The sequence below is a fragment of the Piliocolobus tephrosceles genome, chromosome 6, assembly GCF_002776525.5.
Source record: "Piliocolobus tephrosceles isolate RC106 chromosome 6, ASM277652v3, whole genome shotgun sequence".
Classification (NCBI taxonomy): Eukaryota; Metazoa; Chordata; class Mammalia; order Primates; family Cercopithecidae; genus Piliocolobus; species Piliocolobus tephrosceles.
The window spans coordinates 145,877,701-145,946,657 of NC_045439.1; the positions used below are offsets into that span (position 1 = coordinate 145,877,701).

Genomic DNA, 68,957 nt, shown 5'->3' on the forward strand with positions numbered 1-68,957 from the left:
TTTTTTGAGACGAAGTCTTGCTCTGTCACCCAGGCTGGAGTGCAGTGGTGCAATCTTGGCTCACTGCAACCTCCGCCTTCTAGGTTCAAGGATTCTGCTGCCTCAGCCTCCCGAGTAGCTGGGATTACAGGTGCACATCACCACGCCCGGCTAATTTTTGTATTTTTGGTAGAGATGGGTTTCACCATGTTGGCCAGGCTGGTCTCGAACCCCTGACCTCAAGTGATCCGCCCACCTCAGCCTCCCAAACTGTTTGTATTACAGGCATGAGCCACTGTACCCAGCCAGAACCCTCTTTTTTTTTGCTGTTTTTTTTTTTGTTTGAGACGGAGTCTTGCTGTGTCTCCTGGGCTGGAGTGCAGTGGCCGGATCTCAGCTCACTGCAAGCTCCGCCTCCCGGGTTCACGCCATTCTCCTGCCTCAGCCTCTGGAGTAGCTGGGACTATAGGCGCCCGCCACCTCGCCCGGCTAGTTTTTTGTATTTTTAGTAGAGACGGGGTTTCACCGTGTTAGCCAGGATGGTCTCGATCTCCTGACCTCATGATCCGCCCGTCTCGGCCTCCCAAAGTGCTGGGATTACAGGCTTGAGCCACCGCGCCCGGCCTTTTTTTTTTTTTTTTTTAAAGAATTTTATCTCCTGCAGTACAGGTTGAACTTTGCTGCAGAATTCCCTAACTACTAGAACAAGAGGATCTCTTCATGGCCTCTGTTAGCTGAGAGGGCTAATGGGAAGCTGTGCATTTTTGATGACCCTTCAGACTCCTGTCTTCCTCCAGAAGCAGATGTGGGGGAGGGGTCCCGTTGAGTAGAGCGCATCCTAATTCTGTTCTTCGCACTGTCCCAGGAGGTTTGGAGGGCTCCTGCTTCCTTCTCCCCATGTGGCCTAGGCTCCCCTCACACCTACCATAGTCAGTTGAGCGCTCAGGGTCTTTGTCCCCCGACTGTGAGTATAAAGCTTAGCTTGCCTCTGAAGGGGTCACTTTCTTACTTAGAGAAAACAGACTGCAGCCTCTGTCTTTGCACATAATGAGTGCCTAATACATATTAGTTAAACAAACACTGCCCTGTTGCTCCCTGCTCCCAGAAGGCTTGGCTGAAGCAGCCTGGGACACCCCTGCCCCTTCTGTCTTCTCCCAAGCCAGCCCATCTGGTCCTAGGCTGCTTCCTCTTTCCTGGGAAAAGGCCCCAGGCTTCCCTGGCAGGGACAGAATAGGGTTCCGGTGAGTCAGGGCAACGGGAAGCCACAGCTTAGATCCCTGGAAGCCAAGCAAGACCTGGAATGGAGAGCGGAGCGGAGGCCCTCAGGACTTTGGCCCTAAGCCTGGGGGAGGGCCAGAGGGGGGTGGGGTGTGGGAGCAGCTGTGTGGGCAGGGGCCAAGATGAATGAGCTACTCCTGGAGCGGTCACTGGAAATAGGAGGAGTGGCCACAGGCAGTGACGCTGGGACCAGAGCAGGAGGCCTGTAAACAAGGAAGCCACCTGGGGGAGACGCAGGGCGGTCACTGGTCCTGGGGAGCAGGTGCTTCCTGAGGCCCGCCCTGGAGAGGGCCCTGGGGGCCGCCCCGCCGAGTCTGCAGCAGGCGCTAGGAGGCGCCGTCTACCGGCTTCCAGAGCCCACCGCTCCCTACCCTGGCTCCCGGGGGTGTGGCCGCGGGAGGGTGTGCCGGCCCAGAGTCCCAGGCCCTGCCGGCCCGGCCTCTCCCTCCCTTCTGTCACCGCAGCCGACTGGCCAAGGGCACCAGCCCTGGAGAGGGCTCGGGGCTCAGCCTGGCCTGCTCTGGTGTGAGCTCATTCCCCGACACCACCAGTTCCAGTTCCTGCCCCTCCCCCAAAGGCTCGGGTCGCAGGCTGGGGCCTGGCACCCACCCCAAAGTTTGGGAGGGGGCTCGGAGGCCATCAGGCTCCAGGCCGCCGTTGGCTCTGCCCCCTGGCGCCAGGGAAACAAAGGTTAGGGGCCCAGAGGGAGTTATCTGGCCCCATCCCCACCGGGTGGGGGAAGGGGGACAAGAGGGGGCGCAGTTCCCCTCCACTCCCCCAGCCGTACTGATTCTTCGAGACACTTTCACAGGCGGAAATTCCCAGAGGTCAGAGGAGGGAAACGGTTAATTCCTTTTATTCAATGGGTTCCCCCCTACACGCCTCCCCCCAACTTCCTCCCTCCACTTCCCGCCCCCCCCTGTGTGAACAGGAAGTGGAGAGGAAAAGGCTCTGAGCGGAGCAGCTGGGAGCAGGAGGCAGGAGTGGGCGGCGGGCTTGGTGCCAGCCCTGCCCCTCATGCTTAGTTGCCGCAGGGCCAGGCCAACCGCGGCCTGGGAAAGAACCTGCAGCCCCGCTGGCGAGTGACAGTTGAGCCGGGAAACAGCAATGTCCATGCCCCCTTTCCTTAACCTGCTCCCAGGTTACAGGCTGCTGTCCTCAGGGTGCCAGACATCTTCTGCTCAAGAGCCAGCTGCCCTGGCCACCGCAGCCCCACCTCCACCACCAGGCTGGGCATCCCGAGGCTGGCAGGCATCTCTTCAGGCAGCCGCCAGTCCTGGCACTGGCTCCCTCACTCAGCCCCTTGGCCCTGCCAGCCCTTTGAAGCTCATGCAGTGCTTCCTGTTTGGGGCGGGCGATGCCAGGGCCCCTCCCCCACCATTGTTCTGGAGAGACCATAGGTCCATCTGTTGCCCCATGGTGGGGCCCCTAGGCAGTGCCACACGGGAGCAGCACCACAAAGGACCCTGCTGGCAGCTTTGCTTATGTGGGGTGAGACTGGGCCCTGTAGCAGGTTGAGGGTGAATGGTGGTCAGAGGCAGGCCTGGGGCGGGCAGTGGGACAGGATGCTAGAAAGTTCTGGTGTTTGGGCAGCTGGAGCCCTCAGCTTTTTCCTCCGCCTGGAGCATGGAGATGATGATATTCAGGGAGCCATGCATGCTGAAGCCACCAGGAGAGGGCCACCATTCTCATGCCTGGATTCCCAAAAGGAAAACTGAGGCAGAGGGGCAAACTTTGGTCTAGGATGGCCAATAAAAGGGCCACAAAATAGGGTTGTCATTTCAAGGGGATTGGCCCCTCTCCAAATGCCCGGTAACTGGGTGCTTTCCTCTCCCTGAGCAGCTTTACCGTGGCTCAGCTTTCACCTTGAACCAGCCCTTACTGAGCCATCAGAAACCATACTGTGAGGTCAGGAGAGGTTGCACGGCCTTAGTTTGGTGGCCAGCAACCCATGTCCACTGAGAATAAGCTTGGGCAGAGAAAAGGGAAAGGGGCACTGGTCTGGCCCCCAGGAAGGTGGCTGCTGCTTCTGGTTCCCAGGCTGTTGTGACCAAAGGTCTGTTTGTGTTTGCCAGGTGCAGAGCAGGTGCCTGCAGCTCCCCTTCCCTCCATGGCATGATCTCCCGGTTCTGACCCTTGACCTGCTCCCTCCCGGCATCCCCATAGGGCTGGAAGGTGAACCCCACTTCCCTCACCAGGTCCTCTGATTTCTCTTCCCAGGCCAGGACCTAAACTGTTCACAACTCCCAGCAGGCCAGAGCTGCAGAGACCTCAGATAGAGACTGTAAAGTGCTGTGGAAGCCTTGTTCAAATAAAAACGTTCATGAATGTCCAGTACTTGAAATTGATATGCTGAGATTCTCCAATGGAAACTGGGCTGGAGGCACCCACACCCCTGTTCACTCAGCCTGTTCTCCTCTCCTATCTCAATCTCTCTCTCTCTCTCTTTTTTTTTTTTTTTTAATAGAAACAACACCTTGCTGTATTGCCTAGGCTGGTGTGCAGTGGCACGATCATAGCTCACTGCAGCCTTGAATTCCTGGGCTCAAGTGATCCTCCCACTCCAGGCTCCTGAGTAGCAAGGACTATAGACGCCACACCTGGCTAGTTTTTATTTTTATTTTTTGTAGTGATGGGGGTCTTGCTAGGTTGCCCAGGCTGGTCTTGAACTCCTGACTTCAAGCAGTCCTCCCACCTCAGCCTCCTAGAGTGTTGGGATTACAGGCATGAGCCACTGTGCCTGGCCCCCTATCCCAATATCTATAAGATGCCAGGATGCCCAGGAGCCCAATTTGAAAGACACCGTGCCGCTGACCCACCTCCTGACTTCACAGCTGCTGAATTGCAGAAGACAAATTGGTAGCTAACAGGAGGCTCCATCCTGGATCCTGCCCCTGGCCATGAGATTCAGCCTTGATTAATGGTGTTCCCATGCTGGTTGTGAGCAGGGCATCATCCTAGGTCCTTCTTTATACTCGTTTTCCATCTCCAGCCAAAATGGGTTGAACTGAGGAACAAGGACATACTCTGTAAAAGGGCAAGTGCAAGTCTCTGCTCTGCCCCTACCGGCCATCAGGCTAATCAAGCCCTTAGAACCTCAATTTCTTCTCCTGTAAAATGGGAATAACTGTTACAGACCTGGAAAGGCTCTCGCGAGGCTGAAATGAGAGCGGTGCCGCCCATCTGTCAAGGTAGCCCGGGGCCTGGCGCCCAAGCAGCCCCAGGCACTTGCCCTCTTCCTTTCCACTCTGTGTCTCCTTTCTGTAGGCGTGGGACCCTGAGACCTGTCCCAGCACTTCCCTCACAAGGCCCTCTGACTTCTTCAGATATCAGCGTGGGATTGGAAGAAAGAAGCTTGCTTGAGTAGGTTTTTCTGGTTTCTTGAGGAATGGCAATTCCAATGAAAAGAGGTTCCGGATGAGAATGAGAGGAAGCCCGCGGGCATGCAGAATATGGCCACAGGTGGGACAAGAGTGCTTCCTTGGGATGGGGGCTTGGTTCCCTGAAGGAAAGGAGACAGGGCACTACTGCAGCGCCAGGAGTCTCATAGGACAGGCCGAGGGGGCTGGGCAGACACCATGCTGGCCGCTGATCAGGCATGACTCCTCTGCCAGCTTGCCCTCGCAGGCCAGCCCAGAACTTGCACAACAGTCGGCCTGGCTGGCACTCTCCCGGGAGCTTCAGGAAGTCCCCCTTGTCCTCCCCTTGACCTTTGACCCCTTGGGCCTGCTGCCGACCAGACCAGAGTACGAGGCAGATGTTCTCTCTTTTACCTTCTGTTCCTGGTCTTTCCCTCTAAGGCTGGAACTCAGAGATACCTCAAACCCCCAGCTTCCAGCTCATCCTTCCCCAGGCTCTCAGCACAGACCAGCTGGAGCCTCCACTGGGCCGCTCTCCACGTGAGCCAGTGTGGATCCTTGGCCACAACCAGCAGGACACATGCAAGCACCCCGACTCCAGACATCCTCACAGGTGTCCTGCCCGACTGCCTCCCCTGTCCCAGGCCCCAGCAGGTGAAGCAGGAACAGCAGACAGAGCCTCCTTCCCTCCCCGGCATCCTCTGAACAGCCGAAGTTGGAAGAACCCTAGATATTGTTCCACATTAAACTGTGCACGCCTCGTAGCACTCAGTTTCACAATCAGATAACTCCCTCTGGTTTTCTAGTGGAATTTTTGCTTTTATTTTATAGGGTTTCTTGGCTTCTTTTTTTTTTTTTTTTTTAAGCAATCAGTCTAAATTTGTCATCACACATCCCCCATTTCCGCCCCTAAGGGCCTCCTTTTCATCCCCTGGAATCTGGAAACCATATGTGTGGGCAGAAACCCCCCAGCATCCCCCACTGCACCCTGGCCCAGCCTGGTCTCCACAGGGACAACCGTGTTAGCTGGGGAAGAGTCTACACTCCACACTGGGGCTAGAAAGGGGGTTTCTCTTTGGACCTTCCCAGCTCAAGCCATGGAGAAGCCGTGTGGTCTAGTGGTTAGGGCCAGAACAGATGGGTTCTGTTCCTGGCAATCTCTTTGACTAACACCAGAAGCCTGGGAAAGTCCCCTTGACACCTAAGGGACTCAGTTTCCCCACCATCTGAGGGGCTCGGAGTTTCACCAGCTAGCTCATCTCCGACGTGCCTTGGTGGAAAGAGTTTTTGATCTGGAATTTCTGCTATGTCACTCACCAGCTGCTTGACCTTGACAAATTGCTTAACCTTTCTGAACCTCAATTTTCTCATCTATAAATTAGAGATTATTATGTACCTACCACCTGGCTATTGTTGGGATTAAATAAGAAAACATATTCTCAAGGGCCTCGCACCAGACGTACTGAGAAAGCTCAAGAAGCAGGCGTTGTGATTGTTAACAATAAGTAGAAAGGCACAAAGAGGTGGGAGTGTGTTCTCACGAGTGTGCCCTGAGCCAGACCTGTCTGCCCCTGCCTCTCCTGCTCTGGCTGCCTGGGCCAGACCTTCCCTGGGCCTCCTCTGCTCTGGAAGGCAAGGATGCGTTACCAGTCATTGTGGGTCAGTGCTGAGTCCTGGCTGCTCGTCCCTGTCTCCATGACGACCCCAGCCCCTCCCCTCCTTCCTTCCTCAAGAGCTTTCTGTTTACTGTAAACAGCTGCCCCAGCTCAGCCCTAGCTGATCCCCCCACACCCAGGGCCAGCCAGACCCTCTCTGAACCCGGCCTGGGCTGGTGTGAAGGTTCGCACACTGCTTCCTGGGCTCCACAAGGCCTCAGACAAACTCTTGTGTTTCCACCTTGCCTGGCTGGGAGGGGAGAGAAGGAGGGGAGGGGCCTGTTACCTCAGACCAGGGCAGCCAGGGCCTCAGAGACAAGGAACAGATGGGGCGTAATGGAGGAGGACCACACCTAGAGAGTTTGGTGGAGACATCTCTGGCTTGGCCTTAGACTGACCCAGGTTCAAATCCTGGCCTAGATTTGCTCACTGCATGGCCTCAGGCTGGTCACTTAACTTCTCTAAGCTTCATTCAATTTATCGATTTGTAAAATGGAGACAATAAGACCTCCCTCAGAGTGTTGGCTGCTGGGCAGATTGGTAATAATGCAGGTAAAACCCCTGGCTCAGGTCTTGACACATTGCTAGCCTACAATGATGGTGGCTGGACTATTATTTCACTTTTCAGGTCCTCTCCTTGCATAAATCCCTGCCTGTTCCTTGACCTGGCTTGTCTCAATCACACAAGGCTGCACATACATGTGCACAAAACACATATATATGTGTACACAGCAAACATATGAGCTGGGTAATGAAATGAAAACTCACAAGTGTATCTGAGGCACAGGAGACTCAATGAGAGCAGAGGAAGAGTCTGTTTCCTAAGCCCTTGCACAGGCCTGAGCTGGGACATCCATGTGTGCCTCCATCACCAGGGCCCTGTTGACTTCCTCCCTCTTCCTCCACTTGGCATCCAGGATTGCACCCACCCTCCCTGCCCAGTGGAGCACAGTGCAGGGATACAGGGAATGCTCTATGGGATAGCCCCCCTTTCCTGTGGGCCAAGCTTTTAGGGCAAGATGGTCTGGGATGTGAGGCTCCTGGCTCCCAGCTCCTGATGGGTCCAAGTTGGCTCCCTTGACTCACCAGCATCCTTGGAAGTGCTGGCTAATTAACGCTGCCTTGTGAGATGAGCTTTAGACCTGCCATTTCTCTTACCACCAGGCCCGCCCAGCAGCCCTGGGGCAGAACCTGGGGTTAAGCAGGGGCATTCATCGATTTGAGTCATTCCCCACAAGCCCATGAGTAAGTATGGTGCTGGATTTCCAGACCCCTGTCCCCTCCCTGAGATCCCTGTTGGGGTCTTCCAGGGCTGAGTCTCTGTTGGTTGCAGGTACAGCCCTGGGGTTCTCTTGAGCAGGGCGTGGCGGCTGGAGGCTTTCAGGCCTAGCTAACTCCACTGCCCCCACATGGTCTTGCCCACAACCAGGTCTAACTCCAGCGTTTTACATGGTCTTGCCCACAACCAGGTCTAACTCCAGCGTTTGTGTGCTCATCCCAGCCTGGCTGCATGAGAAAGGAGAGGAGCCCCCAGTACTGAACTCAGCCCCGCGGGTTGGGCTGGAAATTCCCCACTTCTTACCTTGGCCGCTTGAGGAAACAGCCTCCCGGCAGAGGGCCGCCTCCCGCCAGGGACTTTTCTCCTGGGGATGACATGGAATGCAGTGCAGCTGCAGGGACCCCAGCCTCACTGAGCCACACATCAACCAGCCTGAGGGGCAGGGGAGTATGTGGGTCACACAGGACCACTCTCTCCCTTGCAGGGAGCTTGGCAGCCAGGGTCCTAGAACCCATGTGAGACTTACGCAGACCTAAAGGGGGAACAGGGAGAAGGAGGCCATGTGGACCAGTGGTGGCCAGGAATGTACAGACTGCTGCGTGGTTCTGCAGCTGGAGCTCACCAGCCCTTCCTCCACCCTCCCTTTCCCCACCCCAGTACCCAGCCTGAAACTGGCTTCCAATAGGATGGAAAGCCCTCACTGATCTTCCAGGATGGTGGTCTCCAGACTTTTTTTTTTTAAACAGATGGGGGAGTCTCACTATGTTGCCCAGGCTGGTCTTGAACTTGGGGCCTCGAGTAATTCTCCTGCCTTGGCCTCCCAAAGTGCTGAGATTACAGGCGTGAGCCACTGTGTCTGGCCTCCCAAACTTTTTTTATTGTGAATATTTATGCATACACTACAGTAAAAACACATATTAAATATTATTAAAGTTTTATTTATTTATATATATTTTTGGAGATGGAATTTTGCTCTTGTTGCCCAGGCTAGAGTGCAGTGGCACGGTCTCAGCTCACTGCAACCTCCGCCTCCCAGGTTCAAGCATTTCTCCTGCTTCAGTCTCCCAAGTAACTGGGATTACAGGCGCCCGCCACCATGCCCAGCCAATTTTTTGTATTTTTAGTACAGACGGGGTTTCACCATGTTGGCCAGGCGGGACAGGTTGGTCTCAAACTCCTGAATTCAGGTGAATTCGGGTGATTCACCTGCTTCAGTCTCCCAAATTGTTTTTTAACTAAAAAATAAATCAAAATAGAAATCACATTTCCTCCCATTCCCCCAACAAATGCCTCACTGGCCCCATACAGGCCACTGTGGAGCCCACCATGTGGATAGAGGAAGACAAGAGAGCCTCTCGGAGCAGACCATCACCCTACAAGTGGATCCAGGGCATGAGGGAGCGACAGATTTTCTTAATCCACTGCCAACCACATTGAGTAACCCACATCTGAAGCTGTTCTATTTGTTGTTGTTAACTTGAAATGAAACTTGGTCATCTTAGGCAAGGCCCTGTTGCTGTGGTGGTGGTTGTGCTGCCAGTTCCTACCCCAAAGGCCCAGGCAGCCTGTCCCCTCCTAGGACCACAGCACCCAATGTAGAAAGTGAGAGGTTATCGAGGAAGAACACCCAGCCTGTTTGTGTGTATTTGTGTGTGTGTGTGAGTGTGTGTGCACGTGTGTATGTGTGCGTGCACGTGCTGGCCCAGAGTGTGTCCCTCCAGCAGAACCTGCCTGGTGAAGGCCTCTGCTTTCTGGTCTGCTGGTCTGGGAAGCCTCACTTGTGTCACATAGGTACTGAGACACCTGCATTAACTCTTCTGATGGAGTCATAGGAACCCCTGACATTGAATTAGAATCTCTCTCGTCTACATCCTCACCACATGGCTGTTTAGGTAGGTGAGGCAGGCATCAATGTGTCCATGGCGGCGGGCAGGGGGCGCCCACGGCACAGAGAGGTTCGGGAAATTGCCCAAAGTGACACCATCTGGTGGAGCTGGGTCTCGCGTGTGCTCACGCCCTTCCTAGGTGTCTTTCCTCATGTTCTGCCGTCCTGGTCCCACAGGGCTGCTTGACAGTTCAGAATTCCGGCCTGGGAAGAATCAGTTCCCAAGGACCCTGGGACCTCTCTCCTGTAGCTGGGGGGCAGCCTGCCCTTCCTGCCCCACTAGAGAGAAGGCAGGCCCAGGACCCTCTCCCTGTCCTTAGACATGCGGGCCGGTGGATAACAGTCTTCGCAGGAGCAGGGTCCCTGCTGGTAGAGGAGAGAGGCCTGACTTTTCTGCCAAGGCCAGAGTTGCCCCTGGCTCCAGCTCGCCTGACTGGATCTGGGGCCAGGGCTTCCTCCTTCATTCAAAAGCTCGGCCCTCTGAGGGTGGCAGGGGGGGAGGGTGAAGGGCTCAACCTCCAGCCCCTCCCCCTCTCACTGACAGCTGTAATCTGCTTGGGAAAATCTCTTTTTTTTTTTCTGCACAGGAAAAAATATTAGTTGTCCCGATAACAAGGAAAACAAAATCTAGCGCAGGGCATCAGAGACTTCCTGAGGCGGGAAACAATGTCCAGTGGAGAGCTCAGTGGAGAAGGCCCGAGCTGGGAGGCCGAGGGGGAGCTGAGAGACGACACTGGTCCAGTCCTATCCGGCCAGGGGGGAGGGGCATGACAGATCGAGGAACTCAGAAAAAAGATTTCCCCCCAAAACCTTGAAGTCTGGGCTGTTGAGCTATATCCGGGAAATGATTCAGGACCAGAGCACGTCCCTGCCTGGGGCCAGGCCCCATTGGCTCAGGTGCTCCGGGTCTACCTTCTTTCCCTCCCAGTCCCCAGCCTGCTCTCCCAGGTGCTACTCCAGGCCTGGGGCCCTGGAGAGTGAGGCAGTAGGGTCCCTTCGGAGGTGGTGGCTGAGGCCACAGGTGCCTCACAGGCAACCCACGCCTCCTCCCACCCCCGGGGCACCTTGCTTTGTCTGCCCACAACTGCTTCCCTGGGTAACTTTCCACTAAGGGAGGGGGTCAAGAAGATGAGGACCTCTCCAAAGGCCTGGAGACTCTGGTCCCCTCCACCTCTACCAGGAGACTGTGGCAATGGGCAGCGGTTCTAGGAGCTTGCCATGGGGGGGCTTATGAGGGAGGGCTCCAATCCCAACTGCCTAGCCGTGGATTCGGGGACACTGGGCTGTTGGGTCCAGTGGGCGTGGCCTCTGAGCACTGTGGGCCTCAGCGAAGGGACGGGAGGAGGAACAGGAGGCCCTGTGCTTCTAGGTAGCAGTACCCCTCAACCCTGGCTGCACACTGGGCCACTGGAGAGCTTTTGGAAAATACCAGTGCCTCCAAGGCCTCATCTCAGAACAGTTCTATCAGGGTGCCCACAGGAGCTACTCAGGTGATCCTGTTGCATGGCCAGGGCAGAGGACTCCTGCTCCATGGCCCTGTAACCCTTTGGTCACTTTCTGGCTGGCCCCTCCCACCTCTGCCAGCAGAACTGGCCCCTCCGTTTCAGATCGGAGCCCCTCAGAGATGCCCACCTAGCCGGTGGCTGCCTGAGGTGCCCACAGAGCTCCCTGCCCCAGCTGGAGGCCAGTTGTCCAGTCCAATAGCAGGTTCTGGGTTACCCCCACTCCCTCCCTCTGCTCCTTCTCTTTCCCCCTGGGCAGTGATGCTGGGGCCTTTGTTCTCAGCCAACAGGAGTGTGACCAGAAACCTACCCGCAGTTTAATTACAGTCCCACTCAGTGGCCATAGGCTCGCCACAGTCCTCATTCAGCCTGTAGCTAGGCCAGCCTGGCACAGCTCCTCCCCACATCCCAGGGTCATGCCAGCTTTGTTCTCAGGAGGACCCGCTACTCCTTCCCCCAGTGCCCTCAGCCCTTGCTCTGCACAAGGCCCTTGGGGAGGTGCAGAGGGAGGCCTGGGCTCTGAACACAGAAGCTGGGACGTTACCCAAGCACGGGGGGCCCTGGCAGGGTGCTGATGCTATTGCTTGCTGAATCGTGGGCTGACACAGTAAAATCCTTGAAGTCAGAGAGGTGATTTCTGGTCCATTTTTGATTGGTTGCAAGCATGTCCCAGTCACCTACTAAGCACTGGATCTGTGGGGGAATAAGCAGAGGGAGAAAGTCATAGTTCCTGCTGTCCAAGGCCTTTTTTTTTTTTTTTTTTTTTTTTTTGAGACGGAGTCTCGCTCTGTCGCCCAGGCTAGAGTGCAGTGGCCAGATCTCAGCTCACTGCAAGCTCCGCCTCCCGGGTTCACACCATTCTCTTGCCTCAGCCTCCCGAGTAGCTGGGACCACAGGCGCCCGCCACCTCGCCCGGCTAGTTTTTTGTATTTTTTTAGTAGAGACGGAGTTTCACCGTGTTAGCCGGGATGGTCTCCATCTCCTGACCTCGTGATCCACCCGTCTCGGCCTCCCAAAGTGCTGGGATTACAGGCTTGAGCCACCGCGCCCGGCCTCTCCAAGGCCTTTTCAAGGCAGAGCGAAGGACAGTGCTTACAGTAACGAGCTACCACAAGGTGGTACCATTTATATTCCCCGCAACCTTTCCAGGAACTCCCCACTGGCATGGCATAGGGAATATTATTAAGTGAAATATGTTTTTTTTTTTTTTTTTTTTTGAGGCGGAGTCTCGCTCTGTCGCCCGGACTGGAGTGCAGTGGCCGGATCTCAGCTCACTGCAAGCTCTGCCTCCCGGGTTTATGCCATTCTCCTGCCTCAGCCTCCGGAGTAGCTGGGACTACAGGCGCCCGCCACCTCGCCCGGCTAGTTTTTTGTATTTTTAGTAGAGACGGGGTTTCACCGTGTTAGCCAGGATGGTCTCGATCTCCTGACCTCGTGATCCGCCCGTCTCGGCCTCCCAAAGTGCTGGGATTACAGGCTTGAGCCACCGCGCCCGGCCGTGAAATATGTTAAGTGAATATTTGTTACTTAAGTAGAGCATAGAATGTCCCTTCTCTGGCATTACAGATAGAGGGAGACATCTCAGGGGTCAGGGACAGAATGAGTTTCAATTGCATCAAATGTTGGAGAAGGCCAGGCGCAGTGGCTTACACCTGTAATCCCAGCACTTTGGAATGCCGACGGGGGCAGATTGCTTGAGCCTGGGAGTTCAAGACCAACCTGAGCAACATGGTAAAACCCCATCTCTACTAAAAATACAAAAAGTTAGCTGAGTGAGGTGGTGGGTACCTATAGTCCCAGCTACCTGGGAGGCTGAGGTGGGACGATCACCTAAGCCTGGGAGGTGGAGGCTACAGTGGCCTGCGATCCTGCCACTGCACTCTAGCATGGCTGACAGAATTTATATAAATATATATATATATAGCCATGTTGGAAGAGGCAGAGGATGGAATGAACCCGGACCTGCAAGCTCGCCATAGAGGAGCACTCACTAAGATCCCTTTTGGTTCCTGGCCAGGCTGTTACTAGCTGAGGGAGCTTGCAAGTCCCTGGGGTCTGTCTAGAGGGCCTGTGGGTGACCACCCCCTCTGCTCAAGTGGTCTTGCCCACCTGGAGGTTCACCAAAGCCTGAGAAGCAGGACCACAGAATAGGCTTTTTTCTCCTCTTAAGGGGGGGCTTCTTGCTCTAGGATTCCCAGGGGTCTCCCCTTTCCCTCTGGAGGAGCCCAACACAGCCCTTTCCCCCATTGAGGTATTTTCCAAACAGGTGGAGGATGCTGTGGCCCAGTAGCCACCTGGCTGCGGGAGAGGGGAAGCCCAGTGCACGTCCCTGCGGCTTCTCTCAAGCTGCGGCCGCTCCTCACGAGCTTAGGCTCTGACCCTTGGACTGGGCAGTGGGCAGCAGCTTCAGGAGCTTGGAGTGAGGGGGCTTATGAGGGAGGGGGTCCAGTCCCAGCTGCCTAGCTGTGGGTACTAACAGGCCACACTGGGGTGGGGTCGGGGGGGCAAATAGATTGAGGGGGGCACCACCACCTGCTTTTCCTTGTTTTGTTTTCAGGGCACTAATTACTGTGCTGAGCTCCGAGCTGCCTAATGAGGCCGTTTGGATTTCCTGTTGTTCTGGCTTCCCAAGACCCTTAAAGGGCCAGCATGGAACTGAGAGTGTGATCTGGGTGGGACACCAACTCCTCTGGTGGGGGTAAGCACAGAGGGGCTATCCCCGGATTTGGCTTGAATGTCAGGGGCAGTGAACGGATGAGGGGCTGGTCCAGTTCGCTGCTCCCACGCCTCTGTGAGTACCCGCTCAGAAGTGCCCGTGCCGGAAGCAGGAGCTTCAGAGTTGCGTAGCCTGGCCAGGGCATGGGGTGGGGAGGGGGAGGCAAGGAGGCCAGGGCTGAGGAGGAAAGGCTGGTGATGTCACCAGTGCCCAGACTGTGAGAACCGCTGCAGCCCCAGGCAGGAGGGAAACGCTGTGATGTCCTGCCTCCCCACTGGAAAATAAACACTTGTTGTCTGAGCGGGCAGCACCACTTCCAGAGGGGCAGGCTGGCGAGCCTAGGGGCCCAGAAACAGGCCCGAGCCCAACGTTGGGCAGTGCCTAGCCCCGACCTAGCCCCACTGTTGCACACCACCCAGCAAGGCCCATGGGCTGTGCTGGTCCCCTCTGCACCTTAGGGCTCTTCCGTGCATGCAGAGGAGCTGAGCATGGCTGAGCCCACTTCCTTAATGGACTGGCAGGGCAGGAGGGCACTCATCTGCCCGCCTGTGTCTGCCTCCTATTTGGGGCACAGCCTCCGCCCCAGGACCTATCCCAAGTGCCTCTCAGGCTGCCCCAGGCGGTGAGTCCCCTGGGCCCCTAGTACGCCTGGCCTCCAGCACCCTCCCCCCGAGACAGGGTGACGACATTGTTGTTCTTATACGGGGCCTTCCGCCTGAAGTTCCGGCTCTGCTAAATGGTGGGAATGAGGGTCCACGGGACAAAGCCAGCCTGGTTCCCGCAGCCATCTCAGAATGGACGGAATCCCCATTGTGTGCGGGCGCCTTGTGCCCACCCTCCCCTTACCCTCGCCGGACGTTGCCAACAAACAGCTCATTGAGTCCAGGGAGGGGCCCAGGAGACAACAATGTCCCCCAGCCGGCCAGAGCAGTGAACTCAGCTAGGGGTGGGAGCTGCCACAGAGGCTGCAGGGTGATGATCTCAGCCTGGGAGACCTGAGTCTGACCTGGGTCTGGCCTCCCTGGTGAGGGTGAGAAGGGCTGACCTGGCGGCCTCACCCTGGCTGCTCCACCCCCAGCTTGAGCTGGAAGCTTCTCGTGGCCCAGCCTAGGGGACCAAGCAGGTACAGCAGGCTGTCCACAGGACCCAGCAGAGCCATTCCAGGCCCAAGGGGCTAGTGGACCCCCCTCTTGCAGTGCCATTCTGGAATTCCCTCCGCAGGGCCTAGGCCGAAGCCCTCCCAAACCATCAGCCCAGTGCCAAGCATGTGTCGGGACTTTCAGATCTACAAGAGGCTGCACTTTCTGTAACCAGGACCATCTAAAGAGCATGGAGCACCCTGGAGAGGGGGTGAGAGTCCTGTCCCCAGAGGTATTCAAGTCATTAGTTATTGAATGTGGTGTTGGTCCAAGTGCCCTTCAGAGCTCACCTCACCCTGAGCTTCTAACATAGGGCCCCAAATCATTCCCCCAAGGTACCTCTGGACTCCCTTTTTGCGTTCCAGGCTTGAGCCAACCTTTCTCCTCTTCCAGGCAGTCTGGGCTGCCAGGAAGGGCCTCGGGCCTCTAAGGGGAAAAGGAGGCAGGGGAGAGGGCTGACCAGGACAGCAGTATGGCCAAAGCTGCCCCCACTTTCAGTATGGTTGCCAGGGAAGCCCTGATGCCAGTCTCATGTTTGCAGGGGCCTCTCTGGAAAGCAGAAGGTGAGAGGAGAGAGAAGCTGCCGTCAGGGAAGTGTGGAGTCTGTCTCAGCCAGTCATCAGGCCTCTAGCATTCTCAGGTGCATAGCAGCCACCAACTCAGGGACAGGACTCAGAAATAAGTGCTCACCTGGTCACCAGACACAGATAAGAAATGTTCCTAGCTGCCTCTGGGCTTTTTTCTGTACCTCCCTGCTCCAGACTACCCTGCATACCACTGCTAGAGAGCATGCAGAGGGCACTCTCCTCTGCTCAAGAACCCACAGGCTCCCTAGTACCTGTCAATCAAATCCAAATTCATCTGCCTGGTGGGTTTCCATGCTACAGCTATGTAACTTCATGTCCACCCCTCCACAGGCAAAGTCTCTGCCCCAGCCATACTTGCTTCATTTGCACCCAGATCCTTTGCCTCTCTTCATTCACCCACCAGGAATGCCCTCTCTTGTCTTTTTTTTTTTTTTGAGATAGCGTCTCGCTTTCTCACCCAGGCTGGAGTGCAATGGCATGATCTCGGCTCACTGTAACCTCTGCCTCCCAGGTTCAAGCAATTCTCCTGCCTCCGCCTCCCGAGTAGCTGGGATTACAGGTGCCTGCCACCACACCTGGCTAATTTTTGTAGTTTTAGTAGAGACAGGGTTTCACCATGTTGCCCAGGCTGGTCTTGAACTCCTGAGCTCAGGCAATCCACCCGTCTCGGCCTCCCAATGTGCTAGGATTACAGGTGTGAGCCACCGCGCCCATGCCCCTACCCCCTTCTCTTTATCTAAATTCTGTTCTTTTTCCAGGCCCAGTGTAATCCCTCCTCCCCTACAAAGCCTCCTGTAACCCTGGGGGCCCCAGTTCCTCTCTGAAGCCTGTTCCACAGGTTATCACACTCCTTTTCATGTGCTTCTATCTCATTTCCAGCAGCTGTGAACAACAAGGGCTGAATTTTATGTTCCTCTGTGGCCTTACTAACCCGAGCCCAGTGCTAGGCATGTGGTAGACCTCATCCACAACTGAGTGGCTGATGGACCCAAACTCTGCATATGCGCATCACACACACACAGGGTCCTGGGAACACTAACCATGGGGCCTATAGGGCCATGCCCCAGATAGAATGTACCTTTGGCATGTCTTCTTTTCTCTTGGTGGTGGTTTTGATAGACTTGTCCCAGGTCTCCCCAGCTTCCTCCTCACCTGGAGAAAGAGTATAGTAAGGGGATGGGGGTTAAGCCACAGGAGGAGAGGAGGGGAGGCAGGAGAAGGGAGTCAGCCATGGGGAAGCACAGGGATCTCAGCAGCCACAATGGCTCCAACAATAGCAGTGTTCACGCTGCCCAAGCAGGACTCATGAGGCTGGGGCAAGTGGGCCCGAGCGTGGATACCTATTTCTTTTTTTTTTTTTTTTTTCTTTTTGAGACAGAATCTTGCTCTGTTGCCCAGGCTAGAATGAAGTGACATGATCTTGGCTCACTGCAACCTCTACCTCAATGTTTCAAGGGATTATCCTGCCTCAGTCTCCTAAGTAGCTGGGATTATAGGCGCCCACCACCACACCCAGCTAAATTTTTTAAATTACTATTTTTAATAGAGATGGGGTTTTGGCACGTTGGCTAGGCTGGTCTTCAAACTCCTGGGCCCAGTGATTTGCCCACCTCGGCCTCCCAAAGTGCTGGGATCACAGGTATGAGCTATTGTGCCTGGTTGATGTCTATTTATTTATTTTATTTATTTTTATTTTTATGGTTTTGGGACAGAGTTTTGCTCTTGTCACCCAGGTTAAAGTGCAATGGCTCGATCTTGGCTCACTGCAACCTCTGCCTCCCAGGTTCAAGCGATTGTCCTGCCTCAGCCTCCCAAGTAGCTGGGATTACAGACACCTGCCACCACGCCCAGCTGATTTTTGTATTTTTAGTAGAGATGAGGTTTCGCCATGTTGGCCAGGCTGGTCTTGAAGTCCTGACCTCAGGTGATCCATCTGCCTCAGCCTCCCAAAGTGCTGGGATTACAGGCGTCAGCCCCTGCGCCTGATTGATGCCTGCCTATTTCTAAACATACAGAGTTGGTGGAGGCTGTTACTGAAACCCCTGGTGCTAAACACCCTAACTACACTGTCGCTTGGGAAATTCTCTGTAAGCTCCCAGATCTTAAATCCAGCCTGCCCCTTTGCTGCAAAATTTGTGTGGCTGGACAGCTCCACTGGGCTTGATTTTCTGAGAGCTGCACCCAGAGGGATGGGGGTAGGAGAGGCAAAGTGAGCTTGGCTCACAGTGGTCTAAACGTTGTCCAGAAAACTCCTTGGGGCTCCCAGGGAGCCTAGCTCCTGGTGCCTCCAGGTTTCTCTGGACTTCTTCCCTGGGGAAAGTCTAGACACAAGGAGAATTCTCTGGGCTGGGGTTTCTTTGCTAATCACAGGCAAGGCAAGTTACTCATTAGCAAGCATCAACGTGCAATTCTCATCAGTTCAGGGGAGAGTTCAACCTGGATTAACAACTGGGATCCACTGTATAGACACTCTGTCACAGGAAGTTCTCCCATACGTCTAACCTAAATCCTTCCTGCCACAATTGAAGCCTGTTTCCTCTCATTCTGACTGTGGTGGGAGAAGGAGACAGCCGGTCATCATCCTCTGCTTAAGACCCATCACCTACTTGACCATGGCAGTGGGATTCCTCCCCAGCCTTCTCCAGGGAACAGGGGCCTGCCTGTTCAGGCCGTTGATCACAGTTGGCATCTGTCCCCCGACTCTCCCCCTGTTTCCTCCTCTGTGTCTGAGAGTATTTGAAACACTACTTCCTGGTTCAGGCTTGACCCTTCTTTCCAGGGAGTCTGCTGGGGAGCAGGGCCGATCTAAGTACGGCCCACTCCCAGGTTGCCCCAATGGGAGAGAGAGGTGTGGCGCCATCCCTGCCTCATGCTTGCTTCAAGTCCTGGGTGGCAGCTGGGATCAGAGATCAGAGGCTATGTGGAAAAATGAGGAAAGGTCAGGGTTTCTTCCAGAAGACGAATTGTCACTCAGTGGGGTGAAGGCGGAGGGCACGCAAGGACCTGGGGACACCAAGAGATTGGGGCAGTCACGGGCCTGGATGCTGATGGAAGGCCTGAGCCAGAGGAGGGGTGTGAAGCTGCCGGGGAAGGTGGGGCTGGGAGAGCTTCCCAGCTGGCAAAGGTCACAGAGGAAATAGGTTTCAGGGATGGGCAAGCAGTATCCTGAGAGGGGGCAAGAGGAGAGGACAGTGAGGTGAGCACAGCCAGGGTGGAGGATGAGCAGGTAAGGAAGCTTTTACAGGGGAGGCAAAACCTCAGGGTAGGGAGGCAGGTCCAAGAGGGTGGCTGAACCCCTGCTTTCAGGTCAGGCTCTGCTCCCCCACCCCACCATGTCCTTCAGCACAAGTTCTCTTTTGCCCCAGTGACTCCCAGCAATGCTTTGCCCTGTGCCCTCCATTCTCTGACCCTGCAAGACCTCTCAGAGGCCTCTGAGCCCTATAGGATCCAGGTGGGGAGGCAAGGGCAGGCTCGGGCCAGGCCTCCTACCTAGGGGTCTTCATGCAGAGGCTGCCCTGAGCCTTCCCTCCGTTTCCCTGAGCCTCCCTGCTTGCTGGCTAGGGTAGGGACAGGAAGGAGCTAGGGAAGGGGAAGCTGGGGGCTCTGGGAAAGTTGCTGCAGAGGCTGCCCTAAACCCTGGCCTGCTCCATGGCTGGAAATACCCACTGCGTGGCTCCTGGCCCTAGCTTTCCAGGCATTCCCTGGGTTTGGCAAATGAAGCTGGGGCAGCTGCCGGGTCACCATAACTCAAGCCCTTGCAGCAAGGCCTAGCTAGGCTTCTCCGGCCGGCAGGTCTTCACCCTGCCCCCTCTTCTTTCTCTCCTGCTGACCAGCACCCAGGAGGCCTGGAGAGAATGTCTACCAGCCATGAGTCATGGTTAGAAGATGCTTCTCATGTGGAGGACCATCAGCTTCTCCTCTCTTGGGCCCATTGTCTCTGCAGACCCAAGCTGTTCTTCTCCAGAAGAAGACAGCCCAGTCTACACCAGTTACCCCAGTGCCAGACATCTCCTGCACTGGAGCTGCTGAGAAGGCAAGGGAGTCTGCAACTAGCCTAGGCCCTCGGGCTCCTGGGGAACCTGGGAGGAGGAGACGGGAGGCCCTCCTGGTCTTGTGAGAAGCAAGAGCAGGGACTCTATCTCCTGCCAAGGGTCCCATCCACTTGGATATCCCTTCCTTGGCACATTTGTGTCATGAGCCATCCACCAGTGGACGGTCCAGCCCGGTCAGTTTGCTCTCTTGGTGACATAGAGAGGGCTGATCTGCCAGGACCTCCCAGGACCAGGGCAGAAGATGCCCCTCTTTCCTGCCACAGGCCTCGGCTCTGAACTGCCACCATGAAGGAGGAGGGGTTCCAATTTGAAACCTACACTTGGCCCTGGCAGGAGTGCCGTCTTGGTTTCCAAAGGCCAAGAATGTGAGCGGTTAGTTCCTCCAAACCTTCATATCTTCCCCAAACCCATTCTCAAAGCTCCAGTCTTCTCCCTCTAGTCAAGAACTTTGTCACACCCTTTCGCCACAAAAAGGACCTCAAACAGCTGGCTTTTCCCACAGGGTCTGGATCCCTTCTGAGCCCTACCTAACTTTCCTCTCTTTTTCCCCACCCTCTCCTCCTCACGCCTCATCCCTTGTGAGCGTTTGTCTTTGGTTCTGCTTTTTCCTTCATTTCCTTCTGGAACTCATTTGCAGTCAAGGAGCTCCCCTCCGCTCCAAGTCTGCCCCGACTGTCCGGATGTCACCTGGGGGAAAGGAAACGACTGTTTATTGGGTTGCCTGAATGCATAATCTGATACAGTCCCTCAGCCACTCTCCAAGGCTCCAAGGTTGTTATTATTATTATTACTATTACTATTTGAGACAGAGTCTCGCTCTGTCACCCAGGCTGGAGTGCAGTGGCGTGATCTCTGCTCACTGCAACCTCTGCCTCCCAGCTTCAAGCAATTCTCCTCCCTCAGCCTCTTGAGTAGCTGGGATTACAGGTGACCACCACCACGCCTGGCTAATTTTTGTATTTTTTTGGTAGAGACGGGGTTTCACCATGTTGGCCAGGCTGGTCTTGAACTCCTGACCTCAAGTGATCCGCCCTCCCAAAGTGCTGGGCTTACAGACATGAGCCACTACACCCGGCCATTCCTATTATTATTATCCCATTGCACAGATGAGAAAACGGAGTGTAGAGCTAGAGTTAAGTTACAAGCCCAAGACCACATGGTTAGGAAGTGCCAAGAAGCAGGTCCATGTCAGGCTTATTCACTTGCCTCTTCCCCATCTCTGCTCAGTCCCCCCGAGGGAGATTCTTCAGAGTTTGATGGCCCTCAGCGCCCATGCCCTACCCTTCCTTCTCACCAGGGCCCTTCTTATCATCAGTCACTGCATTCTGTTCCTCCCTTGAAGCCCCCAGATGAGTTCTCAAGGCCACCACCAAGTCATCACTTTCCTCTCTCCTCGGCCAGTCTCAGGCCTGTTCTATGGGGAACCCACTCTGTCCCGCGGGAAAAACCCGCAGCAGGCAGTTCCTTGTGGGGGCTCCAGAGAGAGGTGAAGGAGGCCACGCGGGGCACCGCCCGCTGAGCGGGAATCCCGTCCCTAACCGCTGGCGCCCCTCGAGGGGAGGGGCGAGGGCGGAGGTGGCTCTGCTGCGGCATCTGTCCCAGGCGGGCGGGAAGCTGCTGCATTAAATTGTAAAATCGATTTATTGACCGGCAGGTGCGAGCAGCGGCAGATGGAGAGTAGCCCTGCCGGGGCGCATCTGCGGGGAGCGGCGGCATCGATCCCGGCCCCCCTCTGAAACCCGTCGGTCCTGGGCCTTTCTCGCCAGCTCACTCCCAATTGTAGGGCCAAGGTCCTCGAAACTGCGGCGCCTGAGTGGCTAGGGTAGCTCGACTCCCTCCCCCCACACCCTCCTGGCCTCAGGCCCCGGGCTGCGCCCCCACGGCTGCCAGGCTCTGCCAGTCCCACTGCCCCAGTTGGCACGCGGCGGGCCGGGCTGACGCGTGGCAGCGCCCTGCGGCAGATGAGGCACGCGCCGGCCTCATTTCAATGTGAATGGATCGAATGGAGCAGCCATGTGGCAGCAACAGTTTGCAAATCTCCACGCCTTCTGTGCAGCTCCCCGGCCGCCGCTCCCTACACGTGGCCCCTTCTCCGCAGCGACCGCGGCGGCGCCCCTCAAGGCTTAAGCGCCCCGCCCAAGCCAGGCCTGCTTCCCCGCCCCTGGTCTGCCCAGCGGGCACGGTGGCCCGGCCCCCACCAAGTTCCTACCCGGGTGCAGTGTGCCCCGCGAAGAGCGCCGTCCCCTGGGAGGGGGTTGGGGAGAGGAGAGGCAAACCACGCTGAAGGTCTCCGAGCTGCGCCTGCGGCCCTGGGGAGGGCACCGAGGCTACGCTGCCGGGAAGCAGTCCCGAGGCTCTACGCGGCTCCCGTTGAACCCCAATAACCCGGGGTCAGCTTGGGGACACGGCTAGAAGGGCTGAGGACCTTGGCGCTTCCCGGTCCTCAGTGCCGGTTCTTCCGGCTGGGGGACTGTGCGCAATGGCTAAGCGTAGGGGGACAGCAGAAGCAGAAGGCCTCTAGGGGCAGAGGCGGTGGGCTTTTCGTGAAGCCAGGCCTGGACCCTGCACCAGCTTCCGACGTTGGGGAGTGTTGAGGGTGCGGTCGGATTGAGGAACTCTGGGCCTGCGGAGGGTCAGTGGTCGTTCGGACTCTGGGTCTATCTGTGCACCCTCTCCACAGTGTTGTGGAGGGTCTGCGTCAGGGGCGGGGGTAGCCGACTTCGACGGAGGTCCAGCCCCACGGTGATCCGTGGCCTCCCATCGCCTCTCAGCCTCCTGCTCCAGTGTGCCCCCAGGATGACGCGTGTAGCGTTCTTCCGCCCGCAAGTCCGAAAGTCCCGAGTGGGAGAAGAAGAGAAAAGCAGCCCCAGCTGCGGGGCAGAGAGAAACACTTGCGGCCTTCGCACTGGGCTTCCCACCCGCAGCGTGACCCTCTCCTGCTCAGCAAATGTGGGCAAAGCTCGACCGCAGCGTGTGGGAGCGCTCGTAGTTACCCAGGGCCAAGGGTGGCAGTGCTCTAGCCCAGGAATGAGCTTCTGGGACAGCGCCTCCGCAAATAGGTGTTTCACGAATGTCTTTTGATGCTGAGAATTTAACCCTTTCCTCTTCTGGTCAGAGCCTTGCTAGATCTCTGGGATCCCCTGGGTTCCGCCTCTCTGAAGATGATAATCCCAATTTTTGTTAGGTCCTTGATAATTCGCAAAGTACATTTGGGCACATTAGTCTGGGCGCGTATGAGGGAAGAGAGTGTTCCCGATTTTCCAGTATTGGGAGAGATGCCTTCTGTGGGACTAGAAGTCTCCCTTGAGGGTCAGGTAAGCAGGGCCAGCGCCAGAAAAGGAGGGCGTTTTTATTAACTCCTGGGCCAGGATTTGGAGTTGAGAGAGGACAGGGCTAGGTAAGGCTAGATGCCAGCTTGGAGGAGAGCAAGCAGCACCTGCTGGCATCTTAGAGAGGCAAGTCCAGGGATCCAGAGGGTATAGACGGAGAGAAGATCTGGGAGCCCACTTGCCAGGATCGCCGGGAGGCACGCCCCGGACTCCCCCTCCCTCGGGTCTGGGACTCCGCCTGCCCATAACCTACATTAACTCCCGAGCGCAGCCTGGGCCCATCTGCCGCCCCGCCCCACCTCGGTTCCCCACGCCAACCCGCTCGCGCCAGATGGTGACTGGGAGGGGTGGCCGTGCGTGGGGGACCCCGGAGCCCGTCTCCTCACCTCGCCCCTCCCCCAACCCACGCTCCCAACCTCTTGTTTCTCATCCTTCCCCCTCAACACCCGCCCCCGAGTCCTCCACCACCACCACCCAAGTCAAAAAAAAAATCAGACCATGCTCGGCATTGGCAGCTGTTGGGCTCCTCGCCGCTCCCCCACCCTTACCGCCTCCCCCCGGTTCGCGCCGCGTCCCGGCTCCCCCCCGCGCTGATCTTATCGCCCGACTACAGCCATCACCTCGAGGGCGGGCTGACAGCTGAAGACACAGGGCCCCCGCCGTCCTCAGCGTCGCAAAGAGAGAGCTCCCCTGCACCCCCGAGACTGGGAGAAGCCGGCCCTCCCCGGTCTGCGGCCTCCGGGGATCACGCCGGGTTCCGAGAAAGCAGCTGCGCTGCTGCCGCTTGGAGGAGTGGGGCCACCCGGGGGACCCTCGCGGGCGAGACTTGTGAAGCCACCTGAAACTCAAACAACTCCGCACACCTCCAGTTCCAACCCACATCCCGCCTTTGGAGGCGAGGACCCGGGCCGACCCAGCCTTAGTCCCTCACCTTGATTCTCCAGTGGCCTGAGCCAACTCTGGCGTCAGGAGAGTTCCTTCTTGCCCCAGCGGAGCGACAGGGCGCGGCCGGGGGTTGGGGCTGCTGGGGTGGGGGGAGGCAGTGGGCGCAGGAACTGAAGCCGGACCCAGGTGAGGGGACGCGCTAGAGGCGGGGCCAGAACCTCATTACCATACAGCTGAGGACGCGCCCCCCTCCTACCTCCGGGGCCACGCCCCGCCCTCCCCCACCTCAGGGACCACGCGTCTGGGTCTCTGGCACGCGCGAAGCCCTGGCAGGGGGCAGAAGGGAGAAGGCACGCGCTGGGCACGCCCCCGCAGCTAGAGAGGGAGACGCCCAACAGGTGCACAGAAAGGGCCCGGAGCCTTAGACCCTTAGCCCCTAGCCTTGCTCAGAGTGGCCACGGAGAGGTTAACGCTTCTGCTGGCTTCCCTGCTGCGCCGGGGACGCGTGGTGGGGTGGGCACTCATAGGTTGGGGGCCGATGAGACAAGGGCTCCCGAGAAGGTCCAGGAAGGAAAACGAGATCGGATTTCTCTAGCGCTGGTTTTCGCATTCCAGGTTTAAGTTCTTTTTACCTGCTTTAGAACACTAGGTAACTAGTGCCTGCGGCGAACGCACAGCCTACAGCGACTACCTAGTGTCTCCGCCCCCAAGACCATCCCCGAACCACCCGCTCACCTCCTGCCCCATTACCGGCCAACCCCTCTATCCTCCGGAGGCAAGGGTCTCAGGCCTTAACCCCGCCATCACGGAGGACTGGTCACCTCGGCACGCGCAGAGCTAGAGAACCTAGAGGTTGCGAGCTGCACGGAGGGGCGGGAACCTGCGCCCGACTGGCTGACGGGGAGGGGGGAGCGGCGGGGGCGGAGGCCCCCTCCGGGCGGCGCTGAGACTGTAGCTGCTAGAGGCCGGGAGGGGAGGGGAGGGGAGAATGACCATGAGTCTGAGTGACAGGCGGCGAGGAGAGGAGCCAATATATATAAGGAAGGCTCCCAGCGCGCAGGTTTCAGTAGCGGCGCTGCGCGCAGGCCGGGAACACGAGGCCAAGAGCCGCAGCCCCAGCCGCCTTGGTGCAGCGTACCCCGGCTCTAGCCCGCTTGCAACCCCAGGATTAGACGGAAGACACGTCCTCTGCGCGGTCGCCGCCCAGTCGCAGTCACCTGGATTACCTACCGCGGCAGCTGCAGCGGAGCTAGCGAGAAGGCCAAAGGGGAGCAGCCTACCGAGAGGAGCGCCTCTTTTCAGGGACCCCGCCGGCTGGCGGACGCGCGGGAAAGCGGCGTCGCGAACACAGCCAGATTCAGGGCCCACGGGTGGAGAGAGCGACGCCCCAGGGGATGGCGGCAGCGTCCTGGAGCGCCTCTGGCTGGGCGCTACTGCTGCTGGTGGCACTTTGGCAGCAGGTAACACGTCCCGCGCCCTCTCCGTCCCCTCTGCCGCGCTCTGGGCCTGAGCCCCGGGCACCAGCTGAGCTGACCAGTCCCCTCCTTCCTTCCCTCGGTCCCTGTGCAATAGCGCGCGGCCGGCTCCGGCGTCTTCCAGCTGCAGCTGCAGGAGTTCGTCAACGAGCGCGGCGTACTGGCCAGTGGGCGGCCTTGCGAGCCCGGCTGCCGGACTTTCTTCCGCGTCTGCCTTAAGCACTTCCAGGCGGTCGTCTCGCCCGGACCCTGCACCTTTGGGAGCGTCTCCACGCCGGTATTGGGCACCAACTCCTTCGCTGTCCGGGACGACAGTAGCGGCGGGGGACGCAACCCTCTCCAACTGCCCTTCAATTTCACCTGGCCGGTGAGCACAGCCTGGGCGCATTGGGAGGTCGCAGAAGCCGAGAGAGGAGGCGCCCTGGGACCAAAGCCCCCTCCCCAGATTTCCTTGCACACACCCCCCCCACCCCCAAAAAGCCCAGGATGCATTCTCTCCTGGCTCTTTCTTTCCGACTCTCTCTTGGGACCTGATCCCAGAGAAGGCTGTCACCAGTCTGCCTCTTCCCAGTTTATGTCCTCCCGTCCCCAGCTCTTGGGACACGACTTTCATTACCTAACACTCTGGTACGATACCCTACCACCCGCTCCTTCAGTGGCTCTCGCTTACACACTCTCCCGTCCCTCAACCCTCTCTCTACCGGGGGTTCTCCTCTCGCCTTCCCTGCTCAAGCGCTACACTGTGCGCAGCCCAGTTATGTTGACCCGGGCGCAGTAACTGAATCCTGCAATTAGATTAATTAGACAGGCTGCCGCAAGGCACCCCCACCTCTCCCGGCTTGCTCACCTCGCCATCTCTCCGTTCCCCCACCCCCTTTCCCAGGGTACCTTCTCACTCATCATCGAAGCTTGGCACGCACCCGGAGACGACCTGCGGCCAGGTGAGTAGCTCGCTCCGCCACCACACGGGGGCGACACGGCGCAGCGCCGAAAGAGTTAATCTGTTCTAGGCGGGGGAAGTGCGGGCTTGGGGGTGGGAGGCAGGACGCTTACTTAGCTGGGCCTGGAGCTGCGCCCCGCGCTGGACGCTCGGATTCCGCTCGCTGCCTGGACTCAGAGCACAATTGCGTTTCCTGCGGGTTATTTTTGGCGTGGGAACGCGGGGAGTACGGCGGTGAGAAAGGCTGAAGCTGCCAGCGCCGCTGACGGGCCCCTTCCTGTATTTTACACCTTTCGCGAATTCCGCTCCTTTGGAAAGGGAATAATGGCTTTGGGATGTTGTTCTGACACAGAGGAAAAGGATATTTCAGCAGCACAACAATTCTCACTTTGAAAAGGAAAAAAGAAAACCATTACCCACCTCTGGAGGCAGAACCCCCGAATGGGCACCAAAGGACCCCCTGCTCCCAGGGTCCTCCCTAGCCTGGGGAGCTTTTCTTTCTTTTTTTCTTTTTTCCATTTTGACCTCTTTTCCTCTTTCCCCTCCCTATCTGCCTCCAAGACCCTGGGATATCTTAACATCCTTCTATTGTCCCCTTTTTGAATACTATCAGGCCCCCTGCACATGCACACACATAGGGCAGCTACGGAGCGGGGCTTTGGGTCTCTCTGGCCTGTTCTTGCTGGCAGGTGGGGGTCATCTGGATAACTGGGCTGATTTGTTGGCTGATCACCATCATCACAGCCAAGAAGGACATTGGCCAGCCATCACTGGCACCCCTGGAGACTAGCGACCCTTCCCTGACCCGACCCTCTGCCCCCTCAGAGGCCTTGCCACCAGATGCACTCATCAGCAAGATCGCCATCCAGGGCTCCCTAGCTGTGGGTCAGAACTGGTTATTGGATGAGCAAACCAGCACCCTCACAAGGCTGCGCTACTCTTACCGGGTCATCTGCAGTGACAACTACTATGGAGACAACTGCTCCCGCCTGTGCAAGAAGCGCAATGACCACTTCGGCCACTATGTGTGCCAGCCAGATGGCAACTTGTCCTGCCTGCCCGGTTGGACTGGGGAGTACTGCCAACAGCGTAAGCAGCCAAGCTCCCACCTGTGTGGAAGGGGAGGGTCCCCTGAGCAAACACAGTGAAGCTTCTTGGTCACGGCTTGTCTCCCTTGAAGAGTGGGTCTGGGCCTCCTACTAGCTGGGCCTCAGGGACACCTAGGGACACCAGGGACAGCTAGGGATGCTGAGGGTGGGCTGGGCCTCAGACCTCCTCTCTCTTCCCAGTGCTCCTCCCATCATGCCAAAGCCCACAAGAAGCCCATGATGACATTCCATCCAACTTGACTTCTCCTTCCCTGTGCCATCATTTCACTTTAAGATACCCAGGGCTCCTCTGGGAGGCCAGGAATAGGAAGTGGGCCCAGGAGAGCTAGGGGACCCCCAGGGCCAGCAGGGGAGAATGGAGCTTAAGAGTCCTTGGCATCCCAGCCTCACCCAGCTCTGTGTTCTTCCCTTAGCTATCTGTCTTTCGGGCTGTCATGAACAGAATGGCTACTGCAGCAAGCCAGCAGAGTGCCTGTGAGTAGGGGACAGGACGTGGTGAGTGGGAGCCCTCCCTTGGCCAAGGCCTCTCACCTCACTCTGCCTCTCTCTTGTTCCCCAGCTGCCGCCCAGGCTGGCAGGGCCGGCTGTGTAACGAATGCATCCCGCACAATGGCTGTCGCCACGGCACCTGCAGCACTCCCTGGCAATGTACTTGTGATGAGGGCTGGGGAGGCCTGTTTTGTGACCAAGGTGAGTCAGGGTGAAGAGAGGATGCAGACTGGGTGGGAGAGATGGAGCTGGGGGGTGCAAATCCGATTTGTTGCCTGGATCCTTCATACTTGGTGACTGCAGACTTGGCTTTCCCATGATCTTCCAAGGATCTAGGGTCTTTTAAGGATCTTTACAACTTGCCTAGAATGAGGCAGTGGGTCCTTCTCCAGGTGGGGAGGCAGGGGGTGGTGGAGCCAGGGTGACTGAAGAACCCAGGAGGATGACAAGGTCGGCAGCCTGGAGGTTGCACTCATAAATCCTAGCAAGGCCAAAGAGAGAGGGATGCCAGTTTCAGTTCCTCTTTCTACCCCGTAGTTACCTATTAACCCCCTGAGTGTTTGCTTACCTTCCAGGGCTGTTTGAGCAGCTCTCCCCTAAACAGCTGTCTGGTGGGGTGTGCCCACCGGCCACCTGAGGCTGTGGGTGAGCTGGGCCTCTGGGCGGAGTGGCATCTAACCGACTTTTTGGTGTGGGCACAAACGGCCTCCCCTGCTCTTACCTAGTTACCACCTGCCTGAACCCATGCAGTCTCTACTTGGTGTTTAGGGGTAGTCACTCTCTGGCTATACAGGGGCCTTTCAGTCTCAACCTTAGGGGAGGAGGAAGCCTTTTTTCTTGCATCCCGCTAGCCAGCTGCAGCCTGTGCCTCCCATTTTCAGGATCAAATGGGTGCACCTGCGGCCCAGAGACACCAGCGCAGCCCTGGGTAGGGTGGGCGGAGGGCTTGCCAGGATGGAAATAAATTGCCTAGGCCCTGACTTACTGTCAACAAGGGTCTTGAGATTCAGTCCCTGTGTTCTGTGTGTGTGTGTCTGTCCCTTTACTACCATCCCTGCCCCAACACTCATGCATCTGGTTCCTGCTCATTCCCTTCCCTCTCCACCGTATTTGCTCCCAGGTGACCCAGTCATATACTCATTGTATGCAAACACAGCACTTGCAGGCCCTATATTTACTCTGTCTGGTTCTCCCTCCCTGTCCTTCCCAAATAAAAAACCAAATACTTATATTTCAAAATGCCCTTGTAACACCTCTTCATTTAAAAAGTGCCCGATCACTGCCTGTGGTGGCTCACATCACTCCTCTACCATTTCTACCTGTTGAAATTTTATCCCTACTTCCAGGCTTATCTCAGCTGCCCCTCCTCCATGACGCCTTTTCTGACTTCCTCCCCAACATGTGGCCTTGCCCTCCGCTCTTCTTCCTTATCTTCCTCCTACTTGGGTTGGCAGTTTGTGAGTTTCCCTGGCAGGATAGACGTCTTCCAGTTCCAGTTGTGTTGTTTCACTTTTGGTTGACTGCACTGGTCATATATGATTCAAGGCGCTTTAAGAAACATGATTTTAGACCGGGTGCGATGGCCTGTAATCCCAGCACTTTGGGAGGTCGAGGCGGGTGGATCACTTGAAGTCAGGAGTTCGAGACCAGCCTGGCCATCCTGATGAAACCCCGTAAAAATACAAATATTAATCGGGCACAGTGGCGCATGCCTGTAATCCCAGCTACTTGGGAGGTTGAGGCATGAGAATCGCTTGAACCCGGAAGGCGAAGGTTGTAGTGAGCCTATATCACATCACTACACTCCAGCCTGGGCGACAGAGCGAGACTCTGTTTAAAAAAAAAAAAAAAAAAAGATTTTATCGGTAGTGGAGGAAGGATGTTTGGGCCTGGGAGACTTTGAGTTGAGGCGTCTTTGAGCCAAACATGGGCTGTAAGGAGCCTAGAGGTGCCTTCCCTGGCCCTGCTCACCTGCTTGGTTCCTGTTTCTGCAGATCTCAACTACTGCACCCACCACTCCCCGTGCAAGAATGGGGCAACGTGCTCCAACAGTGGGCAGCGAAGCTACACCTGCACCTGTCGCCCAGGCTACACTGGTGTGGACTGTGAGCTGGAGCTCAGCGAGTGTGACAGCAACCCCTGTCGCAATGGAGGCAGCTGTAAGGTGAGGCCCAGACCAGCTCAGGAAGACAGAGGTGTCAGGTGGTGCCTGGGCATCCTTAACCTAGGCAGCCAGTGGATGTATAGCCATGGACAGGCATTGTGGGCAGGTGGAGCCCAGCCTTCAGTCGTGCATCCCTGCCCCCCAGGGTCTGACTTTGGCTCCTTTATGGTATCTCTCCAGGACCAGGAGGATGGCTACCACTGCCTGTGTCCCCCAGGCTACTATGGCCTGCATTGTGAACATAGCACCTTGAGCTGCGCCGACTCCCCCTGCTTCAATGGGGGCTCCTGCCGGGAGCGCAACCAGGGGGCGAGCTATGCTTGTGAATGCCCTCCCAACTTCACCGGCTCCAACTGCGAGAAGAAAGTGGACAGATGCACCAGCAACCCGTGTGCCAACGGTATGTCCTGCTGCCCTTCTAACGTGGTGGACTGGTACTGGGGCTGAGAGAGACTTCTGGTGAGGGAGGGTCAGGAGAGGAGCGAGGCACTGTCTGCCACTCTGGCCCCCCATTTGCTCCGGAGGGCGAAGAGCTTCTTGCTTGATCAGCTGGGAGGCCTGTGGAAGCGGAGCTGGTTAGTAGCACGCAGGCCTTAGGAGCAGGGGTGGTGTGCACCCTGCACAGCTTCCGTTCCTATTCCCATGTCAGAATGCTGTCCTGGCTGGGGTGGCCTCTGACCCTCCCCAGGAAGTCCTGAGCTGGAGAGAGGGATGTTGGAGGCTCCGTGTTTCTCCTCAAAGGAGGCAGTGATTCGATTCAGTCAGAGCCCTGCTCCTGGAGGCCTCATCTTGCCCCGTGCCCAGGTAGAGCATGAGGTAGCATGAGGCATCTTGAATGTTCGCACCTTCTGAGGCACAAAGCCTGTTGGTAATCCTTGTCTATCTGGCTCCCAGGTGACTCTCTGTGAGGCAGGCAGGCAGGCAGCGCTTAGGAGCTGGAGAGGGGTGGGAAAGGCTGAGAGGGAGTCTGCTCTCTCCCTGAAGCCTCTGGCATTGCCGGTTCTTCATCACTGAATGGAAACTATAACACCTGTCCTCTGTCCTTCATGTGGTTGTGAAGATGAAGTAAAACAATCACGATTGTACTTATCTGAGCATTAACTATATACCAAGCATGGGCTCTTGACTTCATGCACCTTCCTAGCTATCCTATGAAGGGGCTAGCATTCTACTCCAGTCTAACAAATGGGGAAACTGAGGCTCAGGGACACGGTTAAGCAGCAAGCGCCAGATCTCAGGCCAGAGAGACAGCTGAGGTCCAAACTCAAGCCTGTCTGTCTGAGTCTACGTTAAAGTTCTGTAAGATGCTAGTCATTTTAATACATGAGCCCACCGAGGCCTAGAGAATCAGGGTCATGCTAAACTCCAGGTCTCCTGACTCTGTGCAGTTCTCTTTGTAGTGGGCTCTGCACGTGGAGGTAGAAGGGCCCAAGCATGTTCCTGGAATGGGGCTCCCACCCCATGCCCCAGGGGGCTCCCAGGCTATCACTGACTTGTGTCTCTTGCATCCTCACAGGGGGACAGTGCTTAAACCGAGGTCCAAGCCGCATGTGCCGCTGCCGTCCTGGATTCACGGGCACCTACTGTGAACGCCACGTCAGTGACTGTGCCCGTAACCCTTGTGCCCATGGTGGCACTTGCCATGACCTGGAGAATGGGCTTATGTGCACCTGCCCTGCCGGCTTCTCTGGCCGGCGCTGTGAGGTGCGGACATCCATCGATGCCTGTGCCTCGAGTCCCTGCTTCAACAGGGCCACCTGCTATACTGACCTCTCCACAGACACTTTTGTGTGCAACTGCCCTTATGGCTTTGTGGGCAGCCGCTGCGAGTTCCCCGTGGGCTTGCCGCCCAGCTTCCCCTGGGTGGCCGTCTCCCTGGGCGTGGGGCTGGCGGTGCTGCTGGTGCTGCTGGGCATGGTGGCAGTGGCTGTGCGGCAGCTGCGGCTTCGACGGCCAGACGACGGCAGCAGGGAGGCCATGAACAACTTGTCGGACTTCCAGAAGGACAACCTGATTCCTGCCGCCCAGCTTAAAAACACAAACCAGAAGAAGGAGCTGGAAGTGGACTGTGGCCTGGACAAGTCCAACTGTGGCAAACAGCAAAACCACACATTGGACTATAATTTGGCCCCAGGACCCCTGGGGCGGGGGACCATGCCAGGAAAGTTTCCCCACAGTGACAAGAGCTTAGGGGAGAAGGCGCCACTGCGGTTACACAGGTGAGTGGCACCCGGAAGCCCAGGGCCTGGCCACCGGCCTGACATGGTTCTGCCTGGGCCCCTCCTAGGCCAGGCGGGAAGCAGTTAAGCGGCTGGGGTTTTGTTACTGACAGGAAGATCCTCCAGTAGGATTTCTGCCAGGGGTCCTTTGTCCTTCCCTCCCATTCATTCATTTGTTCATTCACACATGTCAAGTGTCCCTATTGTGTCTCTTGTGACTTCCATCTTTCCATAGTGTGGCTTGCCTCTAGTGGCAACATTGGCTTTTTCCAGGGCTCAGACCCTTCTGGTGAGGTTGGGAGGCCTGTGGCTCTCTTAGGGGCTTGTTCCTAAGTGTCCCTGCCCCGCCCCCCCCGCAGCAGCCCAGCATTGGGCACTTCCAGCCCCTGTGTCTTCCCTAAGAACCAGCCTGCAGGTGCCCTTTGGCTCTTCAGGGTCCTCCCTCCCCATGAGCCTCTCCCCGTCCTGCCCTCACACACCTGTCTTATGTTCCCTCAGTGAAAAGCCAGAGTGTCGGATATCAGCGGTATGCTCCCCCAGGGACTCCATGTACCAGTCTGTGTGTTTGATATCAGAGGAGAGGAACGAATGTGTCATTGCCACGGAGGTGAGTGCTGGGCTCGCCTTCCCTCCTGGCTTTTGTGGCTGGGAAAGTGGCCTGGTCCCTCTTGACCCATGGGCCCTTCCTGAAGGGTAGGTCAGAACCCTGCCTTGGCAGGCCAAGTTCAGTGGATCCCTGATCCATTTGGTCCCTGCTGGTCTCGCTACCTTGGGTCCCTACTGGCCTCATTGCCACAAAGGGCATGAAACAGAAACCATGGTGGCAAGCCTGGTCTGGTCCTTTCCTGCTGTATTGGTGCTGGGCTGGGCAGACATATGGCACTGCTTGCCAGCCTCTGATGGGTGAGGGAGCCCCTCACTCCTTGTGCTCCTCCTGCCCCTTCCCATTGGCTTCCTCTATTGACCTCATGAGCACAAGCTCCCAAGCCCGTGTGCGTGTTGGGCTGAAGACTGGGGAGAACTGCCCCACCTGCACTTGGCCCCTGCCTGCCCCATCGGCTTCTCCCAGGGAGGCCCAGGGAGGGCTGAGAGGGAGTGCGCATGCCCAGGGTAACCTGTTTCCCTGCCTTCTGCTTGCTCCCAGGTATAAGGCAGGAGCCTACCTGGATATCCCTGCTCAGCCCCGCGGCTGGACCTTCCTTCTGCATTGTTTACATTGCATCCTGGATGGGACGTTTTTCATATGCAACGTGCTGCTCTCAGGAGGAGGAGGGAATGGCAGGAACCGGACAGACTGTGAACTTGCCAAGAGATGCAATACCCTTCTACACCTTTGGGTGTCTGTCTGGCATCAGATTGGCAGCTGTACCAGCCAGGGGAACAGAGGAGAGGAGAGATGCCACTGGGACCTGCCCTGCCAGCAGTGGCCTTCAGGGGGCTCCCTCTGGGGCTCCGGCCTGTTTTCCAGAGAGAGTGGCAGTAGGTCCATGGGTCCTGGAGCTGCTGTGGCTTCCACTGGCATCCGTGTTTCCAAAAGTGCCTTTGGCCCAGGCTCCATGGCGACAGTTGGGCCCAAATCAGAAAGGAGAGAGGGGGCCAGTGAGGGCAGGGCCTCCTGTGGGCTGGAAAACCACTGGGTGCGTCTCTTGGCAGGGTTTGCCCTGCAGGTGAGGTGAGTGCTTGAGGGAGGGGAGTACTTTTTGCCCCACGCCTCCAACTACCATATGCGGGCCTGGCTCTCTGGTCTAGGTCCTTTGGGCAAGAATGTCGATCTACCCGGCTTCTATCACCCTCTGGCCCTGGGCTCCTCTAAGCAGACAGGCAGAGGGCCTGCCCCTCCCACCAGCCAAGGGTGCCAGGCCTAACTGGGGCACTCAGGGCAGTATGTTGGAAACTCCATTGAGGGGGAAATCAGGTGCTGCAACCGCCTGGGCCCTTTCCTCCCTCAAGCCCATCTCCATGACCTCGAGCCTGGGCTCTGGTCCACTACTGCCCCAGACCACCCTCAAAGCTGGTCTTCAGAAATCAATAATATGAGTTTTTATTTTGTTTTTTTTTTTTTTGTAGTTTATTTTGGAGTCTAGTATTTCAATAATTTAAGAATCAGAAGCACTGACCTTTCTACATTTTATAACATTATTTTGTATATAATGTGTATTTATAATATGAAACAGATGTGTACAGGAGTTTATTACTTATTGGATCCTGTCTTTGTGATGGCACCCCTGCCCTCTCACCCAAAAAACTCAGCTCCCTTCCTCTACTGCTACCTTGTGCCCCGCCAGAACCCCTGGGACCTCTGCAGACACTTGGATTTGGCATGTCGTACCCCAGGCCCTTGTCTTCTTCCATTCCTTGAGGACCTGAGCCTCACCCATCTAGTCCCCAGCCTCAGCCAGCCTTCCCTGCCAGCTGACTTTGAGTTGGCACAGCACCCCCTTCCCTCTTTATGCCCTCACTATTCCTTGAGGCATGTTCCTCCTGACCTGAATCAGTTATTCCTTCCTCTCTTCAAGCTTGAAAAAGCTTATGGGGCTCCCTAGTTCTGCCCGTTTTTCTCATACTCAAAAGGATTCTCTTGGCCGGGCGCGGTGGCTCACGCCTGTAATCCCAGCACTTTGGGAGGCCGAGGCGGGCGGATCACGAGGTCAAGAGATCGAGACCATCCTGGCTAACACAGTGAAACCCCGTCTCTGCTAAAAATACAAAAAATTAGTCAGGTGTGGTGGTGGGTACCTGTATTCCCAGCTACTCAGGAGGCTGAGGCAGGAGAATGGCGTGAACCCGGGAGGCGGAGCTTGCAGTGAGCTGAGATCCGGCCACTGCACTCCAGCCTGGGAGACAGAGCGAGACTCCATCTCAAAAAAAAAAAAAAAAAAAGCATTCTCGTCGGAGGATGGGATGGGGCCTCTGCACCCTGGTGACATCTGGGTCCTTCCTCCTGCTGTTGCAGGGTGCCTCGCTCTTTTCTTAGCCCCAGCAGGGCACAGGTCTTGGGAGACAGGGCAGGAGGGAGGTTTGCCTTGTTTTTCCTCTTTGTAGCAGACAAGAGCGCTGACAGTCTGAGAACCTTGTCTGCCCAGGGCTGCTAGAATTTATTGAAGACTGCAAAGACAGGGAGAAAGGAGGTAGCCTTCCCTGAGTCCAGGTTTCTCTTGCTGAGGCACTCATGAGGGAGTTTCCAGTCTCACTAGGAGTTTCATGCCTAGCTTCCTCTAAGGCACAGGATAGTCCCTAGGGTGCCACAGCCCTCTCTATAGCCGAAAATATGCTCCATGGAGAGCAAATTATGAAAAAATGAGCCACTGACAAAAAGCTGAGCAGATGCTCCCAGCTCTCAGCCTGTCCACAGTAAAGCAAAATAGACCCACCAGATGCCCTGCTCCTAATGGAGTTCAAGGGTTTGGAGTGCTACTTACCCTCCCTTTTTTCTTCTCTCCTTGACACAGACACACCATGCCCACCCCAGACCTGGGTGCTTATGCTAGAGACACGGGAGCATGCACACGCTCCATGCCTCACTCATCGGTCCCTGTTCCCTTCACTGTACACACAGGGTATCAAACAGGAAAGCATTCAGGGAACCGTTCCCACAGCCTGAGCCGGCAGCAGGGGGAAGAACAACACGACCTCACTCTTCCTGCCCAAAATGAAACAGGAAAGCAGCTCCCAGGCCCTAGGGGGGTGCGGGAGGGGGAAACTGGGCTGGGACACGAAGGCAAGATGACGAGGCTCCCATGTGGGGGACAGGTAGGACACCCGCAGGCCTGCACGTCCACAACACCAGGCTGTGACGGGCTGCACTGGCTGCCAGACTCGCAGAGAAGAGCCCTGGAGAAGAGTTGACCTGGGCAAAGCTCACAGCTGCTCTGATGGGCTAGACGGGGAGCTGGAGAGCCCACCAAAAAAGCTGGCTTTCTGGGGAAAGTGGGGACCCGTGGGGAACTTGGTCTGCGCAGCTCCTACCTGCAGCTCATGCCAGGCTCCACCTTCAACAACATGCCAGAAGCTGGGCAGGCACTTGGGGTGTAAACAGGCCTTGGCGGAGGAAGCCCCTTCTCCCCAGGATTTCCTGAGAGTCCAGCCCCTTCTGATAGGTGAGGCACCCAAGACTTTCCTGATCACTTGAGTGTCCTGGGATAGAGGAGATCTCCTGGGCTTGGCAGAAAGGAGACCAGATAATAGTTCTAGACTCACTGTGAGGTGCCTTCCACAGGTTAGCAAATGCCCACCTTTAATTTGCATGGGTATTTCACCAGGGAATTCAGAGTTTAGTAGCTCCTTAACAGCCTGGAGTCAGTGCCTTGCCTGGAGAATCAATTTGACCCCACGGTGACCTGAAGACAGCTGCTTTTCCAGGGCCCCCGGCTGATAGTCAGGGAGGGGTTGTGTCGAGGGAGAAATGACTTTATTCTGCTTGCTCAGCCAGGGTCCCCTCTCCGGCCTCACGGACAGAGTCAGCCTGGTCAGGAGGTAGGGAAAAAAGGACAGTGGCTCTCACCTCCCCCATCCCAGGCTAGAAAAGGCCACCAGACTAAACCAAGGTGGTGTGGATGCTCCATCTCTTGACTGGGACCCACAGAGCTCTCCGTAGGTCCCCTCGCCGCAGCTCTCCCAGCCTCTCCTCGTGGGTCCACAGGATCAGCAGCCCCAGCCCTCCGCCCCACGTGGCCTGCTGCATTCCGGGAAAGGGGTGGAAGTGATTCACTGGGGGAACTGTGACTGTCCCTTCCTCGGGCGGGGATGCGCCTGCGAGGTTCCAGTGGCCTTCTCTGGGCGGCTGCGCCGTCCCTCGCGCCTAGGGCGCCCCGAGTCCCGCGCGGCGGCGGAAGGGGCAGGTGCGCCTGCCCGCCTGGCTCAGCCCTCCACCTGCTGCCGCCGCCGCGCCCCGCAGCTCCCGCGGCTCCCCACCCCCCGCGCTCTTTGTTACAGCCCGACTTCCTGTTTGCGGCAGCCGACCCGGCTCACTTCCCGGGCCGGGAAGCCGCCGAAGGCCGCGAGCTTCTCGGAGGCTCCCCCGCCCGCTCGGCTCCGCCTCCTGCCTCCCCAATCTCTCCCGGGCCTGGGAGCCCGCGCCTGGCCGCGGCCGCGGGAAGCGGAGCCGCGGGCGGGCAGGCGGGCGGGACTGCGAGGGCGCTGCTTCCCGGCACTAGAGGGCGCTGCGCGCCCGTCGGGGCTACGGGCGGGAGGGGCCGTCGACCCCGGGAGGCTCTCTGGGGCCCCCCTTCTCCGTCCGGGGCCGATGAGACTAAGGCGGCAGGGGGCGGCCAGACGCCCGAGCTCCCTCCGGGCTCCGAGCCCCTAAGCTGAACGGGTAACCTGGGGGGAACCCAGTGCCGGGCTTTCCCCCAAATATTCTCACAGTGTCCTGGGGAGCAGGCCCTTTCCCCTGGCCCCGCCGTCGCAGCAGCCAGCCCCCCTCGCAACCCCACAGGCCTCCGGCCATCCTGGTCCAGAGACATCCTCAAGGGAAGGGAATGGCGTCGAGCAGGGCCGGTCACCGGTCTCAACGGGTAACTCAACGGGGCTGGAGCTCCCTTCCAGCTCCACCCCTCATTACCGGGTGCTCTGGGACAAGTCCATCTACTTCATTCCTTCAACACTGATTAGCACTGGAAGCAGGACTTGCTGTCTGCCCAGGGCCGCTAACCATCTAGCTGCTTATCCTTAACCTCTCTGCGGGTAATGCCTGTTAGGCGTTACTAGGGGGTAAGTTGTGAGCGGTGTTGTAACCTCTGCTGGTGGGTTCATCCTCCTCAAGCATCTCTAAGTGAGCCACTTTCTGGAGCTCCCCCTGCCCCAGCCCTCATCAGCAGGGTGGGACCTAGGGAGGTTGGGGTCTGGCAGGATAGTCCCAGTGTTAGCAGCAGCCAGTCCGTGGGGGTCTGCAGCAACCTCAGTTCTTGCCTCCTCAGAAGAAAGAATTCCACCGACGGGCATAAGGCAGAAGGAGAGACTGAGGCAAATTTTAGAGCAGGAGTGAAAGTGTATTACAAAGTATTAGAGCAGGAACAAGAGGAAGTAAAGTACACTTGGAAGAGGGTCAAGTGGGTGACTTGAGAGATTCAAGTGCGCATTTGACCTCTGACTTGGGGTTTTCTATGTTGGCGTGCTTCCGGAGCCTTGCATCCCTCCTCTCTGACTCTTCCCTGAGGATGGGCCGTCCGCATGCCTGAGGCCTGCCAGCTCGTGGGAGGGATCGCGTGTGCAGTGTGCTTACTGGATTGTGCACATGCTCACTTGAGGCATTTTTCCCTCACTACTCGAGCATTCCTAGAGGAAGCTCAGATACCAGTTGAGCTCCGCCATTTTGCCTCCTAGTGTACTCGCTTGAGCCCACTTGCCCTACTCCTGAGATCTTATCGGGAAGCTGCTGATCAGTTTCAGGTATTTCTCTATTGAGAGACTGCCTTTCCCTGGTGCGGGCTGCAACAATTGTTATTTTAGAGAGACAGGGTAACAGCCACCTGACCATCACCTGATGGTTGCCTGAGATTCCTGGTGGGGGTCGAGGGTCCTCTCCTGTGCTGCTCATGCCTGTCTACCTACTGACACCAGCAGTAGCCCTAGGACCAAGTAAAGCAGCTGAGATCACAGGTTTCTGTCACCATTACTTCTGTGTGCCCCTGCCTTCCAGGAGCATCACTAATTGAGGTCAACCTCCTCTGATGTAGGTAGGGGTAGAAGGGAGGCCCTTGCTGTGGAAAGGGACAGCAGGACCCCAGGTCCTCAAGAGTCACCTTCCCTTTGGAGATCTGCCACAAGTGACTTTTTAGCACCCTTCCCTGGCCTCTGGGGCATGGTACCCCTTAACACTCTGGTCAAGAGTGGGCTCAACTTATTTCCTTCATCCCCAAAGTTTCTCTGAGGCCAGGGCACAGGGCCCAAGAATCCAAGTGAGTCTACAGCCTGACCTCATGATGGTAACTAGCATCACAGGAATCTGGATTTAGCAACAGGTTGGCTCTGGCCCAGAAGCACCCTGTCTCATGGCACCCCCTGTAGGGCAGAGCCACAGCCCTGCCAGACATGGCTAGCCTGTCTGTCTCTAGTGACCCCTCCTCCTGGTGGGGCTTGGGGTTTTGCACATCGGCACTGGCCATTTGACTTGTTGGAGGATTGCTGTCCCTTTCCCACAGTGGCAGGTGTTGGGGCAAGGCTCATGGTACTAAGCCCAGTCTGTTCAGTTTCACTCCTCTACCAGCAACTCCCTTCCTCAACGCTTCCTCTTCTGTCTCTGGTAGAAGAGATCTGAAAGGTCCTGGACATTCTCCATTCTATTAGCAGTGGGCCCTGGGGAAGAAGGAATCCCAGCTGCTCTCCTTCATTGAAAGGGCTTCACTGCCTTGGCTCCCTGTGGGCCACAGAATCTACAGCACCAGCCAGGCCCCTTGTGAGCACCCTGACTTCTCCACATGGCTGGTTTTCTGAGGCTTCTCTTTTAGAGCCAGGTCCCACCACAACACAGCATTTCCATGAGATCTGAGGCTCACCCCAACCCTGTGGATCTCCTCTCTTTGCAGCCCTGGCACCCCACTGAAATGTTCCGCACTACAGCTTCTCCTCAGCCCGGCAACTGGTTGCTTCCTGTCCCCACAAATTGTACTTTTCTCTCTCCTTGGAATTGGGAGCATCACCCACCAGTCCTCTATTGGAACCCCAGCTTCTTTCCTTCCAGGTAGATGAGGACTGAACTCTGTATAACTGGAACACCAGCCACCCCACAGGTGCCGGGTCAGCCGGACCTCTCCACCTCCTTGGAGCCTAGAAAATGGGCAGGAAGCCAGCTTTTCCCACCATCCCAGGCACCCTTTTGCCAGGATATGAGTGAATCTCTACAGTCCCTCCTTTTGTGGACCAAGGGCCAAGAAGCCTTCCCCCCTTGGCCATGGGTTTGGCTGGCACGCCCTGCAGAACAGCTGCCTGGGACTGTCTCTCCCTCTTCTGAAGTGGACTGTATGCAGGGATCCTCTACTTCATCTGCCCCTCCTTTGGCCAGAATGTCGGTGGGACCTAGGTCCTCTTTGCACAAGACCTGAAGACCTGCGGACACGCCTTTCAGAGGTCTGTGGGAGGTTATGGTTCCTCATAGATGCTGGATTATTTACTAATTTATTTATTTTAGCACCTTCACTCCATGCATACACAGAAAATCTCTCTTGGCTCAAGCAACTGTTTGTTCTGTCAATAGGATGTTTATTCCGCTAATAGTGTGCTTGGGTGAGACCATTACCCATTCTGTCTTTTAGAAACGTGGCTTGGCCGGGAACGATGGCTCACACCTATAATCCCAGCACTTTGGGAGGCCAAGGCAGGTGGATCGCTTGAGCCCAGGAGTTCAAGACCAGCCTGGGTAACATGGGGAGACCCTGTCTCTACAAAAATGCAAAACAATTAGCCGGGTGTTGTGGGATGCACCTGTAGTCCCAGCTACTCAGTAGGCTGAGGTGAGAGGAGTGCTTGAGCCTGGGTGGCGGAGGCTGCGGTGAGCTGAGATTGTGCCATTGCACTCCAGCCTGGGTGACAGAGCTAGATCCTGTCTCAAAAACAAACAAAAAATTAGCTGGGCATGGTGGTGCATACCTGCAGGTCTCAGCCACTTGGGAGGCTGAAGTGGGAGGATCGGTTGAACCCAGGAGGTCAAGGCGCAGTGAGCCATGATCATGCCACTACACTCCGACCTGGGGGACAGAGTGAGATCCTGTCTCAAACAAACAAAAAACACGGCCAGTGCAGTGGCTCACACCTGTAATCCCATCACTTTGGGAGGCCAAGGTGGACAGATCGTTTGAACTCAGGAGTTTGAGACCAGCCTGGGAAACATGACAAAACAACAACAACAAAAAAAAATTAGCTGGACGGTGGCAGGTGCCTGTAGTCCCAGCTACTCAGGAGGCTGAGATGGGAGAATCACTTGAGCCTGGGAGATCGAGGCTGCAGTGAGCCGAGATTGAGACGCTTCACTTGCCTGGATGACACAGCGAGACCCTGTCTCAAAAAAAACACCCCACATTCCTTTGGCACCCTACTTGCTAGAACAGTCTGTGAATTGCATGGCAAGGATGGAGAGTGAGATAGCTGGAGATGTCCTCTACTGATCCTAAAATGCTTACCTTGGTCACTTCCTCCTGACCCACTTGATTCTTCTGCGCTATTTCAGAATGAGAGGTTCACTATGGCTCTGCCCTGGATGAAATGGAAAGTGAAATTGTCTGAAGTAGAGACAATAAGAAGTCAACATTTGTTGAGTGTTTCTGTGTGACAGGTACTGCCTATGGTATTATTTCTTTCAATCCTTTTCAGGCCCTGCGAGGTCAAAGCTATTACTTATTCCCTCTTTACAGTTGAGAAAACCAAGAACTAAAGACACCATGCCTAGCGTCATTCAGCTGGTACATGGTGGAACTGAGCTCAAATATGAGCAAGCTGAACTTAGGGGCAGTGTCTGGGAAGGCTTTTCTTTTCTTCTTCTTCTTCTTTTTTTTTATGATCACAGAGAGGCCACATTTTTAAAACTGACAACTGAATCTCTACATACATACAGTTTTGCCCACATTATAAGTGGCTCAACAATTATATTAATGATGCAAACTCATGAAAGTTTACATAAAACTGCTGCTCTAGGTTTCGGTGCATTTTCTCTCTCTCTCTTTTTTTTTTTTTTTTTGAGACGCAGTTTCGCTCTGCCGCCCAGGCTGGAGTGCAATGGCACGATCTCGGCTCACTGCAACTTCCGCCTCCCAGGTTCAAGTGATTCTCCTGCCTCAGCCTCCTGAGTAGCTAGCTGGGATTACAGGTGCCTGCCACCATGCCCAGCTAATTTTTGTATTTTTAGTAGAGATGAGATTTCGACATATTGGCCAGGCTAGTCTCAAACTCCTGACCTCAGGTGATCGGCCTGCCTCAGCCTCCCAAAGTGCTGAGATTACAGGCGTGAGCCACCACATCCAGTGGTTTTGGTGCATTTTTGTGCCAGCTACTTTAGTAGGTAAAACAAACATAATGAACTCAGCTACTTGAATCCATGAGAACCAGCTTTCAAAAACAGCACGTGGAAAGTGTATGCATAGTAGGGTTTTAAGAAAAGGCCCCATATTCTCTTTCACAATTAGGACCACATTCCAAAAGCATAATTCTAGGTTGCTACAGTGTCTTCTCTGCTACAAATCATTGTTTCAAAGGTTAAAGAAACAAGAAGGTAACTCACATAAAAGTGTTTTAAAATGTTTTTCCTATTCAAAATAAAATAAAAATATACGATCTCCATAAAATTTTACTTATATGTATATGTGTGTATATATACATATGTGTGTGCACGTGTGTATTACATAAATTATATATTATTTATTTATTTATTTTGAGATGGAGTCTCACTCTGTTGTCCAGGCTGGAGTGCAGTAGAGTGATCTCAGCTCACTGCAGTCTGCACCTCCCGAGTTCAAGCGATTCTTGTGCCTCAGCCTCTTCAGTAGCTGGGATTACAGGTATGTGCCACCACACCTAGCTAATTTTTGTTTTTTTGTATTTTTAGTAGAGACAGAGTTTCACCATATTGTCCAGGCTGGTCTCAAACTCCTGGTCTCAAGTGATCCACCTGCCTCGGCCTCCCAAAGTGCTGGGATGACAGGTGTGAGCCACCGCGCCCAGCTGATCTCCATAAAATTATAAAGAGATTATATCAAAATGTTGACCAGACAAGCCAGACCATTTGCCTTCACTGATTGCCTTGGAGGGCAGAGCACATGTGTCATCTACAAGGAAGGGGAGACGGGGGTAGAGTTCCCACTCTCCCCACGCCTGTGGAGTAGGGCTGGACAGGAGCCCTTTGGCTTCCCTGGGGTTTTGCTCCCTTGTGTACAGAATTGAGGGAGGTAGGCTAGATGGCTTTTAAGAGGCCCCTCAACTAAAAGTCAGCTTGAGATCCCATCTTTGAGCAGACATATCGGGGTGGCAAAAGAAATGGATTAAAAAACAGATGGATGAAGTCTTTCTCACCCTTTGATACCATCACTCAGAAGCATTCTGTACTGTAGTGCAAGGAAATCTTTGCCCGGTACTATTACAGGGTACGCAATGAGGCATCTGACAATGACATTTTTTATAAAAAAGAAAAAACAACAAAAAGCAAGTTTTGATAAAAATGTAAACAGGCTATGCTAAGTTTGGGTGGAAAAACAATGCACCACCATGTTACTACCAGCAGTCAGGACGTCCTGTCTCTGAATTGTAGGAGCCCCCAGTCTGGTTGGGAGAAATGCCGAGGGAGGTGCACGTTCAGGCCACCCAACAGAGACCTGATGAGGGCACACCGCTCAGGATGTGGAGAAACAGGGGCCCAGGAAGACAACTTTAATGAAACTGGTTCTAAAACAAAGGATGCAAGAGAGTCAAATGATCCAAACAGAGTGATGGCTTCTCATTTTCTGTCCCTTACAGAGACTATAAATACCATTTCTTCTGGAATCTAATACATTTCCAAAATGCATCACTTATATTTTCCTCACGAGGCAGGCACACATTAAGCATGTGACAGTCATATGAATTATTTGTGAGCCCCAGGGCTTCCAGGAGCTTTCCTGGAGCTTATGGTCAGAGCCGTCCTGAGATTTCAAATAGTAAAGCTTTCTCCATGGCCACATGTTCCTTTGATGTTTGGGTTATTGAACACAAACTCACTGGATAATTTGTCTTCAGCATAGACTATTTCTGTTCCTAAAAGTGTTAGTTGTGCTTTCTTTTTGATTAACACTCTGACTCCATCTTGAATAACTTCTTCATTGAAATGTCCTTTGTCTTCGTTTATTCTAGAATATAAGAAAGGTCATTACAGGCCCTGGTTCAGACACCAACTTTTACACCTAATGCTCAGGCTTATCTTGAAGAAGTTATTTTATCTTGTTTACTGCGGAAGGTGTCAGACTGCGGGTGGCCCTCGTGGGCTGCAGCTTCCTGTTGCTCACAGCCCGGACAGTCCTCCGGACTAAGGAAGCCAACATCTTTGTCATCCGGGTACCCAGGTGCTTCAGGCCTGAGCTCGGCGGCCTCAGCCTCTTTCTTTGGACATAGCAGGCCCATTGATGCCACCAGCTCTGGCACACGGTGCACTCAGGCCTCTGGGAAGGTTTTTCATCCTTCAGGAATTAGTAGCATCATAAGGCAACTTCATCCTTTAGTGTATAAATTAGCATCATTCCCTAGCTCCTAAAACAGCCTTCCCTTGTTTCAGATAAACATGCTGACTAACACCAGGAGGTGATGCCAATCTCTGGTAAGAGAAGAAAGAAGGAACAGATCCTCAGGAGATAAGAAGTAGCCACCCGGAGGGGAACAATAAGGAAACGGTTAATTTGGGAAAGATCTAAAAAAGGAAACCACCACGTGCACATCACGTGCACATCACGTGCGACTCTGCAAGGTGGAGGTGATGCCTGGGCCCGTAGTCTTTCATGAGCTGGCACCTCTGTGGGCATGACATCAGCAGCCCCCTCCTGGGGGGCGTTAGAAGGAAAGACAGGAAGGGTTTGCTGTTGAAGTTACAGAGAGGAACCAGCTAAGCGAGTGGTTTGCTGCCTGGGAGTGTCCCACTGGGAGGAAAAGAGACAGACGTTGCTGTCAAGAATAAGCAAGGAATGGGGACAGGCAAGACATGTTCCCAGGAAGGTGTTGCAGATCCCCTGGGCCAACTTCTGTAGAGATTACTATTTTGAGGGTCGAGGTTGAACTTGTGTTATGTGGGACATGGGATATAGCCCTGATCTTTTCCAAGCAACAGCCTCACTTATTCTACCTATATTTGTGGCGAATCTTCCACGTGCCTGGCTTGTGTTGGTTCTCTTGGGCCTTCAGTGATGAACCATGCTCTCGGGAAGCGTTCAGGTTAGTGACAGGCAGGACGCAAATGATTCCCAGCCAGGAGGCTCTGGAGCTGGCCCAGCTGCCTTCAGATCCAGGCTCCACTACTTTCTGCTACGTCACCAACAGGGCTCACCTAGCTTTCCTGCATGCTCATCTGTGAAATGATATTTACCTCACAAAATAGTGAAGAAATGTGTAATTAGAATGGATGATGTAAAGGCGTTTAGCAATTGCCTGGCACATGGTATGCACGTAATAAATGAGTGTTTCTGTTGTAAGCACGAGTTGGAAGGGGCAGATCAGTAAACTGCAGTGGCGTAAAGTGTTGTGGGAGCACAGAGGAGGGAATGTCTGACTCTGCCAGGAGCAAGATCAGGTTATTGAGGACATTGCCAGATGAGTTATGAAACACTGCGACTTTGGTCAGGGTAGGAGGAGGTCTGAGAACAGGCATCATGAGAATGTTCCCTAAATGTTTCAGGTATGCTATCCATCCCTCCCCCACCAGAAAACCACTAATGACGCTATAAAAGTAACTTGATTTATTTATTCATTTATTTTAGACAGGATCTTGCTCTGTTGCCCAGGTTGGAGAGCAGTGGCACAATCACGGCTCACTGCAGCCTCGACCTCCTGGGCTCAAGCAGCCCTCCTGCCTCAGCCTCCTGAGTAGCTGGGACCACAGGTGCATGTCCCTAAGCCGGGCTAATTCTTAAAAATTTTTTGTAGAGATGAGGTTTCATTATGTTTTCCAGGTTGGTCTCAAACTCCTGAGCTCAAGCGATCTTCCTGCTTGGCCTCCCAAAGTGCTGGGATTATAGGTGTGAACCACCACCCCCAGCAAAAATTAACTTACTATTACTTACTATTATTTAAACATTACTTTCTATACAACTTGGAAAACAAAGGAGAGAATCGCTCACAATCCCAACACACTAGTATTTGCTGCTTCCCTATCTTTATTGTTACTATTTTTAACAATAGTACATGTGAAAATTTATATTTTGCATTTTTGCCTTAATATGCAATCATACACATTTTTACTACATTGTTTGTTTTTTTCCCGAGACGAAGTCTTGCTCTGTTGCCCAGGCTGGACTGCAATGGTGCAATCTTGGCTCACTGCAACCTCCACCTCCCGAGTTGAAGCAATTCTCCTGCCTCAGCCTCCCGAGTAACTGGGATTTCAGGCACCTGCCACCATGCCCGGCTAATTTTTTTTTGTATTTTTAGTAGGGACGGGGTTTCACCATGTTGCCCAGGCTGGTCTCGAACTCCTGAGCTCAGGCAATCTGCCCACCTTGGCCTCCCAACAGTGTTAAGATTACAGGCATGAGCCACTGCACCCGGCCGGACATATGTAATTGTTTCTAATGTCTGCACAAATTCAATGGACTATATCATATTTATGTAACTAATTATTGCTGGGTATTTAGGTTGTTTTCTTTGTGTGTGTGTGTGTGTGTGTGCATGTGCATTTTTCCGTCATGTGAATGGTAAATTGACATAATTTCCTTAAACATTTAGCTAATTTTGGATATTTAAGTAGTTTTTTTCTTTTGTTTTTGCTATAATAAGTAATGGCTGGGAGTGGTGGCTCATATCTGTAATCCCAGCACTTTGGGAGGCCGAGGTGGGCAGATCACAGCCAGGAGTTTGAGATCAGCCTGGCCAATATGGCGAAACCCCGTGTCTACTAAAAAGACAAAAATTACCCGGGCGTGGTGGCAGGTACCTGTAGTCCCAGGTACTCAGGAGGCTGAGGCAGGAGAATCACTTGAACCTGGGAAGCGGAGGTTGCAGTGAGCTGAGATTGTGCCACTGCACTCCAGCCTGGGCAACAGAGAGAGACTCTGCCTCAAAAAAAAAAAAAAAAAGTAACAATGCATTGAAAATATTCAAGCATATGGCTTTTCCCGTATTTTGAATAATTTCCTGAAGGAGTATTGGGTCAAAGGGCAGGGATATTTTATGATTCTTGATTTGTATCACCAAGCTGCTTTCTCAAAGGGTTGTTTGTGCCAATTCAGATACTTCAACAGTGTGTGGATACCAGTTTCCCACTTCCCGGCCTACAACCCACAGCTGGTGAATGGAGAAGAGGACATTCTTCTAAGAAGCTACCAACAAAGGAGGTGCTCACATGAACTAAAGGCGACAGGATAGAAGAGAAGAGGGAGAGTGAATGTGGGGAATGGAGAGAAAGCGAAAAAGAAAGGAATAACCAGAAAGGACCATGTGCCTATATATATATATATATATATATTTTTTTTTTTTTTTTTTTTTTCCTGGTTGGAAAAGTAATTCATGCTCCTTGTAAAAATCCAGACTTTTGGCAGGGCGCGGTGGCTCACACCTGTAATCCCAGCATTTTGGGAGGCCAAGGCGGGTGGATCACGAGGTCAGGAGATCAAGACCATCCTCAGTAACACGGTGAAACCCCATCTCTACTAAAAATACAAAAAATTAGCTGGGCATGTTGGCGGACCCCTGTAGTCCTAGCTACTCGGGAGGCTGAGGCAGGAGAATGGTGTGAACCGGCAAGGCGGAGCTTGCAGTGAGCCGAGATTGGGCCACTGCACTCCAGCCTGGGCAACAGAGTGAGACTCCAACTCAAAGGAAAAATAAAAAAATCCAGACTTTTTCATTAATGTTTAAGTTTGATACTGAAAGTCCTCCTCTGGTGCCAGCCTCTGCTAACAGTTTAGGTATATTCTTCCAGATTGTTTCTTACACGAATACTGTTTGTTTTAAAGAAATAGCTTCGTACTATACACACTGCTGTGCAACTTTCCCACTTACGTCTGCGACACCTTGGGAATGAATATGTGAAGTGTGCAGATCACGTTTAGTTTGAATATTGAATTAGAATCGAACGAGAAGCCATGTTGCACATTTCCCCTGCCAGCCATCTCCTGGCCAGTTTGGAGAGAAGGCCTTCAGCTGCCTCTGTTTCCCTTTTACAGTCAGCGACATCCCCAGAGGGCAGTCCCTTGCTGCTGCTTAGGGGGTCAACCCCAGTCGGCCTGTGGACTCGGCTGGGAGGCCAGAAGCCAAGGACGAAGACCAGTAGCTGGCCACAGCCTTGTGGGGACCTCACTGGGCCCTCCTTGCCCGCTGCTCCTGGGACCTTGTGCCTAAGGATTAATCACTGCTGCAAAATCTCACACCCAGGAAGAACTAAACCCATCGCCTTGGGGGCAAGACTAGCTTGGCTTTTGCATCTTTATACCCTTTATAGCCCAAGTGACTGCCGGCCGATCCAAGCGCTCTAACAGGCTCTTCCTCGAGCCTACCTGGGCTCAAGGGGTCCCACGCCTGGTCAGGGGCGTAGCCCTCACGTGAGGTCTGTAAGTTTCAGGCGCCTGGCCTACCTAACTCAGTCCCGCAGTCTCTGCAGAACCCACTGCCGCCCCCACGGCCCAGTTTCTCCGTTTGCTCACACTGGCCAACGGCTTGAGGCACCTGAGTGGAATGTGGACGGTGCCTCCGACAGCTTTCCCGCAGTGCATGATCTCAGGAGGGGCCCCAGAGACGGAAGTTTACGACGCCCAGAGCGCTCCTTCTGGACGTGCCCTGGACTCGACTTGGGACTGAGTCTGTGCCACCGAGGCTGGCAGGGACTCGGCCAGGTGCACGAGCGGCAAGGCTGGGCAGACACCGCCTGGGACTCGCTCGCCGTACCTCCAAGGGGCCCAGGCCATGAGGGGGCGGCTGGGGAGACTCCCGGTGCCCGCCCTGTGCCCGGTGGGTTCCCCCTGCCCGCCGCCTGACGCAATCCGAGGCGCCCTTGCTGCATGCCGGCGCTAGAGAAACCTCCCCTGCCGTTGCATCACTCCTGCCAGGTTTGCCACAGAGGTGGAGCCGAACCAATCAGCGGGCGCGCTGGGCCCGGGGCGGGGTTAAGTGAGAAGCACACTCCGAAGTTGATTGGCCAAAAGGGGATTTGCCCCGCCCCAATCACCGCGGCAGCTGGCCGTGGTGGGCGTGGTCTCCCGGCAGGAGGGTTTAAAGGGCGCCTCCATGGGGGGCGCTCAGCTGGAGCGACCGAGCGGTGCCAGGCCAGGTGTGTGCGTCCGTCGGTCTTTCCGTGCCCACGCCGGAGACCAGCCCCGGAGGCCGCCTGGGCCTATCCCTGTGCCCGGCACCATGAAGCAGGAGTCTGCAGCCTCGAACACCCCGCCCGCCTCGCAGTCCCCTACACCGTCCGCTCAGTTCCCCCGAAACGACGGCGACCCTCAAGCTCTGTGGATTTTCGGGTACGGCTCCCTGGTATGGAGGCCCGATTTCGCCTACAGCGACAGCCGTGTGGGCTTCGTGCGCGGTTACAGCCGCCGTTTTTGGCAGGGAGACACCTTCCATCGGGGCAGCGACAAGATGGTGAGCATCCATCCGTGCCCAGGGGAGTGAGGGGGTTGGGGGCGGGATACTGGGCGCCAGTGCCCTGGAATGTCCGGGGCTTTCTGGGCCAATAGAAAGAAATGTGTAAGCCTGTGTCTGGGGTTTGTGGCTTATTTAAATGTATGTGTTCAGTGCATCACTGTGATGGCAGGAGTCTGTGAACCTGTGGATCCCTGTGTTGATCACCAGTTGGGACCACTGACATCTGTCTTACTGTTTCTCCTACATCCGTGCATCACTCCCCCACCTTCCCCTGCATGAATGGGAATCTGAGCGTGCAGAGCGGGGCACTCTGAGGCCAGGCCAGCGGGATTGATAAAGGTTTCCTTGCTGATGGCAGAGCTGATTTCTAACTTGTCTGTTTCGAAATCTTTCTTCCCTCCCTAGCCTGGCCGTGTGGTGACGCTCCTTGAAGATCATGAGGTAAGTGCCTGAATCATGAAGGGGACCCTGGCCCAGGGTGAAGGGGGACGGCAGGTAGAGCTCATAGGCTCTTGGCTGCAGGCTAGTTCTGTCTGATGCTTCTCTGGCAGAGTAGAAACGTGTTCTAGCTCAGTGCTTCTCACCAAATCACATGAGGATCTTGTTAGAATGCAGATCTTAGTTCAGTAGCATGACAGTGGGTCCTGGGATACAGCATTCCTAACAAGCTTACAGGCGATGCCACCACATCCTGGACCACACTTTGAGGAGGAATCCTGTCTTCCCTGGTACTAGACCACTTTGTCAACTGTTTTTTGTTGTTATTGTTGTTGTTTTGTTTTGTTTGTCTGTTTTTGAGACAGAGTCTCGCTCTGTTGCCCAGGCTGGAGTGCAGTGATGCGATCTTGGCTCACTGCAACCTCTGCCTTTCAGGTTCAAACGATTCTCCCACTTCAGCCTCCTGAGTAGCCGGGATTACAGGCATGCACCACCACACTCAGCTAGTTTTTGTGTTTTTAGTAGAGACAGAGTTTCACCATATTGGCCAGACTGGTCTGGAATTCCTGACCTCAAGTGATCTGCCCGCCTCAGCCTCCCAAAGAGCTGGGATTACAGGCGTGAGCTACTGCATCTGGCCTCAACTATTTCTTTTTTTTTTTTTCTTCTTCTTTTCTTTTTAAGACAGAGTCTTGCCCTTGTCACCCAGGCTAAAGTCACTGCAACCTCCACCTCCCAGGTTCAAATGATTCTACTGCCTCACTCTCCCAAGTAGCTGGGATTACAGGTGTGCACCACCATGCCTGGCTAATTTTTGTATTTTTAGTAGAGATGGGGTTTCACCATGTTGGCCAGGCTAGTCTCGACCACCTGACCTGAAGTGATCCACCTGCCTTGGCCTCCCAAAGTGTTGGGATTACAAACATGAGCCACTGCCCCTGGCCTTTCAACTGTTCTTAAGAAAGAGGGAACAATGGTTTGAGGTACTGCCACCAGACGGCTCATCAGCCTACCACAGCCTCCCTTATAGAGCGCAGTCCTGGGTGGGGGTGGCATGCTAGCATAGAGAGGGAGCAGCAAGGAGCTGTCATAACTGACCTTGGGTGTCCTTATTTCTTCCCAGGGCTGCACTTGGGGCGTGGCATACCAGGTGCAAGGGGAGCAGGTAAGCGAGGCCCTGAAGTACCTAAATGTGCGAGAGGCAGTACTTGGTGGCTACGATACCAAGGAGGTCACCTTCTATCCCCAAGATGCTCCTGACCAACCACTGAAGGCATTGGCCTATGTGGCCACCCCGCAGAACCCTGGCTACCTGGGCCCTGCGCCGGAAGAGGCCATCGCCACGCAGATCCTGGCCTGCCGGGGCTTTTCCGGCCACAACCTTGAATACTTGCTGCGTCTGGCAGACTTCATGCAGCTCTGTGGGCCTCAGGCACAGGATGAGCACCTGGCAGCCATCGTGGACGCTGTGGGCACCATGTTGCCCTGCTTCTGTCCCACTGAGCAGGCTCTGGCGCTGGTGTGAGGGGCTGAGCCCCTGCGGGGAGTGCCCATGTGGACATCAAGGCCAGACACCCCCTCCAGTGCACAAGACAGACTTGCGACCACTTGAGCCCACTGAGCAGACATGGTAGGTGGCTGGAGGCTTCTCTTTCTCAGCCCCTGCCTGTCTGCCAGCCTCCAGCTCTCCTGCTTTAAACTTACTACTTGAAACTTTATTTATTGCACCATGTTGGTGTGGTGGGCAGGCGGAGGGCCTGCCCTGGACACAGGGGGCCCTGCTGAGCAGTGGCCCCATCCTGGAACTTGGCCAGATTCCCCCAAGTGCTGCTGCTAACCCCGTACCACCCAGGCCTCCTCCTCCCCAGGGAGTCTCCAAGAGCCTCCATCCTCTGCTCACTCAGCCCAGACATCCATAGCCCTGGGAATTCCACCTGCCAAGGATCCCAGCAGGCTGGACGAGGGATAGTAGGGCATGAAGAAAAGGAGCTCTGCAAGGACTGAGGCCCCGGCCAGCCCTTCTCCTCCACTGGTTCCCCAGGGCAGAGCTGGAGCTGATGCCTGGACACAGCTGCTGAGCCTGGCCTGGGCCTCTTACTCATTTGGTGGTTTCCTTGTCCCTCTGTCTGTCTATCTACTTGTCTGGGCCACTGCTGCCTGTGTGTTGGTCTATTCCTGGGAAGCTCATCACTACTGGCCCTGACACCTTCCCAGTCTGTCCCGTACTGTTATCCATAAAGCTAGCTCTTCCTCTGTGCTGGGCTGGAATGTGGTTCTTTCTCAGGTGGGGGTTTGGGGCAAGCGAGGTGGTGATGCCCTGGAAGGCTCCTAAGAAGGGGAAGGGCTCCGTCTTCCTCGCCTTCCCTCTCTCCCAGGGAGGGGCAGCTGAGCAGGCAGAATTAGCAGGTGACATCACTCTCACGGGTACAGTTCATGCCTTACACATGCAAATAGTGCCCCCCGAGTTGTGCAGAATTCAGCTCATGCTCTACTTGGCAACGCTGTGAGCAGTGTCCTTGCCACCGACCTGGGCTCTGTCTCATCCTGCCCAGCTGCCTCAAGGAGGCTGGCAGGCTTGGAGCTCAGACCAGCTCTTCCTCCAGCTGCAGGGCCAGCGGCTGCCTCTTCCTAACAGCTGGGCCAGAACCCTGGGGTCCTGCCAAAGGAGCCTGTAGGTTAGGGTAGGGTGATGATAACTTCTAAGGCAGGGCTGACGGCAGGGACCTGTGGCCTGGAGGACCTGGTGTCTCTTTTGCTTTCAGAGTCTGAGTGCTCACTGTCGCCTCCGGGATGTGGTGTTGCCTGTGCCTTTCGCATTACCATCCCCTGCCCCGGCTCAGCCACACTGGACTGTGGGCCCCAAGTTTACCCTCTGCCTGTCCCCAGATGTTCTTGTCTAGCTCTTGGGGACAGATCACAGCTCCGGGATCTCAGCCTGGTCCTGAGCTTCTCATCAGGAGTGGCCTCTTAGTGCTACTCAACCGCTGGACTTGAAGAATGGGGCAGAGCCAAAATGACAGGGTTTAGCAGCAGAAGAGCTTGAGGTCAAGGGCTGGGCACAGTGGCTCATGCCTGTAATCCCAGCACTTTGGGAGGTCAAGGTGGGAGAATCACTTAAGCCCAGGAGTTCGAGACCAGCCTGGACAACATAGTGAGACCCCATCTCTATAAAAAGTACAAAGGAAATTTTTTAAAAAGTGCCTTGAGAGTCCAACCCAGCCTCCTCCTCATTGCCCAGTCACCTCGGGAAAAGCCTTCAGCCCTCTGGGCATGAGTTCAGTCTCTGTGAGGGGACGATGCTGTGGGATGATGTGTGGGGCAGGCTGGGTAGTATGTGTAGCTGCTGTTCTTGTGGCCGGTGTCCTGGATTGGTCTGGGTGTCCCTGGCAGGGTCAACTCCGATCAAATTGGGCAGCCGTTGTGACTGGGGAGGTGCCACGCCTGGGCCGTGTGCTCCTGTCTTGGCGGCGTTGTGTCTTGGCCATTGATAGGAAGAGTGTGGAGTCCAGCCAGGTTCCTCTGGGAGCCTGGTGAGGGCAACACAAAAGGAGGAGGCAGCAGGTGGCAGGGAGCCCTGGACAGCTGCCTCCTGCGCTTCCTGGGCCTCTTGCCAGCCAGCCAGAGCAGAGCCCTGCTCTACCCTGGGAGTTGATGGTGGGGAGGGCTGCTTGCCAGCTGCACGTAGGGGGCTAGCATCCATCAAGCCTGTCAATCAGCGAGTATTTCCTTAAGCTCCCACTGTGTACCACGCACCATTCCAGGCACTGGGGATACAGCGGTAAAGAACTCCTCCTCCTCGAGGAACTTGGAGTCTAGAAACTGATGGTGACCATTCAGCGTGGAATAGGAGGAGAAGAGGGCCTTGAGCACCCAGGAAGGGCTTCTGACTTGAGCAGAGCGGTCAGGGAAGGCCTTCTTGGCTTTCTCGGAGAGGGAACCTGAGAAGGGGCCTCTGAGGAACAGAGAGTAAGGGAACAGCACGTGCCTGATGGGAGGCAAGCTCAGACCAGCAGGAACAGAGTGGCACGGACAGGAAACATGAGCCAGACAGGTGGCAGGACTGCCGGCCTGGTGATCTGTGCTGTGCCATGCTGTGGGGTTGCATTCCTCCTGGGCCAGTGGGGGCCTCTGGTGGATTCTGAGCAGGGCAGAGATGTGCTTAAGAGAGAACACTGGCTGAAGTCAGATTGGAGGAGAGAGGCCAGAGGGAGGTGAAGGGTGCCCAAGCCGAGGCATGCCAATGGGAATGGACAGGGGAGGGATTGCAGAATCGTTTAGGGGTGAGGTTGACAGCATTTGGTGGCTGGTTCGATAAGCAGAGTGAAGGGAGGGTAGAGACAGTAGGGCTGGGGCTCCTGGGGCCGTGGCAGATCTGGAAAGGTTTGGGGGAAATAGCCTTGCGTTTAAGTTAGGGGTGCCTGTGCGGGAAGGAGGGACTTCCACGGGGATGTTCAGGGCAGCTGGATATATTGGTGTGGGAGTCAGGAGAGAAAGCTGGGCTGGAGTTAGAGACTTCGGAACCATACATGTAGAGACAGGGCTTAAACCTCTGGTAGCGGGAGGAGAGAACAGGGCCAGGCCAGGCCCTGAGGACCCCAGCCCCGGTGGTCTGAGCAAAGCAAGAAGAGGTGTCAGGAACAAGTGCTGGAGAGGTAGGCGGAGAACCAGGAAAAGGCAGTGTGCAGAGAGCCAGGGTGGAAGGTGTCTCTAGGAGGTGCACGACGTGGTCAGGCTGCCAAGATGTCAAGGGAAAGGAGGACGGAAGAGTGTCCACTGGATGAAATGCCAGGGGGGTCCCTTGTGGCTTCAGTGAGAGCAATTTCAGGAACAGTATGGGAAGCCACAAGGCAGGGCCGAGGAGCCAGTGGGAGGTGAAGCAGCTTTCAGGAAACATGGTTGCTAAGAAAAGAGAGAAACAGGGATAACTGAGGAAATGGTAGGTGCGGGGGTCTCAGGACCCCTTCACAAATGAAAAATTGTGGAGGACCCCAAGAGCTTTTGTTTATGTGGGAGATAGTTATTAACATTTACTGTAGGAGTGTGGTTGCTCACGCCTGTAATCCCAGCACTTTGGGAGGCCAAAGGCAGGCAGGTCACTTGAGGTCAGGAGTTCAAGATCAGCCTGGACAACATGGTGAAACCCCGTCTCTACTAAAAAATACAAAAGTTAGCCAGGGGTGGTGGTGGGCACCTGTAGTACCAGCTACTTGGGAGGCCGAGGCAGAGGAATCACTTGAACCTGGGAGGCGGAGGTTGCAGTGAGCCAAGATCATGCCACTGCACTCCAGCCTGGGCAACAGAGCAAGACTCCATCTAAAAAAAAAAAAAAAGTTTTCTGATTGTTTCTTTTCCTCTTTAGTTGGGAGAGACTTGAGCAGGGTGATGTTTGGGTGCCCGACCTTAGGCCGCAGCATTAGGGAATTTCAGAGTTAGCAGGGGCTACAGAATCGTCCCATCCGTGCCTCTAGGGCACCCTCCTGGAGAGCCAGGAGTCACTGGGAAGGATCAGCCAATTCATTGCTTTTTATTGAATCTACAACAGCCCAGGCCCCTTGGCCTCCCACTGCTGTGGGCAGCAGATAAACACAACCACTCTTACACCAGGCCTGGGAAGGGTAACGGGAGCTCAGGGATAGGCAAGGCTGGCTGGCTCTGGGGGCCTCAGAGAAGCAGTAGAAATCCGGCAGGTAAGGCCGGGCGCGGTGGCTCACGCCTGTAATCCCAGCACTTTGGGAGGCCGAGACGGGCGGATCACGAGGTCAGGAGATCGAGACCATCCTGGCGAACACGGTGAAACCCCGTCTCTACTAAAAATACAAAAACTAGCCGGGCGAGGTGGTGGGCGCCTGTAGTCCCAGCTACTTGGGAGGCTGAGGCAGGAGAATGGCGTGAACCCGGGAGGCGGAGCTTGCAGTGAGCTGAGATCCGGCCACTGCACTCCAGCCCGGGCGACAGAGCGAGACTCCGTCTCAAAAAAAAAAAAAGAAAAAAAAAAAAGAAATACAGCAGGCAGAGGGGGGGCATTCCGGCAAAGGAGAAAGGGCCACGCTGAGTGGCTGACGCTCTGGGGCACTGGGGAGGAGGCAGGAAGCTGCTCTGGGGTCCGATGGTAGAGGAAGTGTTAGACATTCTCCTGTAGAGAAGTTGACTTCTGTAGTGATGTTTGTGTTTTTTTCACGTTTTCCTTCCCACCGAAGGGTCTCTTGTTTGTTTTGTTCTTTTTCTTTGTTTTGTCTGCTTTAAGGTAGACTAGTGTGTTGTTCAGGCCCAGAGGCTTGTGCCTATAGCCAGAGAAAGATGGGTTGCCGTGCACAAGACGTGGTGGGAGGCTGCTGAGATGTTCCAGGCAGGTGCTGGCGAGGCCTGGAGGAAAGGCAGGAGCTGGGACGGTGGTGGATCTGCCTCCTGGCAGCCCGCTGGAAATGGAAGCAAGCAGGATGGAGGAGATTGGGGATCCCAGGATTTTGCCAAGAGGGTGGGGTCTCTCATCAGCAGGGGACAGGGACCGTGCAGGAGGATGTGGCCTTCGTGTACCTTTCTAGGGCTGGTGAGGGTCTCTCCAGGTTGCCCCCCACTGGGCTACAGGAAGGGCCGCATTCCTCTGGGGGCTGTCATGCCCTCGAAGAAGGAAATGTTAGTTGGAGAAGCAGAAGGTGTGGGAAGAAGGACCACAGATGGGTGAGACTTCCCCGTTCCCCAGGCCTGGATCTGAAGAGGTATCGGATGCTCCAGGGCCAAGGCCAGGAGAGGGCAGGCAGTGATCACAGGGCGTGTCCCAGATGGCTGGAGTGTGAGCAGAGGGCCCCGCCGCTCGGTGAGGGTAGGGCGACCGTGGACCCCAGCTTGGCCAGGTCAGCCCTAGTTTATTCTGTTGTTCTGCAGTAATTATGACTTTGACTCTCAAAAGTGTCCCAGTTTGGACACTAAATTACATGGTGGCTGTAGAGAACTGGGACACAGCAGGGTCACTTTATTAATGGAGCTGGTGGCTGTCCGACGGGCTTGGCCAAAGCCTGCAGGATTCTGTCCTCTACCCTTCACCGCCAGCCCAGCGACTGGGGCCCCACTCAGGGCACAAAGCCCGGGGCAGCGGCCAGGGAGGACCACTGTCCTCTATGCTTCCTCTTGCTGCCTGTGGAGAGTCCCCTGCAGGCCTGTCCTTCCTCCTCAGCTCGCCCTGGCCTCACCCTTGCCCCAGGCGTTTCCTTGGGCATGAGGAGAGCTCGACACACCCGGAAGGTTCAACCAGGTCCTCAGCCTTTCCTGGTGGCACCATCTTTTCCCCAGGGAACTCAATTTTCCGTACCCCCGCCCCGCCCCCCAGCCCTAGCTGAAACTTCCTGCCTCTCCTCCCTGCCTGGGACTGCGCTACACACTGCTGGCTCTCACCTCCTGTGCCTCTGTTCCTCCACCTGGCACTGCTGTCCCCATTTTGGCTCCATCCTGGGTCCTGCCCCTCGCCAGGCCTCTACCCTGACCATCCGCCCCCCAGGAAGCTTCAGCCCTGGGGTGCCCATGCCCACAAGCCCACCCCAGCCCTGACGCCTCCCAGCCGAGCCAGGAACCTGGGTCCGGGCTCCCTCCTCAACCCTCAAAAGTTCTGCCCATCTCACCTGCCCTGAGAATTTGCGGTACCTGCCCTACTTCCACCACTCTCACCCTACTCTTTCCAAATGCATCTACCATCCTGTTCTGTGCCCTGTATATTCATTTTCCACATAATTTAAAATGCAGGTCTGGCCAGGCCCCCTCCACACGGACAACCTGGATCCTGCTCTCCCCAGGCCCCAGCCACCTGCGACCCCTCCTGCCTCATGCTACCTGTGGCCACTCAGCCTTTGCTCCTGCTGCTGTCCCGACTGAGATGTCCTAACCACCTTGCCCACCCTCAGCACCTGCCCTGGCTTCACGCCGCCTCCTCCCAGCCACCTGGTACCCTCCACAGCGCCGCCCCTGCCGCTTCTGCCCAGATCTGTTCTGTGCCCAGCACATGTTATTGGCTTGATCTACTTGCAGGTCTGTCCCCACTAACTCGAACAGCCCTGAGGGCAGGAACGGTTACCCCAGCATAGAGCACAGTTCCGGAGCCCCAGGAGGAGCTCAGGAGCTCAGAGGACCTGTGGGAAATGTGGTTCCTACGGGCTATGACTTCCTGAATGCAACGTCACATGTCACCTTGGAGGGAAAGACCCCATAAAAACCTTAATCATATTCAAGGGTAAGTGCCAGCTTGCCTCCCCAGGCGATTATTCCATCTGAAGGTTTATGTGCAAGGTGCAGGAATGTGGGGCTGGAAGCCACATGGGCAAGGGCAGACCAGCCAGGCTTGGCGGCCCTGGTGGGTGCCTGATTGCGGCAGCGCAGACCACGCTGCTGGCCCCCACCTCCATCTTGGCTGGGTTCGTTTCTTTCTTCCTTGATCTGTCTGTGAGAGGCCAGGGCCCCAAATGCATACCAGGGGAAGGGGCTGCTTCTTGCTAGTTCCCCCACCTGGGGTGCTAAGCTAGAGGGGCATTTGCGTCTTTCATGGAGTGGCGTCCCCACACCCACCATCTCTCTCCCTGTCCTGACGGGAAAGGAGCTTGGCTTTTCCTGGGCACAGCCTAATGGTGTTGGTGACCGGGGTAGGAAGGTCCCGGGACTCGGGTGAGTAATGTACCCACCTGCGGCTTCCCCCAGCCAGTCATGTCCAGCCAGGCACAGCCCCTCATGGGGCCCAGTCATGTCCTGTGCTGGGCAAAGAGGGTGGCAGGAGAAGGGGAGGGGCTCTGGCAGGAGGGACGGGGAGTCCGTGGGTGGTGAAAGCTGATGACAAGCTGTTCACATGGGATGCCTTCCACAGAAGCAGGCCCGTGCCTATGGGGTTTCCAGAGGGAGACCCAGTTCCTTCTCACAGGCCACCTGCAGCCGTGCAGTGTGACGTGCACTGACAGATGGGGGCTGGTGGGGCAGAAACCTGGGACCTCCCTGCCACAGGCAGGGACCTTCTCACCGTGGGGCTTGTACCCTCCTCCATTTCCTCATCCTAAAAATCTCATCCCTACCAGCTCTAGCGTAGCTAATTTGTCACTCAGGCTCCAGGGCTCAGCTGAGATGTCACCTCCTCTAGGAAGCTTTCCCTGAACCTTCCCTACCCCTGACCACCTAGGCCTGGCTTTGGGGCCCTGCCATGCATCTCTGCCAGCCGTGCTGTTTCTCTTGCAGCTTCTATTGCACCATGTCCTCGTCAATTCCTCTTCATTCTGTGAGCCCAAGAGGGCAGGGACCAACGTCCTCATGTATCCCAGCAGAGCCTGCACACAGGAGGTACCTCGGTCATGTTGGTTGACTGAAAGCCCTGTCACCCAGCAAGAGGCAGGCAGTGATGAGGGGACCTCAGAGGGGTGCTCTGGACTGTTACCTCAGAAGACGAACTATGCAGAGTGGGGCGGGCTGGCTGGGGATGCAGCCGAGGGAGGAGGCTGACCTCCCATGGCCACCCCGCACCTCCACATGCACCAGGGCTTGCCCCCGGGTCAGGGCACCGGACTGCTGTTTAAATGCAAACAAAGAGTCCTGGCCGGGGAGTCTGGAGGTTCCAGTCTGTGTTTTCAGCAGTGTGTTTTAGTCAAGGCACTTTTACTCTCTCTGGACTTCTGTCTCCTCAAATGCAAAATGAAGAGCTGGACTGGAAACTTGTTCCATCCAGTTCCAATATCTCCTCTTTTGCACGAAGGATGCGGGCTTGGAGTCAGAGGAACTGGGTTCAAGAGCTGGGGCTCCATTTACCAGATGTAAGTCCTTGGCCAGGTTACTTAATCTCTCAAAGCTGCAATTTTCTCACCTGTAGAGCAGGACCGACAACCATTAGCTACCTCTCAGATGCTTGGGATTAGATATGCTTTCGGGTGAAAAGGCTCCATACACTTTAAGGCACTATGTGACTGTTGGTTATTATTGTGGTTATTTTTTCTTTTCTATTTATTTATTTATTTATTTATTTATTGTTTACTTAGCAACAGGGTCTCCCTATGTTGCCTAGGCTAGCCTCAAAACCCTGGGCTCAAATGATCCTCCCGTCTTGGCCTTCCAAAATACTGGGTTTAGAGGCAGGAGCCACCCACCCAGCCTAGTTACTATTGCTCTTGATAGCATTCTTTTTCACCAATACCTAATTAGTTATTTGATGATCTCTCATCTCACTAGAGTTAAGCTCCAGGAAGGCAGGAGCTGGCATGTTCCTGTTTTGTTTTGTTTTGGTTTTGGTTTTTTTTTTTTTTTTTTTTGAGACGGAGTCTCTCTCTGTTGCCCAGGCAGGCTGAAGTGCAGTGACACAACCTCGGCTCGCTGCAAGCTCTGCCTCCTGGGTTCAAGCGATTCTCCTGCCTCAGCCTCCCAAGTAGCTGGGATTACAGGTGCCTGCCACCATGCCCAGCTACTTTTTGTATTTGTAGTAGGGACGGGGTTTCACCACATTGGCCAGGCTGATCTCGAACTCCTGGCCTCAGGTGATCTGCCCGCCTCAGCCTCCCAAAGTGCTGGGATGACAGGTGTGAGCCACCGCGACTGGCCTCCTGTTGTATTACAGGCCTGAGCCACCGCGCCCGGCCTCCTGTTGTATTACAGGGGTGAGCCACCGCGCCCGGCCTCCTGTTGTATTACAGGCGTGAGCCACCGCGCCCGGCCTCCTGTTGTGTTACAGGCGTGAGCCACCGCGCCCGGCCTCCTGTTGTGTTACAGGCGTGAGCCACCGCGCCCAGCCTCCTGTTGTATTCTTGGAGGCCAGCTCGAAGCCTGGCTTATCTTAGGTCCTTGAAAGAATTTTGCTCAATAAATAAATGACTAAATGAGTTGAATGGAATGAATGAATACACGAATGAATGAACTCCATTTACTTAGCAGGGCAAATAAGGTTGACTGGGCTGGAGGGAGAGAGGGAGCATGGGAGGAGGCAGGGAGCAGAAATGCCTCCTGGGCCGCCCAGGCTGTGCTGCGTTGGTAGAGGCAGGAGGGAAAGAGGGAAAAAAGCAACTAAGGGCAGCGAGACAAGGCCACTTCCCAATCCTGCCTGGGCGAGGCGCCTTGCAGGGGCCCCTGCGTCTGAGCGTCTGGTCATGCTCTCCTCTGCTTTTCACACCCCCTGCCAGGTCAGCCAGCCGAGGAGGGGGCGGAGGAAGGAGGGCTGGCTGCAGCCAGGCCATTCTGGTTTGTTTACCAACAGCACAATCCTCCTGGGCCATGACACAGTCAGCAGCATCTGACCCAGTTAAATATATCTCCTGTACCGGCCTGGACCACACAGCCAGCCCCTGTAGGCCACGTAGACCAGAGACCACCCGCTCATCCTTCTGGCTTGGCGCTGGGCCTCCTCCTGACCCCAGAGCCCTGTGTCCCCAGGGAGCAAATGGCTGATCCGGGTCTGAAATAAACTGCAGTCTCTAGTTGAACTCATGTAGACAGTTTCATCTTGGACAGAATCGGAGGATTTAAGGGGGAAAACTCTGTTTGTCCAGCAGTAAACAATAACATGGCTCATCTCTCTTGGACGGCATATTTGCAGTCATTATGAATGTTTATGAAGAGTATCTGCTAATGTTAAGAAACATTTTAGTCTCTTTACATAACTCTCTATTAATGTTATTACTCTAGTGTTAAGTGGTACAAAAAGCATACAAAATTAGATACATAACGTGAGTATAATCCTGCTTTTTAAAAAGCATATAAATATGTCTGGAAGGAATCTCAAGAAACTGTCAACACAGTTTGCCTCCCAGGAGGGGAACTGGGCTCTAGGGCATGAGATGGGAGAGATACTTTTTCTTCTTATGCCCTTTTGTATGCTTTTAATTTTGAACTGTGCAAATTTACTATGTATTCATAAGCAGATAAGTAAAAAAATAAAATAAAATACAGATCTGACAAAGCAAAAAGAGAGGGGCCAGAAATAACACTCAGAGGTAAAGAGTACTCATGTGGGTGATGCACGGTGAAGAGAGGCTCCTTTCTGTACTGAGAGAAAAGCTGGCCTTATGCCCAGAGAAACCAAAACGTCAGCCTCACAAACCGGTGCAAGTGATTACCAAAGCTCAGCATCTGAGGCATAACAAAGACATACCTGCCTTAAAATATTTCCTCACGGCACCTGAAATTGCAGCCTTTGGAGTCGTTCCTTAGTCTGAATACAGCTTCTCCAAAGTCTCCTTGCAAACATTCAGGGGCAGCGGGTGTTACCATGTTATTTTTATGTTTAGTTTTATATTATTTTTTGAGATGGAGACTCGCTCTCCGGCCCAGGCTGGAGTGCAGTGGCACGATCTCAGCTCACTGCAACCTCTGCCTCCTGGGTTCAAGCTATTCTCCTGCCTGAGCCTCCTGAGTACCTGGGATTACAGGCGCTTGATGCCATCCCCGGCTAATTTTTTGTATTTTTAGTAGAGACGGGATTTCGCCATGTTGGGCAGGCTGGTCTCGAACTCCTGACCTCAGGTGATCAGCCCACCTTGGCCTCCCAAAGTGCTGGGGTTACAGGCGTGAGCCACTGCGCCTGGCCGTGTGTTATTTTATCACATGAACCGAAATGAAATAGGGAGACACACTGTGAGAAAGTTTTAATTGGGACTGGGCATGGTGTCTCGCTCCTGTAATCCCAGCACTTTGGGAGGCCAAGGTAGGAGGATCACTTGAGCCTGTGAGTTTGAGACCAGTTTGGACAATATAGTGAGACCTTAGCTCTACAAAAAAAGAATTCTTTTTTAAAAGAAAGTTTTGATTCAAGTCATTTCTTGTTTTTGAGTTTATTCTTAATTTCCCATACAAATATAAACTTTCTCCTAATAGCACTGATTATAAAATAGCACATGATCAAGTAGCAAATTTGGAAAATACAGAATGTTATAAAGAATTTAAAAATCAGGCTTGGTGGCTCACGCCTATAATTCGTGTACTTTGGGAGGCAGAGGTAGGAGGATGACTTGAGTCCAGGAGTTCAAGACCAGCTTGGGCAACATGGCAAAACCCTATCTCTAAAAAAAATTAAAATCAGCTGGGCATGGTGGCATACATCTATAGTCCCAGTTACTTAGGAGTCTGAGGTGAGAGGATCACTTGACCCTGGGAGGTTGAGGCTGCAGTGAGCCAAGATCGTGCCACTGTACTTCAGCCTAGGCGACAGAGTGAAATCCTTTCTCTCAAAAGAAAAAAGAAAATAATTTAAAAATCAAACCATGTACATCACATCCCTGAGGGAGCAGAGAGCCTGGCACATTCCAAGAGAAAAAAGGAAAAAAAAAATGATGTGAGCTAGATAACAGTGTTGCAGGCTAAAGTTGCAAGGCCTGAGGACCCCATTAGCTCTGCAGCCTTTGTTGAGCCCAGCAGGAAACCACTAAGGACTTGGAAGCAGAACAGGGACAGAAGTGTTTTTTGCTTGTTTACATGCGGGGTCTGCTATTGTTGTCCAGGCTGGTCCTGAACTCCTGGCCTCAAGCAATGCTGCCACCTCAGCCCCCAAAGTAGCTGGGATTGTACAGGGATGAGCCATTGTGCCTGGCTCAGTGACAGGGTTTTAAAAGAACACTTGAGCTGGGCCAGGCACAGTGGCTCACACCTGTAGTTCCAGCACTTTGAGAGGCTGAGGCAGGAGGATCACTTGAACCCACAAGTTCAAGATCATCCTGGGCAACATAGTGAGATCCCATCTCTACAAAAAAAAGTTTTTTAATTAGCCAGGTATGATGGTGCACCCTTGTAGTTCCAGCTACTCAAGAGGCTAAGGTAGGAGGATCTCTTGAGCCCGGGAGGTCAAGGTTACAGTGAGTCGTGATCATGTCACTGCACTTCAGCCTGGGTAACAGAGTGACACCCCTGTCTCAAAATAAAACACAACATTTGAGCTGTAGATTGGATCACAATAAGAGGTATCCATTATGCTTGGAGAAATTTAAAAATGAGATAAAGGGTATCCTGGAATAGACTGTTCATATGTACTGGAAATAGAAAGGAATATGAGAAGTAGGATATGCTAGAAATGCAGAAATAAAATGACAATAAAAAAAAAAGAACTTAGAAATCATTCATAATTCCACCATCCAGGAAAGTTGACTTCCTTCTAGTGCTCCCTCTTTGTGTCCTACTTTTCTCCTAAAAGTATATTCTGAGCACTTTCCCATGATATCAAATATTCTTGAGAATATGATTTTTAATGGCCACCTAATCATTCTATCTTATAGATATGCGAACATTTATTTGACCAGTCCTGTGTTGTGAGGCATTCGGGTTGTCTCAAGTTTTTGCTAGGTTCAATTATGCTGTCATGGACTTTTCGTCCAAGTTGCATGTAACAGAGAACCTAGTTCAAACAAGCATGAAGCAAACAGGAGTCAGTGGTGAAACTCAGCAGTTAAGAGGAAAGAAGCGTTGGGCAAGGCTCAGTCAGGGATCCTGCTCCATTTCCCTGGAGTTCTTCAGGGTTTGCCCTTCTCTGTTGGCAGTGGTGCCCTCAGGCTGGCTCCTCTGCAGCCCTTGCGTGATAAACTTTTCTGTTTGTGACCATGGGAGTGGCCTGTTTTGCTCTGACTGGGTCACCTCATGAAAGGCTAGGATGAGGGAGGGAATCTATAGCCCTGACTGTCTTGGGTCTGGGTTCCCAGTCTGTCCTTGAGCGGGCAACTGTGGCAAGACATGTGAGGGTGGCTGTTGCACGATGTAGGGGAATGGGGGGAAATGCTGAGGACATAACCAAAGAACATCCTCTGGCTACTCAGAGAGGGCCTGTAGACCAGCAGCCTCCGCATCACCTGGGAACTTGCTGGACATGACTCCCAGACCTAGCAGATCAGTCTGCATTTTAATAAGAGTTCCAGGAGACAGTTCTCACATTGAAGTTGAGAAGCCCTGCCCTCTGGCACCCTTGTGTAGGGATCCCTGAAAATAGAATGGCTGGATCAAGAGTATGGATGTTTTAAAAATTATTATTATTATTATTATTATTTTTGAGATGGAGTTTCGCTCTTGTTGCCCAGGCTGGAGTGCAATGGCGGGATCTCGGCACCGCAAACTCCGTCTCCCAGGTTCAAGCAATTCTCCTGCCTCAGCCTCCCGAGTAGCTGGGATTACAGACATGTACCACCACGCCTGGCTAATTTTGTATTTTTAGCAGAGATGGGGTTTCTCCGTGTTGATGAGGCTGGTCTTAACTCTCGACCTCAGGTGATCCACCCCCCTCGGCCTCCCAAAGTGCTGGGATTACATGTGTGAGCCACTGCCACGCCCGGCATAATTTTTTTCTTTTTTTTTTTTTTTGAGACAGAGTCTCGCTCTGATGCCCAGGCTGGAGTTCAGTGGCCCAATATCGGCTCACTGAAGCTCCACCTCCCGGTTCAAGCAATTCTCCTGCCTCAGCCTCCAGAGTGGCTGGGATTACAGGCGCCCACCACCATGCCCGGCTAATGTTTTGTATTTTTAGTAGAGACGGGGTTTCACCATGTTAACCAGGATGGTCTCCATCTCCTGACCTCGTGATCCGCCCGCCTCGGCCTCCCAAAGTGCTGGGATTACAGGCGTGAGCCACTGTGCCCCACCAGCCTGAAAATTCTTAATACACATTGTCAAATTGTCCTATAAAAGGTTCTGTCTCTTCACATTCCCACCCTGGATCTGGGTGTTTGAGGCCTAGAACTCATGCAACTTGGGGAAGCCCTTTAAGAAAAAGAATAAACAATTAAGTACAAAAGTGAATATTTAGAATAATAGAAAATTTAAGGATACCTTGGCCAGGCATGGTCGCTCACGCCTGTAATCTCAGCACTTTGGGAGGGCGAGGTGGGATGACTGCTTGAGCTGAGGAGTTGAGACCAGCCTGAGCAACACAGTGAGACCCTGTCTCTACCAAAGTTTTAAAAAAAAAAATTAGCTGGGCATAGTGGTGCACACCTGCAGTCCCAGCTGCTTGGGGGGCTGAGGTAGGAGGATCACTTGAACCCTGAAAGTCGAGGCTGCAGTGAGCCCTGATCATACCACTGCACTACAGCCTGGGTGACAGAGCGAGACCCTGTCTCAAAAAAAAAAAAAAAAAAAAAAGATGCCTCAAAAATCATAAAATAACATCATTGGTTTTAATTATCAATAGGTTGAAACATTTGAAAATGCCTTATTTGTAGGTAAAAATAGTCGTATGGTGAGAGAGCAATTCCACGTTGTTCAGCCTACTTTTTCACTACATTTCTGGCTGCGTTTTCTTTTTCTTAGCAACTTTATTGAAATGCAATTACCTTACCATACAATTTATCCATTAAAGTGTACAATTCAATGGCTTTTACTGTATATTCACAGAACTATGCAGCTTTCATTACTATCAATTTTAGGACGTTTTGTTTCATCAGACCAAAAATAAACCCTATTTCCCTTCTCTGATACCACTCAGTCCCCTCATCCCTAGGTAACCACGAATATATTTTCTGTTTCTATGTATTTTCCTGTTCTGGACATTTCATAATCATACAATTGTAGTCGTTTAAGCCTGAATTCTTTCACTTATTATTACTATGTTTTCTGAGATCTGGCAGAAATTGTTTTCAAGCTTCATTCACATCATAGCATATTATCAAGTTCATTCCTTTCCATTGCTAAATACTATTGCATTGTATGGACATATCACATTTTATCCATTCATCAGTTAATGGACATTCAGTTGTTTCTATTTTTTTAACTATTGTGAATAATGCTGCTGTGAACATTTGTGTACAGGTTTCTTTCTTTTTCTTTTCTTTTTTTTTTTTTTTTGAGATGGAGTCTCGCTCTGTCGCCCAGGTTGGAGTGCAGTGGTGCGATCTCAGCTCACTGCAATCTCTGCCTCCTGGGTTCAAGTGATTCTCCTGCCTCAGCCTCCCGAGTAGTTGGGATTATAGGCATCCACCACCATGCCCGGCTAATCTTTGTATTTTTAGTACAGATGGGGTTTTACCATGTTGACCAGGCTGGTCTCAAACTCCTGACCTCAGATGATCTGCCTGCCTCGGCCTCCCAAAGTGCTGGGATTATAGGCGTGAGCCACTGCGCCCGGCCTGTGTACGGATTTATGTGCGGATGTTTTTTCATTTCTATTTCTCTTGGGTATGTACCTAGGAATGGAATTCCTGGGTCACATGACAAACTATCTTAATAAAAGTTCTCCAGAGAAACAAAACCAATAGGATATAGATATGAAGTAGAGACTTTTTTTTTTCTTTTTTTGAGACGGAGTCTCGCTCCGCCGCCCAGGCTGGAGTGCAGTGGCCGGATCTCAGCTCACTGCAAGCTCCGCCTCCCGGGTTTACGTCATTCTCCTGCCTCAGCCGCCCGAGTAGCTGGAACTACAGGCGCCCGCCACCTTGCGCGGCTAGTTTTTTTGGTTTTTTTTAGTATAGACGGGGTTTCACCGTGTTAGCCAGGATGGTCTACCATCTCCTGACCTCGTGATCCGCCCGTCTCGGCCTCCCAAAGTGCTGGGATTACAGGCTTGAGCCACCGCGCCCGGCAGAAGTAGAGACTTCTTATAACGAGCAAGCTGGAGATCCAGGAGAGCTGATGGTGCAGTTCTAGTCCAGACGCCAGCAGACTTGAAATCCAGAAAGAGCCAATGTTTCAGTGCAAGTCCGAAGGCAGGAAGAAGCCAACGTCTCAGTCAGGTAGGAGCAGTTCTTTCTCACTAGGGGAAGGGCAGCCTTTTTGTTCTATTCAGGCCTTCAACTGATGGGATGAGGCCTGCCCACATTAGGGAGAGCAATTCACTTTACTCGGCCCACAGACGTAAATGTTAATCTCGTCCAAGAACGTGCTTACAGACACACCCAGAATGTTTGACTAAATATCTGCATACTGTGTGACCCAGCCAAGTAGATAAAATCTTAGTAACAATACATTTAACTTTTTGAGTTGCCAAACTGTTTCCAAAGTACATACACTGTTTTATGTCCCCGCCAACAATGAATGACTCCAATTTCTCTGTATCCTCATCATTCCGTTACTGTTTTTTTTTTTTTTTTTTTTTTTTTGAGACAGAGTCTAGCTCTGTCCCCCAGGCTGGAGTGCAGTCCCATGATCTCAGCTCACTGCAAGCTCTGCCTCCCGGGTTCACGCCATTCTCCTGCCTCAGCCTCCTGAGTAGCTGGGACTACAGGCGCTGCCACCATGCCTGGCTAATTTTTTTGTATTTTTAGTAGAGACGGTTTCACCGTGTTGTCCAGGATGGTCTCGATCTCCTGACCTCGTGATCCGCCCGTCTCGGCCTCCCAAAGTGCTGGGATTACAGGCTTGAGCCACCGCGCCCCGCCGTTATTGTCTTTTTGTGAAAAGCTACACATTCTTTGCCGTTTTGAGCGATAACGATATTGCAATATCACTTTTTATAAAAATAATAGGAAGAAAATGTAGTCCTGTGTTTTAGTACATGGATATAAAATGTTTATATTGATAGTTTTGGAACGTTTTCCATAGCCACCTCTGTAACTTGCTCGCAGATGCTTGTCCAGGCTGGGCCTCACATTGATCTCTGCAGGTGTGGTCCAGCCAGCCAGGTCCTCATTGCTCCTGGCCCTCAGCTCCCACCATGTCAATCCTTGAGGGGTTCATTGGTGATGAAGTTGGGGTTATGGTGGAACAGCACTTTGTCCAGATCATTCTCCTTGAGGTCAACTTTGAGGTCTGGATGTTGGATGAGGCCCACCAGGGGCAGGTGTCACTGGAGATAAAGGGACAGCCCTAGGACCACCTCTTCCAAGGCAGAGGAGGTCCCCCAGGCTAGAGCCATGCTTCATGCCATATATGCAGAGGGCACACACATGAGTCTTGAAGCTTAAACTACAATGTTTCATTTACTATAGCTTAGCCAACTCTGGCAATTGTTATGTGAAAACAAATTTCACCCAATATGACAGGAAATGCTAGGATTCTCGTTTTATTTTGCATTTATTAATGAGGTCGACGTGATGGTTAATTTTAGGTGTCAACTTGACTGGATTATGGTATGGGGCCCACGTAGAACAAAAAGGCAGAGGAAAGGCAAATTCCCTCTCTCCTAAAGTGGGGACACCCTTCTTCTCCTGCTCCTGGACATCAGGGCTTCGGGTTCTCTGGGATGTGGACTCTGGGACTTGCACCAGAGGCTCCCTAGGTTTTCAGGTCTTCAGGTTCAGACTGACAGTTACAGCACTGGCTTCCCTGTTTCTAAGGTTTTCAGACTTGGATGAACCATGCTGCCAGCTTCCCTGGTTCTCCAATTTGCAGA

General features: G+C 54.3%; 2 protein-coding genes, 1 long non-coding RNA gene and 1 pseudogene across 3 annotated transcripts; 3 read left to right on the forward strand and 1 right to left on the reverse strand.

Annotated features, from left to right (window-relative positions):
• Positions 1 to 1,379: 1,379 nt before the first annotated feature.
• On the forward strand, positions 1,380 to 4,397 carry LOC111531155. The gene is made up of 2 exons (XR_002728156.2): positions 1,380 to 1,947; positions 3,888 to 4,397. It is a non-coding gene; the product is annotated as an uncharacterized LOC111531155 (long non-coding RNA).
• A 20,311-nt stretch (positions 4,398 to 24,708) lies between these two features.
• Positions 24,709 to 34,227, forward strand: DLL4 (delta like canonical Notch ligand 4). Its single transcript, XM_023198387.2, has 11 exons — positions 24,709 to 25,105; positions 25,218 to 25,487; positions 26,004 to 26,061; positions 26,886 to 27,149; positions 27,583 to 27,643; positions 27,729 to 27,859; positions 29,653 to 29,822; positions 30,003 to 30,222; positions 31,339 to 32,041; positions 32,540 to 32,648; positions 33,186 to 34,227. The coding sequence occupies exons 1-11, from the start codon at positions 25,040 to 25,042 to the stop codon at positions 33,189 to 33,191; spliced, it is 2,058 nt and encodes a 685-aa protein (XP_023054155.1). The 5' UTR covers positions 24,709 to 25,039; the 3' UTR covers positions 33,192 to 34,227.
• Positions 34,228 to 43,649: 9,422 nt separating this feature from the next.
• LOC111531137 lies at positions 43,650 to 44,037 on the reverse strand (annotated as a pseudogene).
• A 4,870-nt stretch (positions 44,038 to 48,907) lies between these two features.
• Positions 48,908 to 51,966, forward strand: CHAC1 (ChaC glutathione specific gamma-glutamylcyclotransferase 1). Its single transcript, XM_023198384.3, has 3 exons — positions 48,908 to 49,276; positions 49,685 to 49,720; positions 50,841 to 51,966. The coding sequence occupies exons 1-3, from the start codon at positions 48,920 to 48,922 to the stop codon at positions 51,240 to 51,242; spliced, it is 795 nt and encodes a 264-aa protein (XP_023054152.1). The 5' UTR covers positions 48,908 to 48,919; the 3' UTR covers positions 51,243 to 51,966.
• The last annotated feature ends 16,991 nt before the right edge of the window (positions 51,967 to 68,957 follow it).

Excerpts from the sequence above, each read along its gene's own strand:
- CHAC1 (XM_023198384.3), top strand. The coding sequence starts at position 48,920 with ATGGGGGGCGCTCAGCTGGAGCGACCGAGCGGTGCCAGGCCAGGTGTG. Across the intron at positions 49,277-49,684 it reads ATCGGGGCAGCGACAAGATG|CCTGGCCGTGTGGTGACGCT; the intron begins GTGAGCATCCAT and ends TTCCCTCCCTAG. Across the intron at positions 49,721-50,840 it reads CGCTCCTTGAAGATCATGAG|GGCTGCACTTGGGGCGTGGC; the intron begins GTAAGTGCCTGA and ends ATTTCTTCCCAG.
- DLL4 (XM_023198387.2), top strand. The coding sequence starts at position 25,040 with ATGGCGGCAGCGTCCTGGAGCGCCTCTGGCTGGGCGCTACTGCTGCTG. Across the intron at positions 26,062-26,885 it reads CGGAGACGACCTGCGGCCAG|AGGCCTTGCCACCAGATGCA; the intron begins GTGAGTAGCTCG and ends CTGCCCCCTCAG. Across the intron at positions 27,150-27,582 it reads TGGGGAGTACTGCCAACAGC|CTATCTGTCTTTCGGGCTGT; the intron begins GTAAGCAGCCAA and ends TTCTTCCCTTAG.